General features: G+C 57.9%; 5 protein-coding genes and 1 long non-coding RNA gene across 7 annotated transcripts in view; 3 read left to right on the plus strand and 3 right to left on the minus strand.

The window, feature by feature from the left end:
• Positions 1-448: 448 nt before the first annotated feature.
• MAU2 (MAU2 sister chromatid cohesion factor) lies at positions 449-20,218 on the minus strand. 2 transcript variants are annotated; one of them, XM_077122062.1, is made up of 19 exons: positions 19,931-20,218; positions 13,765-13,782; positions 10,240-10,305; positions 9,614-9,709; positions 8,084-8,178; positions 6,787-6,814; positions 6,373-6,528; positions 4,446-4,592; positions 4,280-4,370; positions 3,755-3,858; positions 3,332-3,409; positions 3,051-3,116; positions 2,495-2,578; positions 1,901-1,950; positions 1,705-1,782; positions 1,473-1,584; positions 1,251-1,341; positions 862-989; positions 449-647 (listed from the first exon to the last, which is right to left on the minus strand). In XM_077122062.1, the coding sequence occupies exons 1-19, from the start codon at positions 20,204-20,206 to the stop codon at positions 573-575; spliced, it is 1,839 nt and encodes a 612-aa protein (XP_076978177.1). In that variant the 5' UTR covers positions 20,207-20,218; the 3' UTR covers positions 449-572. The 2 variants fall into 2 exon arrangements, with proteins under 2 accessions (XP_076978177.1, XP_076978176.1); XM_077122061.1 differs by having other exon boundaries at positions 2,492-2,578.
• A 117-nt stretch (positions 20,219-20,335) lies between these two features.
• Positions 20,336-39,469, plus strand: SUGP1 (SURP and G-patch domain containing 1). Its single transcript, XM_077122063.1, has 14 exons — positions 20,336-20,600; positions 22,433-22,604; positions 29,115-29,218; positions 29,618-29,845; positions 31,354-31,477; positions 32,503-32,603; positions 33,345-33,468; positions 36,166-36,545; positions 36,812-36,918; positions 37,369-37,546; positions 37,798-37,904; positions 38,521-38,666; positions 38,911-39,040; positions 39,300-39,469. The coding sequence occupies exons 1-14, from the start codon at positions 20,579-20,581 to the stop codon at positions 39,324-39,326; spliced, it is 1,950 nt and encodes a 649-aa protein (XP_076978178.1). The 5' UTR covers positions 20,336-20,578; the 3' UTR covers positions 39,327-39,469.
• Positions 39,470-40,971: 1,502 nt separating this feature from the next.
• Positions 40,972-47,161, plus strand: TM6SF2 (transmembrane 6 superfamily member 2). The gene is made up of 10 exons (XM_077122065.1): positions 40,972-41,084; positions 42,507-42,610; positions 43,110-43,207; positions 43,274-43,377; positions 43,652-43,734; positions 44,376-44,500; positions 44,696-44,797; positions 45,108-45,200; positions 45,880-45,999; positions 46,606-47,161. The coding sequence occupies exons 1-10, from the start codon at positions 40,990-40,992 to the stop codon at positions 46,813-46,815; spliced, it is 1,134 nt and encodes a 377-aa protein (XP_076978180.1). The 5' UTR covers positions 40,972-40,989; the 3' UTR covers positions 46,816-47,161.
• On the minus strand, positions 41,407-48,488 carry LOC143650805 (uncharacterized). The gene is made up of 3 exons (XR_013159675.1): positions 48,227-48,488; positions 43,286-47,950; positions 41,407-43,194 (listed from the first exon to the last, which is right to left on the minus strand). It is a non-coding gene; the product is annotated as an uncharacterized LOC143650805 (long non-coding RNA).
• Positions 48,489-48,875: 387 nt separating this feature from the next.
• Positions 48,876-51,890, plus strand: HAPLN4 (hyaluronan and proteoglycan link protein 4; the record flags this gene model as incomplete). The annotated part of the gene is made up of 4 exons (XM_077119424.1): positions 48,876-48,987; positions 49,243-49,605; positions 50,885-51,217; positions 51,499-51,890. Coding segments are annotated over 4 exons (1,200 nt in total), but the record flags the coding sequence as incomplete, so codon positions are not given.
• Positions 51,891-58,441: 6,551 nt separating this feature from the next.
• The window catches only part of NCAN (neurocan), a 16,783-nt gene continuing 8,112 nt past the window's right edge, over positions 58,442-67,112 (minus strand). Inside the window, 9 exon segments of the mRNA XM_077119646.1 lie at positions 58,442-60,043; positions 60,046-60,150; positions 60,153-60,311; positions 60,500-60,682; positions 61,401-61,545; positions 62,363-62,445; positions 63,614-63,772; positions 64,113-64,226; positions 65,193-65,309. Of these exon segments, the coding sequence (XP_076975761.1) occupies positions 59,826-60,043; positions 60,046-60,150; positions 60,153-60,311; positions 60,500-60,682; positions 61,401-61,545; positions 62,363-62,445; positions 63,614-63,772; positions 64,113-64,226; positions 65,193-65,309 (1,283 nt within the window). The 3' untranslated portion in view covers positions 58,442-59,825.

The following is a 67,112-nucleotide window of genomic DNA, read 5'->3' on the forward strand; positions in this document are numbered from 1 at the left end:
GATGGATGGTCACTGCAGGGGCCTCCCTGGGGGCCCTGCCAAGCAGAAGGCCAAGGGCTCTCGCCGCGATCCCACACCCTTCCCAGTGGTGCGGCTCAGACTTAGAGAGGAGGGAGAACAGGCTGAGTCCACCCTGGAGGGGCGGCACTGGGACACCAATTCCTCCACGCGTCTGAAAGGCAACCAGAAGACTGGGTCCTGGAGCCGGTACGCAGTCGCCCCCTCCTGCGAGGACAGCAGGCCCAGAAATCCCCAGCAACAGGGAAGCACAGGGAAGTCAGAACAGAAGACAGACTCGCCGCATGGGCACGCCTCTCAGAGAAACAGCTCCGGCCCCGCCTGGTGTGGAAGTCGGGAGCGTGCAGAGACCCAGCGGAGTGCAGAAGCCAGGAGGTTGGTGGAACCCATGGACGCTGGTGGAACTCCAGGGAGGCTGTGGAGGCCCGTGGAGAATCCTGCGACCGCATGGACACTGGTGGAACTCCAGGGAGGCTCCTGGGAGCCCGAGGAGGCCCATGCAGGCTGGGGCTTGTGTCTGCCTCCAGGACCCAGGCACCGCGGTCCATTTCGCCTCACAGGAGGCTGGCCAGGCTGGTGTTGGGTCCATTCTGTGCTTGAAACTGCACGGGGGGCGGGCCCTCTGTCCACTGTGGGGAGGGACACACAGCTGACTCCTTCCCTGGCGGTGGCCCCCAGCAGACCGTCTACCCTTACACTACAAGCCTGGGCCCCTGGGAAGCCCCCACTGTCTCCTGCTCAGGCTGGGTGTGTGGTTCCGGTCCTCCCCGTGGGTAGGGCTCTCAGGGCCCCAGTGCCCACGTCCCTCCCGCTGCCTGGCGCTGCCCGGTGCAGAGGCCCTACCGTGATGAGGTTGTGCTCTGGGAGGCTGCAGGCCTCGATGTGGTCCTGCAGCAGCTGCTGCGAGAAGTTCTGGTGCATCTGGGCAGCCTCGTGGGCGTCCATGGCATTGCCGCATGCCTTGTTCAGATCTGTGGGACACCCGAGGGGCTGGGCCTGCCTCACCCGCCCGCTGCCCACGTGCCCGCCCTGGGTGTGTCTTCACGGGAGCACCCCAGGCCCGTTCCCCAGGCTGGCCCTGCTTGGCCCCACAGGGGAACCAGCCCTGGCTGCTCCGGGACCCATCTCCTCATCTGTAAGGCAGGTGCGGCAGGAACACCCCAGCTGCCCCTGCCCAAAGGTCCAGCCGCTGGGGTGTGCAGCCAGGCTCCCTGGGAGGGGGGGGCCCTCACCTCGCAGCAACGCCGACGACCACAGCTGCACCGACATGTCCGGGATCTTGCTGGCCAGCTGCATGGCCGGCACCACCATGTTGTTGCTCTCCTGCGGGCACCAGGCGGAAAGGTGTCTCCTCAGGCCGCGCGCAAGACGGGGGGCCCGGCCCCTCCCCTGGGCGTCCCAGACCCCCCAGATGCTCCCCTGCACCCCCCGGTGGTCCTTCCCCAGGCCATCACCCTGTGGTTCCCCAGCACGTAGAAGATGTGTCCGAGGAGCACGAGGGAGCAGGCTGTCAGCCGGTTCAGGTCCTCTGCATTGGACATCTTCAGGGTCTCTCGCAGAAACCGCCTGCGGGAGGACGCAGGATGCAGCCCTGAGCCCCGTCCCTGCGCGGTGGGCTGGAGGGGCGGGAGGGCACGGGGGGCAGGGGGGTTGGGAGCTGGAAGCGGGCCCCGCAGCCGCACTCACTTGGCTTCGTTGTAGCGGCCCTGGAAGAAGGAGAAGAGGCCGCGCACGTAGAAGGCCGCTGCGCGGAGGCAGTGCGAGCTGGGGAGGGCGGGAAATCAGGCCGTGGAGAGGCGCACGCAGGCCCCTGCGCAGTCCCCCGCCCGAGGCCCGCGGCCCTCCTCCCCCAAGCACCCCCTTAGCACCTGGAGGCGCTCACCTGACAGGGAAGCTGTGGTCTGGGTTTATCCGCTCCAACAGGCTGTACAGCTGCGAACAGAGGCGTCTATTAGAGCTCCACGCCCGCTGCCGGAGAGGGGGTGGCCCCACCCCTACCTGTGTCCCCAGCTTCCTGACATCTGACAGGGGCCCTGTGAACCCACCCCACCCCTGGGACTGGGAGATGAGCTGCGGCTGTGCCAACAAAAGAGGCTGTGGGGTGAGAGGCGGCCGTAGCTACGCTCTCTGGAAGAGGGAGCCGGAAGCTGAGGGGCAACTCTTCCACTCAAAAGGGTCCACGCAGGAGAGCCCAAGCCCTGCCCCTGCCCCTGTCCCACAGGGACCCTGACTCTGCTGCTTCTTGGGGCTGAGGCGCGACGAGGCCCCAGCAGCCCTGACGATGCCAGGCACAGGCCGCCCAATGTGGAGGGGTATAGCTGTGCAGCGGGACTCGGGTCGCCTTGGTCATCTCTGGTGGGGAGAGCCCAGCTGCAGCCCTGCTCCTGGCCATGTGGGCGAGCCCCGGCCCTCGCCCTGTGCAGGACGCCGGGCAGGAGGAAAGTGGATCCCAGACGTGAAGCGTGCCACCTACTACCTCCTGGTGCCTGTTTCCTTCCCGGATGTACACACTCGCCAGGTTGGTCACAATGAAGGCCCACAGCTCCTGGTGGCTGGTCAGCTGCAAAAGGAGGGCAGTTACTCGGAGGCCCGCACCAGGCAGAGCTGACGCAGGCTGCACCCCATACCGCAGCCGTGGCACCAGGTGTCTCTTGGCCCCACACAGTCCCTTGCCTCCCAGCGAGACGTGGATTCTTTGCATAAAACCAGCATCCGTGTTTGGAAAATTTGGGAAACAGAAGAACCCCACCAGCCCCGACGCCCTGCCTGCCACATGGGACCCAGCCCCAGCAGCCCCGCCCCACTGCGGGTCACGCGGGGCCTCCAGCCTCCTCAGACGCGGGCCCCAGCACCCACAAGTGAGCTCGGGAACCCTTGCAACCAGGACGCCAAGTGCTGCCCCATTTCCTCTTCATGCAGCCAGCGCCAGCCTGTGTCCCCGCCCTGGGCGGAAGGCCCAGGATGGACAACACTGCTGCCGTGAGTGGCGCGGGCTGCGTTCCTAGCTAGAGGCCACAGGGGAGGCACCTCACCCGCAGCGCCGTGGTGAACTGGGCTTCCGCGTTGTCCATGCAGTTGACCGAGACGCAGTACAGGCCCTGAAAGAAGGCGCTGATGTCAGGGCATCTCCGAGCTGTGGGCAGCCTGCTCGGGCCACACAGCCACACCCGGCCAGCCCCAACGTGGAGGTGGACAGATGACCAACCGACCCGGTTACGCTCAGGCCTGATGAACCACCCAGCACAACAAAAGCCACAGGGAAGGTCCTAGATCTGACTGAGGAAGTGGACGCCAGGGGTGGCCGCACACTCACCAGCAGCGTGTGGAGCTGGGCTGCGTGGTTGGAGAAGAGCCGGGGCGACTGTTGGCACAACTGGCAGACCTGCGAGATCTGGTGGGTTTGGGCTCATGGGATCACTCGGCCACCGCAAAGAGCGAGGGGCTGGGACCCTGCAGCTGGGCCTCGGGATGGGGGGCCCCCACAGGCTACGTGCCCACACTGCGGCCCTAAGTCCCAGGGGACGGTCCCCACCAGGAGCCAACGTGGGGCCCTGTCCTGGGGGGGCTCAGACCCGGCAACACTGCCTGCCGGACCCCAGTGTGCCCGTTTGGGGAAAGGTTTGTGGGCTCCGTGAGGGGCTCTCCTGGCCAGAGTGACCGCCACGCAGTGCAGGGCAGCTCTCTGCCGAGCCAGCCACCGCCCGCCCCCACCCCCTGCGGCACCTCGCCGGCCCACCTCTTGCAGCGCGGTGGCCTTGTGCCCGGTGACCAGCCGGCACATGATGATGTGCTCCAGCAGGATGACTTGGAAGGAAGACAGGATGGGGCTGCAGTCGAGCACTGTGGAGAAGGCGGGGGGTTCGCAGGCAGCCGGTCAGACCCCCACCCCCGCCCCCAGGGACACGGTGCCTCCATCCCAGGACAGGATGCTGGCGAGGCCGCCTCCAGCATGAAATCCCAGGAGTGAGATGGCCAAGGGTGGGGGGTCTGTCTTGGACCCTCACCCCCACCTGGCGCGTGCTTGGGCTGCTCAGCATACACAGGCCCGAGAAAGGCCAGGGAGGCGGCCCAGGCCATTCCCAAGGGGCAGCGGGAAAGGAAGGAGCGCCAGCCCGCTGGCTCTCGGGCGCATATGATCCAGCCAGGGTCCACAGAGCCGGCCGGGCAGTGGGGCCAGTCCCCAGTGCTATCAGCCTCGTGCCAATCACGAGCACGGAGAGCGCCACAGCTGGCCAGGGTCAAGGAAGCCGGCCCGACTCACTCTTGAGCTTCTCCAGCTGCATGAGGGCCTTGTCCGTGTACTTCTGTGCCTTCTCCAGGTAGCCAGCCTGCATCGAGTGCATCACGGTCACCTGGAGGACAAGGTCACACGCCGGGTCACAGGGGCCCACGCCTCCTGCCCCCGCCCCCTGCGGGGCGGCGCGCACCAGGTAGACGAGCACACACATGTGCTCCTTGGGCAGCCAGTGGAAGAGGTCGGCGGGGTTGCTGGGCAGGATCTCGTCATCGTGCAGCGTGGAGATGGTCTGGATGCACTGCTGCAGCTGCTTCAGGCACGGCTTCACGCTCTTCACCTGTGGGGGGGACAGCCGCACACACCTGGGTTGCATATCTGCACTGCACCCTGGGCTGCCCACACTGCCCACCCCACCTGCTCATCTGAGCTGCCAGCCTGCACTGAACACCCTGACTGCCGGGGCACACCTGGTCTGCACTGCTGTCCACTATTACTAAGTGCCTGCTTATACTATACACCTGCACTGGCAGCCCGCACTGCACACCCGGGCTGCCCCCCTGCACTGCCCACCTGTACTGCGCACCCACACTGCATACCTGGGCTGCCCACCTGCACTGTGCACCCACACTGCACACCTGGGCTGCCCGCCTGCACTGCACACCTGGCCTGCCCACCTGCGCTGTGCACCTACACTGCGCACCCACACTGCATACCTGGGCTGCCCGCCTGCACTGCGCACCCACATAGCACACCCGGGCTGCCCGCCTGCACTGCGCACCCACATAGCACACCCGGGCTGCCCGCCTGCACTGCGCACCCACACAGCACACCCGGGCTGCCCACCCGCACTACACACCCAGGCTGCCCGCCCACAGTGCACACCAGGGCTGCCTGCCCGCAGTGCACACCTGGGCTACCTGCCTATAGTGGCCTCTTAGGCTGCCCACCTGCACTGCACACCCAGACTGCCCTCTTGGGCTGCCCATCTGCACTGTGCACCCACACTGCACACCTGGGCTGTCCATCTGCACTGCACACCCACACTGCACACCCAGGCTGCCCGCATGCACTACATACCTGGGCTGCCCGCCTACACTGTGCACCCACACTGCATACCCAGACTGCCTGCCTGTACCCACCAGCCCCACCCTGCTGTAGCGCTCATCCTGTGTGTCTGGCCTCTTAGGAACCCGGCCCCAGCCCCTCAGCCCACATCACACGTGTTCCCTGCTGCACTGGTCGTTATTCTGGGGGCTCCCACCTTGCACACCCACTCCCTATGTCAACCCCGAAGCCCAGGTCAGGTGCTCAGTGCCTCTATGTCTCATGGTGTCCACAGGACCGAGTCAAGATGTCATCCAGCCTAGACCCAGAGACCCTGGAGAAGCTTCTCCAGGCCCCACCCAAGCTGCTCACGCAGCAGGCTGGGCAGGTATCAGCGTCTTCTGCAGCCAGACCCGGAGTGGGTGGGAGGCAGGCAAGACTTGCGCCCAGCTTGGCTTGGGTGGCTGGGTTGTCCTCAGAGGGGCAGGAAGGGGAGAGGCCCGAGACTAAGTGGTCCACACAAATGCGTGAGGACCCCCCTGCAGGGGTGCTCCCTCTGCAGCCCGCAGTGCTCCTGAGAACCCCCCACCTGCTCTGCACCCCCACATCCAAGTGTGGTACTCGGCTCTGTGTTTCTAGGGCCTGTGCTGCTGAGGCTGGGCCCACTGGGCACGGGATGAGCCTCCTTCAGACAGGTGTCCACGTGAGGGATGTAAACGCACGGCTGCACCCCAACCTCTGGGAGACCACCAAGGTGTATCTCCAACGTGGTCCCTCACCTCAAAACTCAGCCTGGGAGGGCCCAAAGACCACCACACCCAGCACCCACACAACTGCCCTCCAGGCAGAGCCACCTGCTCCGGTCACCCCCACACAGCGGGCAGGTGCTGCAGAGCCACAGCCACTGCAGGCCGCCGTCTGCCCGAGGGCAGGTGACACACTGGCTCCGGCTGCCCAGCACGGGATGCGTAGGGAGGGGCGCTGGGGGCAGCAAGGGGGAGAACCAGGGCCCGGGCTGCGAGGCCGCTGTGGGCAGAGGGCTGTGGGCGGCCTCCTGTGAGACACACACGCACCTGCCCAGCGTCCAGGTAGTGGGTCACCTGGAGAACCAGGAAGAAGACCCGGAGGGACTCCTTCTGGATGGGGTTCCCTTGCCAGTTCTCAACGATCTGCCCACAGAGGGTCAGCAGCGGGTGGACTTCTGGCAGCTTCCGCTCCATAAGCAGCAGCTGGGGGGAGACGAGTGTCACTGGGTGCCCAGGGGCCACAAACCCATGGCCCAGGGAGGGAGCCCACTTCAGGCTCAGCTGCTGGCCAACATATGCCCCCACACCCAGGGTTCTGATTTCCGGGGTGAGCTCAGGAGGGGCGGGGGCTTGCCCTCCCAATCACGCAGAGAGCAGACACCACGCCAGGAGCCCCCAGACGGCCCAGCTGCGCCTCTGTAACCCCTGCCTCACCAGGCAGCTCTGCCCACAAGGACTTACCATCCCTTTGCTGAGCAGGAACAGTGCCCTGGAAGACAGAGAGGGGCGTCAGGGTGGGGGGCGGAGGGCAGCTGCACGGACTGCAGGTGTGGACGTGTGGGCTACCCCAGGCACCCAGGGCAGCTGTTTCTGGCCCTGTAATCTTTATCCGCCCTTCGTGGGTGAGACTCTTACCAGGCCAGAACCGAGGGCATGGTGGGAGCGGATGCCACTCGCTACGTACTCCAGGCCACGCTGAGGCCCCGGAGGTGTGGGGCGAAGGCCCGCAGGCAAAACCCTGAGTGGCCGGCCCTAATCCAGCCCCATGGCCACTGCACAGGCACGGAAGCGCCCCCCCCACCCCTCCCCCTGCCAGTAGTGGTTCGGTTCAGGTGCTGACCCGGGGATAATGCCCAGTTGCTGTGTGGTGTGGACTTAAATCGTCAGCATGTGAAACTCGTCTGTGGCTGATTACATCGGCCGTGCTACGGGGAGTGCCTCCCACAATGAGCGGCCTTTAATTTAATCAGCTGGAAGCTTAAAAGGAGGGTCAGAAGCGAGAGCTCAGCACAGCCCAGCGTGACTGAGCTCAGAGCTCAGAGCCAATAGGGACCCTGACACTAGGAGATGCAGAAAGGAATCACCCCGGGGAAGGCCACTGGAACCCAGGCACTGGGAGGGAAGGCCAGCAGACGGTCAAGATACATCACCATGTGCCTTCCCATGTGACAGAGGAATCCAGAGGTAAGCCAGCAGCCTCTCCTCCAGAGAAGTGTACGTTTGTAACTTAATAAATTCCCTCCATAAAAGCCAGTCCCTTTCTGGTATACCGCACTCCAGCAGCATTCGTAAAGTAAAACACAGCCTCAGGTTATGCTGAGGGGGGCAGAATGAGCCGCAACACCTGGCAGGGACACTGCGGGCAGGAAATGGCTGTCACTCTCTAAACCCTCCTGTACTCCCTGAACGAGCATGAGCTACTTCCCACGGTGAGGAAAGCAACAAAACAGAAGCCTGTTAAGGTAATGGTGGTGATGGCAGCTCCACATGGGAAAGTGATGGCTGCCACTGAGTCGTACCCTTAAAAACAACTAAAGGGTCAAGCACTGCTCTTGGAAAGCCACCAGGATAAAAGACTAAAGGGGTAGGGGCTGCAGGGTGCCCGGCTTCCCCAGGGGGTCCCTGCTCACCAGGGCTCACACACTCAGCTGAATGAGCCACGGGGAAAGGGCATTTTGCAGTGTGTGACTTGCCCTGGGCCAGCCGGGATCTAGCTGAGGCCGGAGGGCTGGAGGGGCAGGGGAGCTGGGGGGCGTACCGCGTGTACTCAGATCCCACCACCCGGGCGTACTCGGCCCCCACGCCCAGCAGGTCACAGGCAGAAACCAGGTCCTTCTCGAGCGTGTGCAGTTGCTGAAAAGGAGAGAGGGCTGTGAGCTCAGTTCCCCCAAAAGCTCCTGCTTTAAACAGAGCACACGACGGCACGTGATCAAAGTGGCTACCGGCGATGTAGGTCAAACCTCTCTCCCAGGGTTTGGGCTAACGAACCCCAGTATCTCACCAGCACGAACTGATGTGCGTAGGAATTCTGCTCTGACAACAGCTAGCATCTTCGAGACAGAAGGGTGCCTGGAGCAGCGCCTGGTGCTCACGGGCAGGGGCCCACAGGCTGCCCGAGCCCAGCCCTGGGGAGTGCATGTCTGGGGGCAGCAGGGAGCACTTGGGGTGGCGGGCCGGAGAGGAGGAAAAACCAGGGAAAATAGGGAGCTCCCGACCCAGAGGCTGCCCAGGCTGCATGTCAAGGGGCCTGTTGGGGCAGCAGCCATGTGGCCACACCCCCACCTGCCCGGGGGACACACACGTGCTCAGGAGGAAGAGGGTGACAGGGTGCTGGCGGGCCCAGCCCTGAGGGGAGGGGCCAGGAATGAGAGGGACCAGTGAGCCGGGCAGGGGTCCCAGAGCCAGGCCCCTGGGGTAGATGTGTCTCAAGGGCAACTGCAGCCCAGGAGCAGCAGGCCACACGGACAAGGTGCAGACAGCGTCAGATGCAGGGCTGCAGGGGTGAGCATCAGGGTTGCCCCGGAGGCAGGCTGGGGCTGAGACAGGATGGAGAGCCCCAGGGTGTTTACTGGGGCAGCGTGTCCTTGGCAGGGGTGGGCAGAGCTGGGTGAGAAGGGGTAATCCTGTCCTGCCCAGTCCACGTGAAGGCCCAAGACAGGACAACGATTCTCCCCACCCCTCAGTATCTAAGAAGCAGGACCCAGGGCACCCCCAAGGAACACAGCCCGAAGGGAAGTCGGGTGGGGAATCCAGAGGCTGGGGGGAGACAGCCCACCACGGCCAACAACTGCAGCCCCTTGGGGTTCTGCGGTAGCGCTTACAAAGCACAGCGGGCCCTTGGCCAGTAGTTGTGCCCAGGATTTACAAGGACACCAGGGCAGGGGGTGGGGTGGGGCAGTGAAGACCAGGATGCGGGTGAACACAGGTCCTCTCCAAACGCGGGCCCTACAGGCTACCTGCCGCGGGCGCTGCGGCTCCAGGGCCTCGGGCACCAGGCCCAGGCCCCCCGGCACGGCCAGCACCCTGCAGGGTCTGTCTGTGGTGCAGCGGCCCAGGCCCCCCAGCGCAGCCAGCACCCTGCAGGGTCTGTCTGTGGTGCAGCGGCCCAGGCCCCCCGGCGCGGCCAGCACCCTGCAGGGTCTGTGGTGGCAGCGGCCCAGGCCCCCCAGCGCAGCCAGCACCCTGCAGGGTCTGCCTGCGGTGGCAGCGGCCCAGGCCCCCCGGCGCAGACAGCACCTGCAGGGTCTGTCTGTAGTGGCCCAGGGCGCCTGGCGGCAGGAGTACTCACAGCGAGCTGGAAGAGCAGGCGGCAATGCCAGTACGGGGTCTGCTGAGATATCTGGATTGCCTTCCGCAGCAAGGGCTTCGCGGCGTCGACCGAGTTCTGAAAGGAAACGCTCAAGTTTGGGAGGAAACAAGCTGGACTCCTTACGCCACGCTGCTCAGGGTTTGGGGGTTGCCAACTGACTTTATTAAAAGAAAAGGCATTTTATTGGACTCACTAGCTAGTTTCTGGGTCTCTTAAAATAACTCTGCATTCAACTAACAGAGAACAGGTGAACCAGGGGCTGGAGCCCATCTCTGGCGTTTGGCAACAAGGACCACCAGCTCCCTGGCACGCCAAGTGGCACAGTCCAAGGGGAAAGGCAGGTCTCAGCTATGGTGGAACCAGGTGCAGAGTAAGAGGCCAGTTCCATGGCCCTGGCTGGGAAGTGTTCCAGCAACCTGGGGAGGGTGCAGCCTTTCCCACCTGCAAGGGGTGACCCTGGCACCCTGAGGCTAGGCCCAGTGACAGGCAAGCCCCTGAGGCTGAAGGGCCAGAGACCATTCCAGCCCCTCAGAGCTCCCACTTGCTGCGGTGTCCCAGCCACAAGGAGATAAGCACGGCCGTTACAAGGCTTAACACGTTCTTACCTCCTGACAGTATAGCTCAGACAAAAGACTTGCTGCTTCAAACTTCACATCTTCAAACTGTGGGATCTAGTGATGTCTCGTTAAGGAAACACAAAAACTGCTAAGATGTCAGTTTAAAAGTGCCTTGGCAGGCGGGCCACGGGGGCTCAGCAGGCAGAGTTCTCGCCTGCCATGCCGGAGACTCGGGCTCAATTCCTCATGCCTGCCCATGCAAATAAATAAAAGGGCCTTGACTCAGGATGCCCACCCCCCTTGCCCTTCTAAAAAAATCTTTACTTTAGTAACACACAGAGGACCTTAAGTCCCCCCACACCACATTTAGATCTGACACAGCAGCATTAACTACGTTTACAGTGCCGTGCAGCCATCACCCCAAAGGAAACTCTGCACTAACTAAGCTTTACCTCTCCCTTCCCTGGCCCTCCTTAGCCGCTGGTAACTCATATTCTAGTTTCTGGCTCTATGAATTTGTTTGTTCTAATTATTTTCTATCAGTGAGAACATACAGTATTTTTCTTTCCACGTCTGGCTGATTTCACACAGCATGATGTCTCCCGTGCCACTGCATTCCTAAGACTGAATACCATTCCACTGCGTGCACATGCCAGTTTCTATTTAGCCATTCACCAGCGGGTGGGCACTTGGGTTGCTTCCATCTTTTGTCAACATGAATAATGCTGCTGTGAACATCAGCGTGCAGCGTCTGAGTCCCTGCTTGCAATTCTTTGGGGTACATACCTAGAGGTGGGATTGCCAGGTCATAAGGTTAATTTTGTTAACTTTCTAAGAGCCGCCAAACTTTTTCACAGCACTTACACTAACAATGAATGAGTGTTCTATTTCTCTACATCTCCAACTCGTTTTTCTCTGTGTTGTGTTTCTCGTAATAGTAGTCATTCTAGTGGCTGTGAAATGGTATCTCACTGTGGTTTTGATTTTTATTTCCCTAATGGCTAATGATGTTGAACATCTTTTCATGTGCTTTTGGACATTGTATATCTTCTTCGGAGAAATGTGTATTTAAGTCTTTTCACAATTTTTGGATTGGGTTGTTTGTCTTTTTGTTGTTGAGGTACAGTATTTATTTAGAGATTCCGGAAATTAAAGTCCTACTACATACATGGCTTCCAAATATTTTCTCCCATCTGTAGTTGTCTTTTCACTTTCTTATGAAGTCCTCTGATGCACAAAAGTTTTTTTTTCTATTTTAATGAGGTCCCACCTATCTAATTTTTTCCTCTGTTGCTCTTGCTTTTGGTATAAAACCCAAGAAATCACTGCCTCACGTGAGGTCCCAAAGATGTTCTCTACATTTTCCCCCTAGGGGTTGTATATTCCTGGTTCTCATATTCAGGTCTTTGATTCACTTTGAGCTAATATTTGTATAGCGTGTGAGGGAGGGGCCCCTTCACTCTTCTGCAAGTGGATTTCCAGTTCCCACAACACCATTTGTCGACGAGACTGTCCTTTCCCAATTGAATGGACTTGGCTCCTGTGTCAAAAATCAGTTGGCCATAAATGTAAATTTTGATTTCTGAACTCATAATTTGATTCCACTGGTCTATATAACTGTCCTTGTGCCAGTACCACAGTACTTTGACCACTTATTTAAAGCTGGGAAGTGTGAATCTTCCAACTTTGTTCTTTTTCACGACGGCTTTGGGTTTCCGGGCCTTTTACCTTTCCAAATAAATCTGATGATCAGCATTTCGATTTCTGCAAAGAAAGCTGTTGGAATTTTGATTGGGACTGCATTTAACTTATAAATCACTTCGGATATAATTGACATCTTGACAATATTTAAGTTTTACAGTGAGCATGAATGTCCCTCCATTTATTTAAGTCTCCTTTGATGTCTTTTAGCAATGTTTTGTAGTTTTCCATGAACAAGTCCTTTATATCCTTGGTTAAATGTATTCCTAGGCATTGCTGCCTTTAGTTTCAAATGCAAACAAAATTTAAGTAAACTTCCTCCTCTGTTCATTATGAGTGTACAGAAACACTACTCATTTCTGGGTGTTGGTCTTATTCCCTGCAACTTTGCTGAAATTGTTTTTGGCTTTTTTGAGGTTTTTCAGGATTTTCAGTATATAGGACCACGTCATCTATAAATCAAGTTTTCTTTCTTTCCAATCTGGATGCCTTTTATTCCTTTCTCTTGCCTGCTCCTCTGATTAGAACTTCACGTACAATGCTGAGTAGTGGTGGTGGCAGAGTGCATCCTTGTTCTTGACCTCAGGTGGAACGCTGTCAGTGCTTCACCATCAGGGAGGATGCTGGCTGTGGGTTTCTCATATACGCCCTTTATCATGTTGAGGAAATGTCTTTCTACTCCTAGTTTTGAAACTGTTTTTATCAAGAGGATGTGTCAAATGCCTTTTTGGCACCAACTGAGATGCTCATGGGTTTTCTCTCTCCGTTCTGTTGATGCGGTGTATTATGTTAACTTATTTTGAAGCATCCTTGCAAACCTGGGATAAATCCCACTTGATCATGGTGTACAATCCCTTTAACATGCTGCTGGATCCAATCTGCAGGTATTTTGTGGAGGATTTTAGTTCCTTTATCCGTAAAAGATGTTGGTCTGTAATTTTTGTTTCTGGTGGTATCCTTATCTGGCTTTGATGTGATGATGTTGCCTTGTAGGATGAGTTAGTGTTCCCTCCTCTTCATTTTTTGGGAAGCGCCTGGGCAAACCTGGTGTGAATTCTTCACGGGCTGTTTGGTGGAATGTACCCGTGAAGCCATCTGGTGATGGTTTTTCTTTGTTGGGAGGTTTTTGACGACTGATTCAACCTCTTTACTTGCTACTGGCCTGCTGAGGTCATCTATTTCCTCCAGACCCAGTGCAGGTATTTCGTTTCTAGGCACGTGTCCATTTCATCTATGTCACCTAATTTGTTGGCATGCAGTTGTTTGCAGCATCTTATAATCCTTTTTATTTCTATGCGGTTAGTAGAAGTGTGCCTCCCCCACTTTTTGTAATTTAATGAAGTCTTTTAATGAAAGACTGCACTCAAAATACTTTTACTGGGTGCAGAATTTCCATTTGGGGTAATGAAGTGTTGGCGATGGGTGGTAGGGGTGGTGGCGGGAGATTGTGAAGGACGTTAGCACCACTGAGCTGGATAGTTCAAAGTAGTTAAAATGGGGATAATAAAATTTTAAAAATTTAAAAAGCAAAACTTCCTTCAGTCCTCTTCCCCAGTTCTCCTGCCATCCTATGGAGAGCAGCCACCCAGCTCCCCCGCCCCCTAAACTGGGTCCCTTTAGGAGACAGCACACCCTGCCAAGGGGCGCTGGGAAGGTGCCACCAAATCTGCCTGCCCTCAACTCCAAGTTCACATTCTGCCCTGGGATGCCGGGGGATAGGGAGGAGAGGTGGTCCCCGAGACACCGGTGCCCCCAGGGCAGCCACAGGCCCAGAGGGGACTCTGGGTGCCTGGGACATGAGGTTTGAGTGGGTACCACGCGCTTCATCCTCACAGCTTCTCCCCGGGAGCTGCACCGACGGAAAAAGGATACTTGCTGTGATATCAACCACTGAAAGGGAAAAAAAGGAGGGTCACTCTCGGCCAGACCACTGGCACCTGCCCCCTGCCCCCTGAGGGGGTTTGCTCAGGCCCTGCTGGCACGAAAGGCTGGCACGAGCTCAAGACACAAGGGTGGGCTCGCTTTTTCTTCCACCTGGCACCTGCAAGCCAAGCTCCAGGTTGTGTGGTGGGGCCAGGGCAGGGGCGTGGACCCGGCTGGCCCAGATGCCTCTTGCCCACCAGGTGCTAAGCAAAGGGATCTGAGTCAGAGGCTGGAGGGACCCTGCTGCCCACCGCAGCAGCAGCTGCAGACAGGAAGGGGCTCGGGTCACGCTGTGGGGGTGACACAAGGCAGCAGGGGACAGCACCAGGAAGGCAGTACTGCTGGGGGGGGATGGTGAGTGGGGGGAACTAGGCCTCCCTAAGGAAGCGGCAGTTAGGACACTCGCACACAAGCAGGGGGCCTCCTAGGGGGGGCCGTATCAGGTCTGCCAGGGGCTCCAGGGCCCGTGGGACACGACTCTGAGGCCTCAGAGTGGCGGTCCCTACTCTCTGCTGGCACACGGCCGAGAACTCGGCTCAGAGGACATTAGGCTCAAGCTCGAGACGTGTATTCCAGGGCACCCCGCATGCCTAGGGCCCATGGTGCAGGGTGAGGTGGGGAGGCTGCCGTGTGGGGCCCCAAAGGCACTTGCTACGCCTGGCCATGCCTGGCGCCCCCCCAAGGACCCCCTCAGCCTACAAGCACTTGCCCGGCAGTCAGCAGCTGCTGAGTCCTACAGATTGCTGAAAGGTGGACGGAGGCAAGGCGGGACCTCATTGAGGCCGGGGGTAGGTATGCAGGGCAGTATGGGGGCAGGAGGGGCTGGGCCACGAAGCACTGGGCAGGCCAAAGGGGAAGAGGCTCTGTGGGGATAAGGGGGAGCGGCTGCTAGAGAGGCAGAAGCTGGGGCTCGCCCTACAGGCGCCCCTGCACCCCCCACCCCGCAGGCGGTCCTCCTGGAGGAGGCCATGAAACCGACGGGGGCTGGGCAGGGACGTGCCACGAACCTGCCTGTCCCCGAAAGCCTGTGGTCCCCACAACCAACACCACGGACCAGGCTTGGTCCGGGGAAGGCCCATCCCAAAGGGCGCAGAGTGGGTACACATGTGCCGAAACCCTCACAAGCATAGGACCCCATCCACCCACAGCCCCCAGCGAGCTGAGCCCAGGCGGCATGGACACGAACAATCCACCCATCGGCAGCCAAGTTTCAAAGTTGGGCCGGGCAGCCGTTGTGGAGCCACTGTGAAGATGACCGCACCCCTCTGCCATCATGAGGGCCAAGGACCCCCAGGGGAGGCAGCCGGGGTGATGACGGAGAGAGGGCCACCTCTTGGTGAGGCAGCAGGGACTACATCTCACAGCACGAGGCACACCAAAGCTAAGGATGACACAAGACGGCCGGGGCCAGGGGGCTTCCAAGGGACCCTCAGCTGCTCGCTGGTGCCCCCACTTTGCCCACTAGCCATGGCAAAGCCCAGCCCGTGCCTGCCGAGCCTTGGCCTACATGGGCCCGTCCCTTTCTCTCTCGGCCTCGGCCCTCAGACCCCTCCACCTGCCCAGCAGCCAGTTGGGCTGCTTTCATCGTGAACTGGGCAGGTGCTGACGGGTGGCTTTCCTCTCAGTGGGCGACCTCCAATGCCTGGCGGGAGGACGCAGAGGAGGACCTGCCCAGAGGCCCGAAGCTCTGCCCATGGGCCCATCTGGGAATGTCGGGCATGCCGACCTGGGGCGCAGAGAACCCGGCCCAAGGCACGGGCCCGCTGTCTATGTCAAGCGTACGTCGTCTGCACCCCTCCTTGCTGGGTGTGGGGCTGGGACCCTGGTGGCACCACTCCCTCGTGCAGGTGCAGTGCCCACCCAGCTTTAAACCAACAGGGAGCGCTGGACACAGCTGCCTCGGTCGGAGCTGTGTGCCCAGAACCCACGTGCACTGTGAATGGACAAAGTTCTTCTCTGAGTCCCCAGGGGAGAAGGTTGTCCTTTCACACAGACATCCTCGTTCTGGAGGCCGCCACTCCCCGGCAAGCCCGACTCCCCCTGGCAGCAGACGCCTCCCGCCTTTAATGCCACACACCTCAGTGGTCACCAGCATCACAGCCTTCCTGAGGCATCACAGCGTGAGGACCCCCCATGAGGAAGGCACCCCCGAAGGTCTGGGGTCCCCAAAGTCAGAGGGTGCGATTCACTTCCCTGTCAGGTGCCAATCAAACGGCTTCTCCCTTGTAGCTCCATAAGACTCTTTAAATTCACAAATTAGGAACACAGAGGAATCAGAGAATGCTTCCATCTCACAAATGGTGTGTGCAGGGCACCTTACTCAAGGCTGCTACTCGTCTGATTATTTCGTGATGTGAAACGACAGCGCCTATGTTTTCAGGCTGGCCCCTGCACAGGGGTGGTGGGGGTCAGGGGCATCCCGGTGCTGCAGGAACCCAGAGAACGGGATGGAAGGGCCCTAATGGGCCCCTGGCTCGTGCCCAAGGCCTCAGGGCAGGCCAAGCTCCAAGGCTTCCAGCCTCCTGAGAGCATGGAAACTTGTCTTCAGTCAGGTTTCCCATCTTCCCCAAATGCTCACAGAATGTGGCACCTGCTGCCCCTCTGGGAGGACATCCAGGAGTGTGGCTCCAGAGGGCCACGTCACCTGCCATCGGTGACTAAGCGCCATCCTTGGTGGAAGGTTCAATGGGACACTGGCCTGTGGGTGGGAGGCCTTCAACACCCCAAAAGGACAGGAAGTGGAAGGATCCAAGAGGCAGGTAGGGGCCGACCAGGTGGAGAGCTGGTGGAGGGGGCCAGACGGCCTGACAGGGAAGGAGACAGACATAGAGACAGGAGGAAGCCCTGATCACTCTCTTATGAAAACGTCTGACAAGCTGTGGAGGCGCAGCTTCTGCCCAGGTCTCTGCTCCCAGCCCCGGGGACAGGTCGTGGGTCCTGAGGACAAAAGGTTCAGGTTCAAGCCCCACTGGGCCTCGGGGAGTAAGAGGGAAGCATCTACTCGCTTGCTGGGAAAGCAAGCCTGAGGTTTGCAGGCTGAACCTGGAAGAATCAGCCAGGGGGAGGCGAGCCCAATCTGGAGTTGTCTTCTGTCCGACAAGCAAACACACCATTGAAGAGCAGCCTCAGTCCAAACACACAGGGAAAACAAATACAACCAGCACCGTCTTTGATAGTCAGAAAAGACCACACCACTCAGGAAACTGCCTGGAAAATATAACGCAGCAAACAACCAAGCACTTGTGCGTCTGTCAGTTTTGAATCAGGAAAATCCAAGGATGTACGTGCCCAGGGAATAAAAAGAAAGGTGATCACAAGGAATAAAGTCAAGGGGAAAATGTACGTGCATCTGAGCACAAATGTGCATCTTCTCTTGAATCCACAGCAGGCAAGTAAATGACTGAAACGAGACCATCTGCTTGGAAGACAGGTCTGAATGCAAGACAACTGCCTCACAGTCTTAAAAACGACAGGAGACTGAAAATGCATAAGGGAACGGGCACGCCCCCTCACGGTCTCAGAAGAGTAGAAGGAAGCAGGACACACTCCGCGGCACTGGTAGCCACAGCGTGGCAAATCCCCGCCCCCTCCAAATCTGTGAGTAAAGCAATAGCCCTTCTCATTGCTGGCTAGTAACTCAGGGACTTGCAGGGACAGCCAGGAGCTGAGACAGCACATCCACAAATGATCAAGACAACAATCAATCCAAGGAGGAAGGCTCTCAGGCCAAGTGTCCCATTGGACACTGACAGCTGAGAATCTACTGAGCAAAATGGGGATGAAGTGGCCCAAAGGTGCCTTTGAGAGACCCAGCCTTCACCACGGCCACGAACTCCAAAAAGTCACCGCGAAGAAGGAGAAACGGCCTCCATGGCTCTGGCGGGAAAACTCAGGAGACATCCTTCCTTCCTTTCCTCTCAAGTTGGAAAAAACTCGTTGATGCAGATGGACGGGTAACTACATCGTGCATTTCTTCTGGACAGCCTCTAACAGCCAACGCCATGAAGGAGGAAGAGATGCTCACATAAACAGACAGGGCATGTTATATAAAAACATGATTACCAAAGAGTAATCACAGGGTCTCTTGGAAAGAAGACAAAGGACAATGCACGCAACAGGGAGAGATGCTGAACATAGGACTATGTCAGGAGCTCACTAAGGTTTACAAGTTGGAGAAAAGTACTTCCATCAAGAAAGCAGAAGACCATCCAGGAGTAAACTACCACAAAATACTCAAGTGGTTTACCTTTAAGGAAAAAAAAGAATTGTTTTAATCCGTGTTAGGACCCTGAGAAGAAATTAAAACCTCTTGGCCACCTGTTCTTCGGAACTAGAAATCAGTAAACCATTTTCAGAAGGGGAACGTTATCACGTTCCCTTTTTAAGTGGCTCTGAGAAAGGAAAGAAGTGGCTAGCTGCCTGTTTGGGGAAAACACACAACTAACACAGAATAAACACTAAAGGAGGTGTGCTTATGTGTTGTGACACAAAAGGAGATCGCAAAACAGCTGCAGAAGTAAAACAGCCAAGCTGCATGGGGAAGCAGCAAGTGCAGGGAACAATGTCACTTTCATCGAAACCTGGACAAATTCCCAACTGGGGGATGTGACCAAGAGAAAAGAAAGGGATTTCAAGGCATGACGTCAAGAGAGGCCCTTACAAGACTCAGGGCTGTGTAGGACGGAGGGAAGGCACTTCACGAGGACCAGGAGAAAGGATGGGCTCAAAAGCCAAGCTGCCAAAGGGAATAACTTGAGGCCCACCTACGTCCCCCAGACATGGCCGAGTGGGCCAAATGCAGCCATCAAGCAGCACTAGACACCAGACTGAGAGGCACCCAGGAGATGAGAGGAAGGCGATGGGATCTGTTTTTAATCTGAGAAGACAGAGCATTCTGCACTGGTACCACCACAACCCAGGCCCACACCTCACCCACTGCCCCTGTCGCCTGTCACAAGTGCACATTCCTCACACCTGCCCGCCACCCTGGGGGGGCAACCCCTGCTGCCTCCTCCCTCCACAGACAGAGAAACCCACCCTTCACTCTGGTCCATTTTCCATGGTTCTGAGCTCACAATGGAACTCTTTTCTCACATGTCAAAGGTCACTGTCTGCCTCCTGCACCTACACGGAAGCTTCTTAGGTTGGCACAGACTGTTTTGGCCGTTGCCGATTCCCAGTATCTAGACGGGGCATCTCCTCACGAGGTCTGCATGCTGTTAGCTGTGGGTGCATTCGGATTTACCCCTGATCAGTCAGTTTTACAAATCTGGTGGTTCATTCAAGTCAGTTCTTTTTTAAGCAAAATAAAGCTGAGTGAATGGCAGAGACGGACACACTATTACATGAGATGAAAGAGCTCTATAGCCTGCAAGTTTTTTATGTTTTTAATGGGCAGAGCGTCTGCTACTTCAAGTGCCACAAAGCATCGCGATCTCCAAGTCAAGAAAGGGGGAACAGGACTTTGCTGTAAGAGCAGGGTGGACTGGAAGGTGATGGGAGCAAGAGACGTCTCGAACAGACAGAGAAAGCAGGCTCTGCTGGGGCAGGGGGAGAAGGGGACAGGACTTTGGAGGAAGCAGGTACCGAGGGACACAGCTCCCCTCAGCTCCATCTCCTCCTAACAGAATTTTAAATGACTACTCCAGGCCCCCAACTCACACGGCATGGAAGACCCTCCAGATGCTGCGAACGATCAGACTTCAGTGTCCGGGGAGGGGACATCCTCCCAGACTTCAAATTTCCAGCAGGTGCCCGGATGGTCACCTGAGCCCCGTTCCTCCGCCCACCCCTCTCCCCGGCCCGTGCAGAAAGTGCCTTAAAGCTAACACTATGGGAGGGCTGAGCCTTGCAGGGCCACCGGGACGGGGACCTGGGGGTGGCCGGGTCGCCACGCATGGAAGCGGTCCCCCACGAAAACCTGACCATCGGGGGACCCTGTCCCTCGGACAGAAGGCGACCCTCCCTGTACCCCGAGAAGTCAAGAGGCTTTCTAACCCCCGAGGGCCGATCCAGGGACCCAGCCTGTCACCAGAGTCGGGAAACAAGGTGGTGAAGGGGGGCGAGGCGTTCGGGCCCCCGAGTGGCTGGTAAGCCCATCCCTGACCGCGCTCACCGCTTTCTCCAGGTGGCTGCGCGCCTGCTCGCTGTTCTTGGTGTGGTGATAGAGCACGGAGCCGAGCTGCAGGTGCGTGCGGGCCTCGATGCGCTGCGGCGGCTTGAAGGGGAACACGGCCTGCAGGCAGTGCACGCACAGGCGGATCTTGGGCGGGCTGGACGTGCGGAAGTGCTCGGCGAAGCCCAGCAGCGCCAGGTACCACGACTCGGCCGCCTCGGCCTGCGCCGCCTGCGCCGCCGCCGCCTGCGCCGCTGCCGCTGCCTGCGCCGCCATCTTGGCCTCCGCAACAACAAGCCGCGGGGAGGCGGAAGCGGACGCGCGGGCGGGGCCTGGACTCTTCTCTCCTCTCGCGATAGCCGACGCACAAAGCTTCCCGGGAAATGTAGTTCGCGTTCGGAGCGGGCTCGGCTCCGGGAGCATGTGAGGAGGGGCGACGCCCTTCGGTCCGCGGCTCGGAGTTCAGACGACGCGGGTGGCCTGAGGCCGGCCTCCTGAGGGGGCGGGGAAGACCCCCGGCGTCCGCGCAACAAGGGGCGTGTGTGGCCGGCCAGCGCGAACTACAGCTCCCATGAGGCCGTGCGGGCTATAACAGGACCCACCCCCGGAGGCCGTGCCGGAGCATTGTGGGATCGAGAGAGTCTCAAGATGGACCACCGGGATGTTGCAGGTAACAGCCCCGGTCTCCCCTCCGGCGCCCGCCCGGGCCTGCCGGGCTTCGCGGCGCTCCCTCACCCTCCGGCCCGACCCGTCTCCGCGCGCCGGCCCCTCAGCCCCCATCCCCCGTGCGGCCCCGAGCGGCGGCGGCCGCGCCTCCCACGCTCCCCGAGACCCCAGACCCAGGCGGCCGCTGGCGTGCGGGGTCGTCTCGCTCCCCGGAAAGGCCGCCCCGGGGCTGCTCGCCGCCGCTGTCCGAAGGAGGGGCCTGCAGGGCCGCCGCGAGCTCGGCTGCCCGGAACGGCGGCAACCTTGGGCTGTCCTGCGCCCCTCTTTTTGTCGCAGCTGCCGTCAGACTGACTCGGGTCCCGCTGTCTGTGAAAGCTGCCTCTCCGGACGGCTCCGGGACCCCCTTGCGCAACGTCCCGTGTCTCTTGCGTCCCACTTTCTGCACAAGTCCTGTCCTTCTCTCTCTCCCAGTCCAAAACCCCAGATTTGGATGCACGGATACATGCCTCAAACACTCAGAGGTGCTCGCTGGGTGCCAGGCGCTGGGGATACAAAGGTGACCAAAACGCAAAATAGGGCTTAGCTCCTGGAAGATTACTTTGTACCGGGGTGTCAGTCGATGCCCGCGTGAGCAAGTGGGAGCACGGAGTGGAGACTGCTGAGAGAGGGTGGCCAGGGGAGCGCTCTCCCAACAGAAGACATGTGAGATGAGAAGATGCCAGCCACAGGAAGAACTAAGGGCCATGCCTGGAGGGCAGAATGGTAGAGGGGGAATGGCCAGTGCAAAGGCCCTGGGATGGGATGAGCTTGTCGTTTATAAGAATGTTCAGGAGGCTAAAGCCGAAATGGGGAGGTGGGGTGTACAGATCAGGTCAGGGGGCGTAGCAGGACCCAGCGTGGGCAGGGCCCTGAGAACTGACTTTCACAATTTGAATTTTATTCCAAGTCCCTTGGGAAACCTTGGCGGTGTCTTTTTCTGTCTCCAAGGTTATCACCCTGATCTTATGACTCCACAGTTCAACTCTTGGAGGACAGCACCACCCTCCCCACTGGGCAACTTGCCCCCTCTCCACTCAGCAGCCAGAATGATCTTAAAAGTAAAAGTGCTGATGGGATCACGTTATTCCTCGGCTTAATACTCCCGAGTCTCTTGCTAAAGCTCTTAAAATGAAATCCCGCCACACCCCACCTCTTTGCTTTTAGCCCTCTCTGCTCCCCACTCGGCGGGCTTCTCTGGGCCCCTTACTGGTCCTCACATGCACCAGGCTTCTTCCTCCTTGGGTTTTTGCACCTTCCCCTTCTGTCTGAATCACTCCCTGGTTGGCTTTTCACAGCCCATCTTCTCATGCTCTGGCTGCAGCTTTAGGGCCGGCCCCTCCAACGGGTATTTCCTTGGCTGCCCTGGCTCACAGGTGCTCCTGTGTTATTCTTTCTCATTCTCTTGGTTTCCAGTAGAGCCCTTACCGGTTACTTGTTTTTTTGTTGTTGTTGTTTTCTTGGATGCATGGGCCAAGAATTAAACCCCGGTCTCCCTTGTGGCAGGTGAGCATTCTACCACTGAACCATCTGTACAGCCCCTGCAGTGAGTGTTTTGTATTATGGGTCTGTGGTCTCTCCAGCGGAGGCTGGTCCTGCGGTGGGCAGAAGCCACATCTCTCTCGTTTAGGGCCTGGTACCTCACCTGGTGCAGTGGAGCCCCTCAGTCAGTGACTGCTGACTCAGTTAAGGGACAGACGATTCAATCTGTCAGGAGACCCGTTGCCGCCTGGCCTGGGGCAGACCCTGGGGGATTGTGGAGCCGAGGCACTTTCTGACGTGCTGCTTTTTCCTCCCCAGGAAAGGCAAACCGGTGGTTTGGGGTTGCGCCCCCCAAGTCTGGAAAAATGAACATGAACATCCTCCACCAAGAAGAACTCATTGCTCAGAAGAAACGGGAAATTGAGGCCAAAATGGAGCAGAAGGCCAGGCAGAATCAGGTGGCAAGCCCGCAGCCCCTGCATCCCAATGAGTAAGTGCCCCTCAGGGCCAGAACTGGGGTCTGGGGGGGTCACCAGGAGAGGGGTCTGCTCTCGAGCATTGAGTGGGTAGCTGCACCTGGCTGCAGCCATGTTCAAGGAAGGCTCCAGGTACTCCGTCTCGGGAAGCCCGGTGGGGATAGGGACTCGCCTGCCACTTGGTTGCACGGCAGCTGTTTACTGCAGACCAGCTGCACGCCAGGGGCTCGGGACCTGTCACAGAGCAAAATGCAGACCCCATCCCCGGCCTCATGGGCTCACAGCCTACTACAAAGGGGGCTCAGTGCCACCCTGGAGCTGTCAGACGATGAGATGAGGTGGTGTGTGTCTGGGCACAGGCAGGACTCTGTGTACTGAAAGCCAGGAGAAGCTGGCCCTGTGTGGGAGAGGAAGGGGACAAAGGCTCTGTGCGTTGGAATGGCTCTGGGGGTCAGTCCGCAGTGAGGCAGGCAGGAGCTCACGCAGGTTTTCCATCTGCGAGTTTTGGGAGATATCAAGAGCAGTGGAGGTTTTTGACAGGGGTGGCAATATGATCGAGGTGACGTGATGCCAGAGTGTCAGGCTAGGTATGGATGGCCAGAGGGCAGTACCCGCCGTCTCTAAGCACTTGTGTCTTCAGTGGGGCAGGCCCCTCTCTCTGGGGTCTGTCTGGTAAGTGTGAGCGGTGGGTCCCAGCCCCATGGTTTCTACGCTCTTGTCTTCTCAACCTGAGGGCAGGTTAGAGGCCACGGCCCAACAGGAAGGGAAGATGGGCGTCGCGGCCAGCAGGTGGATTCATGGGCTCTCACCCCTGGGGTTCTGGAAGGATGTGGGCAGAAACGGTAGGGCCCTTTCCAAGAGGGTTCCTGTGTCAGGTTGCAGCACCAGGATCCAGGAGCCCAAAAGGTGCCAAGTCCAGATGTTTTTGAAAATAGTTGTTTGCCCCATTATGGACGCAAAGTAGAGAGTGTGGTGATGGGAGCGTGGCGTGTGAGCATAGGCCCTGCCGCTGCATCGGACGCTGCAGACCTCAGAGTCAGACATTTATAGTGTTTGTGTCACCACCATAAAGATGGACAAAAAGGCTGCTAGAGCCTTCAAAAATCCCCCCCCCAAAAACTAAACCAGCGAAAACCCAGCAAACCCATGGGAAAGAGGAGAATCTGGTTTCCGGCATTAACATATCAAAATACTCAAAGGTCCAGGTTTCAACAGAAAATCACAAGGCATACAAAGAAATGGGAGAAGACTGCCCATTCAAAGGAGCAAAATAAAACACTAGAAACAAGAATTTTTAATGAAAACAAAAACAAGTTTTAGAATTGAGAGCTGAAGAAATGAAGAACATCAGTCATCCAATGCGCACATCTTGGTATCTTCCCTTCTTATCTCTATCCTTTGTTTTGTTCAGTGAAATTGTGGCCAATTTCATATTCTGTTTTTTTTCTCCACTGGTTAAAAGCATTTTCACATCTTACAATGAGTCTTCAGAACCACTATACTCTTAAAACTTTCCTGATTTAGGAGATAAAATCCACAGGCCAGTTCTTTCTTTCTGAGCGCAGCTTTACTGAGACATTCACACCCTGTACAATCCAGGTCCATGGTCAGCAGCTCACAGTGTCATCGCACAGTTGTACTCTATCCTCGTGATCAGCTCACATGCCATGCCATTCTTTTTTTTTTTTTTAGAATGTTAAAAATTGTTAAATTCATCATCAAATCTCTTAAAACAATTGTCTAATTAATGCAGAGCGTTATTCTAAAGTCTGTTTCATTTACCCGCCCCCCCCCCAGGTAATTTTTTTTTTTTAACAGTTTTATTCACACACTGTACAATCCACATGAAGTGCTTTTGGCATAATCACGTAGTTATGTATTCATTTCCACAGTCAGTATGAGAACGTTCTCATTCTTCTGAAGAAAAAAATGCCACGTGCTTTACATCCTCCTGTCATTGACGTTTATTTAGCTCTGGTGTAGTGCTGTTGTTACATTTAATGGGAGAATTTACAATATTACTGCTAACTGTAGACCTTAGTTTACATTAATTGTATTTTTTCTCATATACCGCCCTGTTATTAACACCTTATAGTAGGGACATACGTTTGTTCTGTTTATCTAAAAACTTTCTTGTATTTATAGAATTAACCATCATTGTCCACTCTGGGTTTTGCTCAGTTATACAGTCCCAGTTTTCATCCTCTAGCTTTCCTTCTGGTGACATACCCGACTCTAGCCTTCGTCTTTCAGCCACACTCACACTCTGACTGTAAAGGTTTAGAAATGGATGGCGCAATTCTGCGTGATGGCATCACAATACTGCAAGTGTAATTGGCAGTCGACCTTATTAAACATTTTGTTCTCCTTAATCATCAGTAGCCCCATCCGTACTCTCTTTCTATCTCCTGATAACCTACGCTCTCGAATCTAACTCAGAGTTTCTCGTTATACTTAGTTCATATTAGTGAGACCGTACAGTATTTGTTCTTTTATTTCTCGCTTACATCTCTCAGCATAATGTCCTCAAGGTTTGTTCACATTGTTGCATGCCTCACGACTTCGTTCTTTTCTGCAGCCACACAGGATTCCATTGAATGTGCACACCACGGTTCACTATACACATTGGGGTACAGCTGACTCTCTGTGTCCCCGCTTCCGGGTCTTCCATTTATACACCTCGCAACAGGATTGCAGGACCCCGGACCGCCCTATACTGAGCATCCTGTAGCGCCCCAGTGCCTTCCAGCGGGGCTGCACTGCTCTGCTTCCCTGCCCACAGCGAGTCGGCATGGCTCTCTCTCCACGTTCTCTCCAGCGTGTGTAGTAGTCTGTTCTTCTGTGCAGGTTTATTCACACACCATACAATCCATCCAAAGTGTTGGCTCCTGGTATAATCACATAGTTATGCATTTACCACCGCAATGTAAATGAAAGCATTCCCATTTCTTCCCAAAAAGAAAGAAAAAAAAAATCCCATACCCCTCCCTTATATCACCTCTTATTGACATTAGGGCATATATGAAAAAGTCACAGCTAACATCGGATTCAATAGGGAAAAGCTAAAAGCCTTCCCTCTAAGATCTGGATCAAGACAAGGGGTGCCCATCGTCACCACTGAATCTCAACCCTGTGCTGGAAATGTTCTAGCCAGAGCAGTTAGGCAAGGAAAAGAAATAAAAGACATCCAAATTGGATAGGAAGGAGTAAAATTTCCACTGTTTGCAGATGACATGATCCTATCTATTATAGAAAGTCCTGAGAAATCTACAACAAAGTTACCAGTGCTAATAAATGAGTATAGCAGAATGGCAGGGTACAAGAGCGACAGGCAAAAATCAGCAGTATTTCAATACACTAATAGTGAGTAATCTAAGGAGGAAATTAAGAAGAAAATCCCATTTACAAGAGCAACCGAAAGAATCAAATATCTAGGAATAAATTTAACTAAGGACATAAAAAACTTATATACAAAAAGCTATAAAACATTGCTAAAAGAAATCAGGGGAGGCCTAAGTAAATGGAATAACAAACCATGTCCATGGATCAGAAGACTGAACGTAAAGATGTCAGTTCTACCCAAATTGACTTATAGTTTCAATGTAATACCAATTGAAATCGTAATGACTTAATTGCAAGAAATAGAAAAACCACTAACCAAGTTTAGTTGGAAGGGGAGGGTACCCCAAATAGCTAAAAATATCATGAGAATGGGCAGGCCACGGTGGCTCAGCAGGCAAGAATGCTTGCCTGCAATGCCAGAGGACCCAGGTTCAATTCCCAGTGCCTGCCCATGTAAAATAATAAATAAATAAATAAATAAATAAAAATAAAAACATCATGAGAAAGAGGATGAAGTGGGAGGTCTCATACTCCCTGACTTTAAAGCATATTACACAGCTACAGTGGTCAGAATAGCATGGTGCTGGCATAAAGATAGATATGGAATCCAATACAGTGTTCAGAAACCGACCCTTTCATCTTTGGACAAGTGGTCTTCTCTAAGCCTACTCCAAGCCAACCCACCTAACCAGAGCAGCCTCTTCAATAAAAGGTGCTTTGGAGAACTGAGTATCTAATCCAAAAAATGGAAGAGGAGCCTGATCTCACACCTTACAGAAAATTGACTCAGAATTATCAGAGACCTAAACATTGGAGCTAAGACCATAAAACTCTTAGAAGAAAATATGGGGAAATGTTCTGAAGGTCTTGTGGTAGGAGATAGTTTCTTAAACCTTACACCCAAAGTGCAAGCAATGAAAGAACTAGATAAATGGGATCTCCTCAAAATTGAAACACTGTTGCGTGTCAAAGGACTTTGTCAGGAAAGTAAAAAGGCAGCCTACGCAGTAGGAGACAATATAAAAAAGACGCATTTCCGATAAGAGTTTAATATCCAGTATATATAAAGAGACCCTGCAATTCAACAATAAAAGGACATATAACCCAGTTTAAAGATGGGCAAAAGGCATGAACAGACACTTTTCCAAGGAGGAAATACAAATGGCTCAAGAGCATGTGAAAAAAAGACTCAATTCCACTAGCTATTAGGAAAATGTAAATCAAAACCACAGTGAGATACCCCTTCACACCCTTTAGAATGGCTATTATCATTATCAATAAAACAGAAAACGACAAGTGCTAGAGAGGATATGGAGAAAGAGGCACTCTTACCCACTGTTGGTGGGAATGTCATTGGTGCAACCACTGTGGAAGGCAGTTTGGCGGTTCCTCAGGAAGCTGAGTATAGAATTGCCATATGACCCGGCAATACCATTGCTAGGTATCTACTCAGAGGACATGAGGGCAAGGACATAAATGGACATTTGCACACCAATATTTATAGCAGCATTATTTACAATTGCCAAGAGATGGAAACAGCCCAGATGTCCATCAGTGGATAAGTGGCGAGAAAGCTGTCCGATGAACACATGATGGAATATTATGCAACAGTGAGACAGACTAGAGTCCCGATGTGGGCAGCAACGCGAGTGGACCTGAGGACATCACTTGCCATTCTTGAAGCACACAAGGCAGAAAAGCATTCGGCGCCTTCGTGGTGCTGTGCATCCCCCACCTTTACCTGTTTTGGGACTTTCTGTCACCCCCATAGGAAACCCTGTCCCTGTTAGCAGGCACCCCTCCTTCCCCTTTCCCCAGCACCCCCCACTGCTCTCTGTCTGTGGACAGCCTGTTCTGGACCTCCTGTGGAAATGGAACGGTACCAGGCTGGTCCTGTGTGTGGCTTCTTCCATGTAGCACGTCTGCAGGCACACCCGGGTGCGGCATGGCCCAGACCGCCGTTGTCTCCTAGCCTAGCAGTATTCCCCTTGCCTCTCAGCCGGCACTCAGGCTGCTACCCTTTTAAAGGCTCTCGTGAATAATTCCGCTGTAAACATTGACGTGCGAGCATCTGTTCGAGTCCCTGTTCTCCATTCTAATTCAGATATGTTTTGACGTGTGCAGGTCCCTGCTGCAGTTGTGCTTTGTTGTCCTTTTTGCGCCCGTGTGAGGCTGTTTGGTGACGTTAGCTTTAACATTTGAACGTTGTGGTGCTGTCTGCCCTGCCCCATGCGTGGCGTCAGACATCTATCTGACTGGTGCCTCTGGTGGAGCACATTGGCCGTTGGGCCTTTGTAGTTCTTTAGAACAGATTCCTGGAAGGATTAAGCATGATTTTAAAGGAGAAACGCTAGACTCCTGGGCTCTCTGGGCCTTTCCCACATCCTTGGCACCTCACCGTGATGGGACACCAAGCCGTGAAGACCAACGTGTAAACCTCTCAGAGGTTGAGAAAGACGGACGGGGCAGCAGAAAATGAGACGAGAGAAGTGGGACTCAGGCTCGGCAGCTCTGTACAATGCCATCAGCCTTAGTCTCTTCTATTTTTAGTCGAGGGGGTAGAGCTAAGAAATGGTGTCCAGTCGAGGCTAGCGGTCGCCGTGCTGACATGGGGACTTGGTTGAGTTCTCTCCCATGCTGCCTCCACGTCCCCCTGCGTTTCCATTTGTGCCTCTACAGCGTTTATGACAGTGGAAAAATGAATCTGAAAGCAAAGTGTTTAGTTCCCTGGGCTTGCCTGGGTGCTAACTCATTAAAAATAGATTCTTAAAAAAAAAAAAAATAGGTTTTATAAAGAGAAGAAAGGAGTAGAAATGATGCAAAACTAAGCCCCCAATGAATAATCCTCCCCGCGAGAGATGGCTGTGGGTTTTCCCGGACCCAGTTCCCACTGCAGGGCTGACATGGGACGATGCAGCCCCTAGGCCCGCAGCAGGGGTGGCGGGGGCGGGTCGCTGGGTGCAGCCTCCCGGGCCGTGGAGCTGCGTGGCTCTCCCCCGGGCCGGACAGAGGCCTGGCAGGCCGGCCCCGGCTCCTCCCACCGGACAGGGTGGAACTGTCCCGCTTGAGGCAGGGGCTGCTGTAGGGCGGGAGGCGGGGGCCCGAGGAGTCTGCCCCTCCTGTGGGGTGTGCTCCCCGCACCCTGCTCCCGGAGCTCACTCTCTCCTCTGTCTTGGGTCCAGAATCACAAATGCACACAACTCGTCCTGCGTTTCCAACAAATTTGCCAACGATGGCAGCTTCTTGCAGCAGTTCCTGAAGTTGCAGAAGGCACAGACCAGCACAGGTGGGCGCATCCCCCCACCCCCGTCTCCCCAGCGCCCCTTGCCCCTTGCCCCTGCACGGAGCAGCATGGATGCTGAGACCCAGCCGGGAGTAGCTGGGGGTTCCCGGTGGGAGGGAGGGGTGGCTGGACCTTATACCCGCAGCTGCCCCAGCGTGTGGGGCATTCACGTGGGGAGCGCTGAGTGGCCGGGTGCCAGCGCCTTAGCACCGCGCTGGGAGCAGTGGAAATGGGCTCAGAGGGAAGGGGGGGGTCCCACCTGGAGTCCAGGTGTGCCCAGCCCCGGGTGGGGGAGCCCCTCCGGCCACAGCCCTGGGCCCCAGCTGCCTGCCCCATGCAGCCGGAATGGGGAGGAGGTGTGGGCTGCAGATGGCGACACAGTCTCCTTCCTTCCACCCGCAGACACGCCCCCCAGCTCGGCCAGCACCCCCCCCAGCACCCCCGCCCCCAGCACCGGGAAGCGGCCCCTCCTGCTCAGCAGGCGAGCAGGCCTGGGGCTGAGCTGCCCACCCGGGCCCGGGAGGAACTACTCCCACGCCAAGCAGCTCCCCGTGGCCAACCGCCTCAGTGTCTTCCAGTCCCCGGACGAGGAGGAGGAGGAGGACGATGAGCAGTGGCTGGAGATCAAAGGTAGGTGGGGGGCCGTGGTGCCCCCCATGTGTACCAGGCTGGGGGCCATCCCTTGGGGGTCTCCGGGAAGGGAAGCGGGAGGAAGCATGGCCGGGAACCTGCCCAAGCGTCATCCTGAGAGCAGTGGGGACCCTGTGCCGCCAGCCAGCCAGGGCGGGGAGCGCCGGCTCCCAGAGGCATGCTGGGTCCTTGTAGTGCTACGTGAGCAGGGCAGCTCCTCGGCCTGGGCACACACCACCCTCCCCCACTGGGCCCAGAAGCCTCCTCCTCATTGCCCGTCCAGTTCCCCCACAGCGACGAGGGCCAGTTCCCTGCGCCGGGTCTAGGTGGCCTGTCTCAGGCCGGCCAAGTAGGACGGGAGGAGCAGCCAGCCTCCCCGGCACATTCCCCGTGGCACACAGGCCCCGGAGAGGAACAGGTGGTGGGGGGTACCTGGGCGCCGTGAGGAGTGGCCAGCGTGGCCGAGTCAGGCCATGGCACCCGGTTCCTAGGGTGTGTGGGAGCCTGAGTTCTGCCCTGCCCTCAGAGGAGGCGGGGGAAGTGTGTGCATTCAGAGGTGGCTGCAGAAACACATCTGTCCCAGGAGCCCTCCCTGGGGTCCCTGCGCTTCCTGGCAACCCGCGCAATGAGGGGAATAGGATTGGCCAAGCTCAGCGTGCAGCCAGCTGCTGGGAGGAGCACACATTCCCAGTGTGGGCGCTGTGAGAAACCTCTCCCGGGAGTCCTCATGAGAGGGATGGCCCTAGTGGCCGACAGCCTCGGACACGAGCCAGCGATACGCTCCAGAGCAGGGCACCCCTGGCGGGGGTGGGTTAGTATGTGTGGGACAACTTCATGGTGCTCGGCCCCGAAAGGCCTCGAGTAACAATCCAGCAGCCATGGGTGCCCCTAGCACCTGGAGGCCCCGAAACCTTTCTCACCAGAGGAAACCAGGGCGTCTTGGAGGGGTGGAGGCTCTGGTCTGGGCAGGGAGTGTTTGAGATGGTTCCAGAGCACCAGGTCACAGCAGATGGCCAGCGGGCCACCAGAGACCCTTAGGGTCACGTCCAAAGGCCTCAGGCACTGGCGTGGAGAGGCTGCAGGCACTCTGGTCATGGCACTGGGCACTGGATTTGAACCCATCAAAAGTGTTTAAGGCTGAGAGTTTGCAATGATGTAGGGAAAAAAAAAAAGAATTGGCCAGCTTTGAAGAATGAAGGAAGCCGGTTTTATACTGAAACTGGTAAATAAAGGAAAGAATTAAGCATTCAGGGAAGAAAAAACACACAGAGGGAAACTGGATATGTTTCCATGGCCACCCTGCCCGTCTAGCCCGTGAGGCGCCCCCAAGCCCACGTCCCTTCTGTCCCCGGGCCTTGGCCACCACCCGCCGACCTCTGCCCTGTCACCGGACCTGGGGTGGCCCCAGCCTTCTCACCCCTCTCCCCTCTGTCGTTGTGGTCCGTAGAGAGAGTGTGCCTGTTGGCTGTGGGGTGAGTGTTGGCCCGGTACTGACAGCCTCCTTAAAGTTTCACCCCCAGAGGGAGCCGAGACTCGCAAAGTGATAGAGAAATTGGCCCGGTTTGTGGCAGAAGGAGGCCCTGAGCTAGAAAAAGTAGCTATGGAAGACTACAAGGGAAACCCTGCCTTCTCGTAAGTACCTCTGGGGCCAGAAACAGTCGTTCCCTTTTCTTTGCTTTTGTTTTGGTGACGCACCCATAACGTAAAACTTGTGTTGTAGCTGGTTTTAAGTGAGCTGTTCGGTGGCGTTCATTACGCCTGTGGCGTTTTGTCTCCATCACCCCCACCCATACCAAAATCGCTTTCCATCACCTCAAGTAGGAACGCGTGCGTGCCGAGCACAGACTCTCCATTCCCTGCAAACGGATTTGCTTGTTCTAGATATTTTATATAAACGGAATTGTACCGTATAAGTCCTCCTCGAGGCTCATCCACGTAGTAGCGTTAGAATTTCGTTGCATTTCACGGCTGAGTAGTCCCCACTGTGTGGCTGGACCCCGTTCTGTTTATCTGGTCATCGGTTGATGACGCTTGAGCTGCTTCCATGTTTTAACTGTTCGTGAATTGTGCCGCTGTGCTCATTGCTGAGCAAACTCCTGTTGTAGTCCCTGCTTTCAGTGCTCTTGGGGTGGAAAAGAATCCCCGGAGTGAGAGTGCCAGGTCATATGGCAGTTTGATGTTTCGCCTCTCGCAGTGCTGCCAGGCTGCTCTCCGCACAGCGGCACTCGGACCAGCCTTCCCCACACCCCAGGAGCACTCGCCATCACCCAGCCCCTAGCGTAGCCTCTCCGTGGCGTGGTGTGGTGGCCTGCAGTCTTGATTTGCGTCTTTTCAGCGGCCAATGATGCTGAGCATCGTGCTGTGTGCTTGTTGGCCAGTTGTGTGTTTTCCTTGGGGAACCGATTTGATTTCCTTCCTATGTGGTGGCACCTGAAGACGCTCTGGGGTGTGGGAGCTGCTGGGTTTAGCTCTCCATTAGCTCCATGGCCAGACTCTGTTCGTGTGCTTTCTAACGGTGCCCATGTGGCACAAGACTTGAGTTCAAGTCATGTCTGGGCTTTGCTGCCTGCAACTTGCTCTTGGCATGACATTTCCAGAAGCTTTGAGATGCCACTCATCTGGCAGCTCATTTCCCTCTCTCATCAAACTCCTGCCAGGTTTTTGCATGATAAGAATAGCAGGGAGTTCCTCTACTACAGAAAGAAGGTGGCCGAGATAAGGAAGGAGGCACAGAAGTCACAGGCCGCCCCTCCAAAAGGTAAGAGAGTCAAGATGGGAAGTGGTCTGGGGAGGCATGTGGGAAAACTGCACCCCGACTTGGAAATGGGGTTTGCGGAGGGTGCTGGGGCTGACAGGAGGCCAGTGTCCCCCCAGGTGGCCAGCTTGGTGCACAAAAGCTCCAGCTTTCACGGGCATGGCCGTGGTGGTCCCTTACCCCGCTAAGCCCTTGAAACAGGCCTGGCCCCCCTGCCCTGCAGGGCGCTGATGCTCGGGGGGTGGGGGGTGGGGGCTGGGGCACCTGCCCTACACCCAGGGGTGAATGCAGACCGGGCCGCATAGTCAGGGTCGTGTCCAGACACGAGTGGATGAGCGCCCGCTGGGCTCTGCAAATAAAAGGGTGGGCTCTCAGCAGTGGGGTCCGGGGGGCCGAGGGCAGGATGCAGGGACCCAGCCTGGTGCTCAGGGGCTGCAGGGCTCAGCTCGCTGACCCCATCCCTGTGACCTGGGGGCAGATGCCCCCTCATCCCTTCAGCCCTTCCGCTCAGGCGGGCCATGGGTCCTCGTGCTGGGCAGGCAGGGGTGGCAGGGGTGGGGGCGGGGGGCACGTCGTTGCGGGGTCTCCGGTGACCAATGCCAGCACAGTTGTCTCATTGCCTTTTGCCTGTTTTTCTCTGCCTCGTTCCTAAACTAAGCCCGTGGTGTTGCCCATGGGGCCCTTAGCAGAAGGTAGGCTGTGGGGTGTGGTGAGCTGGGCCCTGCACTGACAGCCTGCTTAAAGTTTCACCCCCAGAGGACGAGGAGGCCAAGAACCTTGCAGAAAAGTTGGCCAGGTTCGTAGCAGACGGGGGGCCTGAGGCCGAGACCATCGCCCTCCAGAGCAGCCGGGAGAACCCGGCCTTCAGGTAAGGGAGGACAACAGAAGGGACGGCTCAGGCTGGGCCTCGGGTAGGGCCCCCCACATCCTTCAGGTCCCCTCTTCTTTGTGACAAGGGGGATGGATCAGGAAGGCAGTACCCGTGTCTGCAGCACAGGGGCCCCAGCTCGCAGGCAGGTTCTAGAAGGGGGAAGGGCATCTTGGCCCATAGGCGCCATCAGGAAGGCGCTGGGAGCCCCGTCTGTCAGGAAGTCAGAAGCGGTTGCTGCGGGGCTGGCCGATCCAGGGGCTTCAGAAGGGCTCTGGGTGGCAGCTGGTCACACCCACTGCCCGTGAGCCATGGGGCGCAAGCACAGGGCATCCGAGGGACCGCCACGTGATGGCTCGGGGTGAGGCAGCTGGGGTCACAGGCCTGGCGCAAGTTCCCTGTAATTGGAGTGCAGGGTGGTGTTGGGGTGTGCTGAGATGGGCTGGAGCTGCGCGGGGCCTGGTCCCTGCAAGCATGTGCTGCCATGCCAGCCGCATCCACTCATGAGCCTCGGAGAGCCGAGGGCAGTGACATGGTGGCTGCTTTCAGGGCCCTGGCAGGGCCATGCAGGTCGGTCAGCAGTGGCCGGGCAGGGTTGGGAGGGGGACACTGGGGGATGGACGGCACCTGGCTGGGGGCTACCCACTGTCAGGTGCATCATACACCTGGTACCGAGGAGGCCAGGAGCCCTTGTGGGGCCCGGCTGGGGAGTCTGGGCTCTGCCCGGGGGCTGCAGACCCCCCAGGATGCCGTACATCTCAGGCGTCCCTGACAACCTACTGTAGTGAACCCCCAAACTGATATTTGCCCATTTTGCTTTTCGTTGTTCTAGGTTTTTTCCCTAGCCTAACTAAGTTTAAATGGGAAAGCTTGCGTCCCATTTTCCTGTCACTTGTCACATAGGCACTGACCGCAGGCCCCTCAGATGAAAAGCAAGCGAGGCTGTGGAATTCGGCCGAGGCGTCGAGCCCTGGACCCTCTTTCTCCGTCTGGAGGGTCCAGGTGCCCTAAGCCGCAGCCCAGCCTCACTCCCCAACACAGGAGGGGACCCTGGGTCTCCCGGGAGCCCCCACCCGGCAAGGACCGGGGCTGGCAGGGGCCGTGGAGGCCGACTAGCCAAGAAGTTGCTGAAGGCACCAGGGGGCTGGAGGGGCCGGAGGGGCCGGAGGGGCTGACTGGCAGGGCCCAGTACCCATCACAGGGACCTTCAGGGGTCTTCGTCCCAGAGGCGTGTGGGCTGTGCTGAGCACGTGTCATCCCACGTGGGGTTAGCGTGATGCAGCCCTGAGGCCCCGAAACCGCAGGGCTGTGCTGTCCCCCGACTCTCCCGGTGCTCCCAGCACACAGCCCCACTGTGTGTCTCTCTGCGTGGGGTCCACGGCCACTGCAGCCACTGCTCCTGAGCTCACCGGCGGGCAGCGGATCCGCTTCTGACTGCCAAGGCTCCTCGTACATCCTGCCGGCTCCCCAGCTCCCTCTTTGAACAGTGCCCTGGCTTTGCCTCATTCTTTTAACTTGACGTCACGTCATTTTTGATTGAGGTGAAATTCACCTAAGGTTCAGCTGAGCATTTTGAGGTGTGCCGTTCAGTGGCTCAACCTCTCCCCAGCCCTTTCGTCACCCCTAAAACGACCATCCCCGGGGCTGTCTCCCAGGCTCCCCCCGCCCCCAGCAGACCCCCTGCCTTTTGGCTCCACTTCCCCGTTGTGGTGTGGCCTTCCCTCCCCTGACGTCCTCGTGGTTCCTCTGCGCTGCAGCGTGGGCCAAGCTGCGCTCCTTGTGGCTGAGCGGACACCGTGCGCTCCGGGCACCTGGGCGGCTTCGCCTGTCCAGGGGCATTGTGAACAACACTGTGCGCCAGTGTCTCTCTTCCCCTTGTCTTAGGCCTGGGGCGACCCCATGTAACGTCCTGAGGAGCCCCACGCTGGCCCGCGGCTGCCCCATCTCACATTCCCCCGGCTGCGCTGAGCCCCGCGTCCCTGGTTCTGATGTGCGTCCGGCCATGGCGCCGGGCATCTCGGCACATGCTCACTGGCCATCTGATTTATCCTCTTTGGAGAAACGTCGGTTCCAGACCCGTGCCCATTTTTAAATTGTTTGTCTCTTTGTTGTTGAGTTGAAGGAGTCCTTGATATATTCTAAATTCTGGACCGTTACAGGACACATGATTTGCAAATAAGTTCTCCCCTTTTGCAGGTTGTCTTTTCCCTTCCTTGATGTTATCCTCTGATGCAGAAAAGTGTTTCATTTTGGTGGAGTTTGATTTACCTTTTTTTCTTTTGTCTCACACGCTTTTGACTTCAAATCTGTGAACCCATTATCTAAGCCAGGACCACAAAGCTCTATGCTGAGCTTCCTCTTTGTTAGGATCTTAGCTCTTTGACCCATTCTGTTTTACTTTCTGTGTTTGGAGTGGTCCAGCTTCCTTCTTTTGCACTGTTTCCTGGCCGTCAGGTGGGGTGGTGGTCTCTGCCCAGGCTAGGGTAGGGGGGCATGGCAGGGTGGGGGCCACCCTTCAGGGCTCTGCCCTCCTGCCGGCCACCACCGCTTTTGCAGTTTGGTTCATTTAGGATTTCCTGGCACCAGAACCCTGTGCATTCAGGGACAGCCCCCGACTCCTGGGCAGGGGTCATGGAGGGATCAGGGTGGGGGTGGGAGGGCACAGGCCCAACTGATGGGGCCCCCTCTTCTTTGCAGCTTTTTGTACGAACCCAACAGCAAAGGGTACAAGTACTACCGCCAAAAGCTGGACGAGTTCCGGAAAGCCAAGGCGGGCCCTGCGAGTGCTCCCACAGGCATTCCCATGGCACCCGAGGACCCTCAGAAGTGCAAGTCCCCTCCCGAGGCCCCCTTGGGGCCCACGCCCCCAGCCGCCGCTTGCCTCCCCTCCACCGCCGACTCTGCCGCCCCTACTACCATCCCAGTCCCGGCTGCCCCAGGGAAGCCAGCCGCCACCACCGCTACCACCACAAAAAGGAAGCGGAAGAGCCGATGGGGGCCTGAAGGTGACAAAGTGGAGCTGCCACCTGCCGAGCTGGTACAGAGGGACGCAGACGCTTCGCCCTCACCCCTGTCAGGTGGGCCGCCCCCAACAGCCTCTCTCGGCCTGGCAGGACCCACAGGCCTGCAGGAGGGGGTAGGGCCGACTTGCTGTGGGCCCGTGGCACGGCCCGTGGCAGCAGCTGGCGTGGAGCCTGCAAGACGGCCCTGCGTGGTGCCTGGCCTTGGTCTCCGGTGCCTTGAAGGCTCTGGGCTGAGGTGTCCTTGTGGGGCCTCTGCCACCCACCCCGTGTGCCTGCCCTCCGCCACGCCCTGTGCCAACCACTCTCTCTCCCGTCTCCAGTTCAGGATCTCAAGGGGCTCGGCTATGAGAAGGGGAAGCCCGTGGGGCTGGTGGGTGTCACGGAGCTGTCGGACGCCCAGAAGAAGCAGCTGAAGGAGCAGCAGGAGGTAAAACCGGGGTGGGGCAGCAGGGGTTCCCCATTCCCACCACAGGGACACCCCGAGGCCGCTTGTGTGTGGCGCCCACTTGATGCATCGTGCCTCGTTTTCTCTGAGTCTCCCCAGAGGCCAGACCCCAGGCAGGCCTCCCACACAGGACAGACTCGGGTCCCGAGCCTGGACATGGCAGCCCAGGACACTCAGGCTGGCGCTTCCAGACAGTTCCCTTTAGGCTTCTTCCAGGGCTTTCTCCGGCCTCCGGGGCGGGTCAGGGTCCTGGTTAGCACAGGGCGGTCCCGAGTGGCAGGTCAGGCCTCTCCTGGGGTCCAGCTCTCCTGGCCCCTCAGTCCTCGGGGCAAGCTCAGCACCGCCCCTCCAGATGGATGGCCAAGCCCCCGGGGGGGTGGCTGAGTGTCTCGCCTGGAGCCCCCACCCGCTGATGCCCGCCGCCGCCCGCAGATGCAGCAGATGTACGACATGATCATGCAGCACAAGCGCGCCATGCAGGACATGCAGCTGCTGTGGGAGAAGGCGCTGCAGCAGCACCAGCACGGTTATGACAGCGACGAGGAGGTGGACAGCGAGCTCGGCACCTGGGAGCACCAGCTGCGACGCATGGAGATGGACAAGACACGCGGTAGGCGGCTGGGGTGGGCCGTCCTGGCCCTGGGGGGCTGTGCAGGGGAGCCCCCACTCACCACCCAGGGAGGCACACTGCTCACTGCCCCCTCGTCCTGCCGAGTGGCCTCGGTGTCCCCCACAGGGAAGGCAGTGGCCCCACACACCCAAGAGCAGTGGCTGGGACAGGGCAGCCTGCAGTGGGCTGGGGGTGTTCAGGGGGGCGCCTGGCCAGCCCCCCTCCCCCTCACTTCCCCCATCTCTGGGCAGAGTGGGCCGAGCAGCTGACCAAGATGGGCCGGGGAAAGCACTTCATCGGAGACTTCCTGCCCCCCGACGAGTTAGAGAAGTTCATGGAGACCTTCAAGGCCCTGAAGGTGAGGGGGACGCCGAGCAGACGCCCACGGGGCTGGGCCTGGGGAGGCGGCTGTGCAGGCACCCCACAGAAGCTGCTTTACAAGCATTTCCACCGGCACTGTGGAGTCTGCTTCCAGGGGAACCAGTCAAATGCCGTTCACAGCATGGCGTTTTCTCAGACACGGGAAGTCCCTCCGTGTGGCCTGGGCTCGCCATCCCTCCCCTGCTGCTGTCAGCTTCCAGGAGACCCGCTGACCACCTGTCCCCCCATCCCCATGCCCATCTCCCCAGAGGGAGCTGCTTTGGATATGTCCCCTCCGCCAGGAACAAGCACTCTGCGGGCCAGTTTATCCTTGGGGTGCAGGACCTGGCTTTGCCAACGAGACATATTCTATCCCTTGGGGATGAGGCCTGTGTGACCTTGCCCTCTTTGTCTTGGCTGCCAGGGAGCTCAGCACTAAGTATGTCTGTCAGACTGGGGAAGCTGAAAAGAATGAGGAGCTGGGTTCTGTCCTTGAGGTGCTTGACCAGGCGGGCGGGAGGGAGATGGGCAGAAGGCACAGCCATATAGGAGTCCAGAGGCCGGTAGGGGTTGCGTCCGGGGGCTGTGGACTCATGGCCACCTGCTCGCCACAGGAGGGTCGCGAGCCCGACTACTCGGAGTACAAGGAGTTCAAGCTGACGGTGGAGAACATCGGGTACCAGATGCTCATGAAGATGGGCTGGAAGGAGGGCGACGGGCTGGGCTCGGAGGGCCAGGGCATCCGGAACCCCGTCAGCAAGTGAGTGCCCCATACCCCTGCCCTCCCCGCACAGCAGCCTGAGGGCCCTCCCCTCCCATGGGGGATGCAGCTCCCACGCCACCATGTCTGTCCACCCCTCCGGGCCTTGCTGGCTCCTAGAGCCAGACCACGGACTCTGCCCGCGGGGGCCCTCTTTGCATGGAGCCTCCTTTCTGCAGAGCAGGGTCCGGGGAGAAGGGGAACACAGCCTGCCCCTGCGTCACCCACCACCCCTTCCTTCCAGGGGCACCACCACAGTGGACGGCGCCGGCTTCGGTATTGACCGGCCGGCCGAGCTCTCCAAGGAGGACGATGAGTACGAGGCGTTCCGTAAGCGGATGATGCTGGCTTACCGCTTCCGGCCCAACCCCTTGGTGCGTGCCCCTTGCCCCCACCCACCTCCATTTGTCCTTGTTCCCTCTCCCTAGCTCTGTCCCCTCCAGCCACGTCCCTGTCCATCCCCTGGGCCCCCTTCAGTGTGTCCTGCATCCCCACCCTCACTGCGGGCTCCGGTCCCTCACGCCTGGGTGTCCCTCTCGGGAGCCCTCCCCACCTGCATTTGCAGCCTTCCCTGCCCCAGAGCCTGCCCTCCCCACTTCACACCAGCCGCCCCCAACCTTCTCTCCCCTGCAGAACAACCCCAGACGGCCTTACTACTGAGTATGTGCAGAGAAGCACAGACAGCGTTTCCGAACGATCGTTTCGGACTGTGGGATGGTCCAGCATTCCTGCCTGCGCTCCCGTTGTCGCGAGTGTCGTGTCGTGTATTAAAGTCCTGGAGCTCGCCTGCCTGCGTGGCCACACCAGGGCCTGTTCCTTGGCAGGTGGCCGGCACAGGATGGGGGGAGTCGTGGTCTCCAGTCCTCACTGCGCTGGGGTGGAGGGAGGATGCGCTGGGAGGTGAGGGGGAAGCCCTTGTGGCCAGCGGAGGGGAGGGAGCCCTGAGACCTGGCCTCACCTGGGTGGGGGCCTCCCAGCCAAGCACCAGTGCTCACCTGAGTCCCCCCGCCCCCGCTGGACCTCTGGGTCTGCCTCTCCAAGCCCCCACTGCTCGCATCTCCAGGCTCCTTCCGACCCGGCCCCAGGGCCCTCCTGCCGTTGCTAGGGGGTAGCTGTTCGCTGTAGACCCTCCAGGGGTCCTTGCCTGAGGGTGGTGGGCACACCAGCCCCTGTCCCGGGTCTATGAGGAGCAGCGTGCACCATGTCCACATGTCCAACACATTCTGTGGTCGGGGCCAGCAGCACTGGGGGCCCGCAGGGAGGGGTCCCTGGGGAGGGCTCGCAGGGCAGGGTCTGAGCCCCCCATCCCTCCCCCAATTCCCCTGGGGTCCCCTTTGGCACTCCGACAGTCTCCTGGGTGTACCAGCCCTGCTGATGGGCAATGCGCAGCCGGAGTCGCAAGGCCCTGGCCCCCGCCTCCTGCCCCCACCTGCTTGCCGCCTAGTTGTGGTGGCCCCCAGGTGAGCAGGTCACATGTTCATCGGTGACCTCCAGCATCTGTGACCTGGAGAGCCCACCCCCAGGGCGCAGGCTGGAAGGCCGGCAGTGGGCCCCTCCCGTGACCTCTGAAGAAAAGGAGGAGCAAGCCTGTGGAAGTAGCTGGCAGGGCCCCCCCCCCCCGGGGCCACCCCATCTCCTGCCTGCAGGCGCTGTTTCAGGGACAGGGTAGCGTGGGACTCTGGCGACCTTGGCCCAGGGTGTCCCTGCGTGAGGGTGGCGCAGGGTGCGGGGCAGCTGGAGGTTCCACCCATGGAGACCCGACCCAGGCCCCAGGCGCCCCGCCATCCTTGTCCCCCCCATTTAGCGCTGAGTCTCCTCTGTGACTAGGAGGTAGCCCCTCCCCTGCAGGGCTAGGCCCGCTTCTGACCCCAGACACCCCAGGAAACGGGCCAAGGAGTAAACACTGAGCGCAGAGTCACGGGTCGTTTGGGGGCCCCCAAGCCAAGATGGGGCGGGAGCACCTGCGTGGAGATGCTGCGGTCCAGCCAAAGCTCCCCGCTACGGGACACGGGTATGAAGGCAAAGGGGCCGCGCCGGGCCGCGGGCGCAGGCGCCTACGCGCACCACGAACTCCTCTCAACTCAGATGCGGAACCCCGGGGCCGAAGCGCCCGCCGCGTAGAGGAAACGGAGGCCCAGTGCGCAGCAGGGTGCACGCGGGAGGACAAGACGCGGGATCGCCGTTGGGGGTGGGGCCCCGGGGGGGGTGGGCGTGGGAGGGCGGGGGGCGACCTTTGCGCGGGGCGGGGCGTGCGGGCCCCAGTGACCCCGCCCCCCGTGGAGCCGCGCTTCCGGGAGGCCAGCCGGGTCCGCGCGCTGCGGCCATGGAGCTGTCGCCTCTGGCCCCCAGGATCGCCGCGCTGTCGCTCGGCGCCATCCCGGTGTCCTACGCGCTCAACCACGTCTCGGTGCTCTCGCAGTGCGTGCAGGGGGCGGCGGGCCTGAGCCCCGCCGGCCCGGGGTGGGAGCGGAGGCTGGGCTGGAAGGGCCCCCCAAAACCCACTGAAGTCCGAGGGCTCCCGGGTTGTTTGGGGCCTGGCGGGATGGGACCCTGAGGAGCGGAGCCCCTCAAGGGGCAGGATTTAGGGGATGCTCTCCAGGGCCTTCCCTAGGGATGCGCGGGGCACAAGCTCCAAATTCGCAAGGGGTCCAGCTGTCGTCAGGTTTCACCCCTCGGGCGGGCGCTGGCCACCTTCAGCCAGCCCTCCACCGCCCCCTCTGACGGTCCAGCTCGGGCCTGGGACTTTCTTCCGGCGAGCCCTACCCCTGCCTCTTGCTTCAGTTCCCTCTACATGCTGGGACCTGCCGTGGGACCCCAATCTCCAGGTCCAAGCATTTTCCCCGTCCCTGCCCTGTGGGACCTCCGCACCAGGTGCCCCCAAGCTCCTCACACTCCCAAACCCAGCCCAACCTGAGCCCTGCAGCAGGAAGAACCTTGGCCCTGGGTCGCCAACACCCCCCCACACACACATTGTCCATTCCTTTCTCAACCCTCTCCACACCCTTGGCTTCTGTGTGAGCCAGGTGGCCATTGGGAACCTCAGTCTCCTCTTCCCTGTAATGGAGATAATCCTTGATCTGCCCCACGGTTAAGGGTGAGGATTAGGAATTGAGAGCACAGAGCCTGAGACAGTCTCCTCTGATTACTACGATTGTGGGTGTTTGGGAAGACTGCCGGGATGGGGATTTGGGGGGGCCGAGGGACCTTATGAGAAGACAGGGTCCTGGAGAGAGTGGGAAAGTGCAGGTCTCCCACCCTCTCTGGGCCTCAGTTTGCCCAGCTGTGTTGGGGCCACCCAGCAACTCGCCTTCTTTGGTGCTCTCCACGCACCTGGGAGGCCTGCCTTATCAAGTCGGGGTGGGGGTGTAGTCGATGGGGGAACCTGGACTTTCCCCGGGAGGAGTCAGGAGTCTCAGAGAGTGAGGTCCACAGGCTCAAGCACTGGAGACTGTCCGGCAGGCTCGGTGAACTGGGGAATGACTGACTGAGCAAATTCAATCAAGGGCAGACCCATAGTCAGCAGAGGGTAGCCACCTGTGTACCTGACCCAAGCTGGCCGCTGCTTCTTCCTGGGGAGTCAGGGAGGGATACTTAGAGGAGGGGCAATGTAGATGGGCTGTCAAGTATGTGTAGGAGTTTGCCAAGTGGAAAAGAGGCTCCTGGAAGCGGTTTCCAGGAGGGGGAGATGCGTGGCAAGAACCTGGAGATGGAGAAGAGCATTTTCGGTGAACAGCATTGTTGGACAGACGGACGATGCTTCACTGGGAACCTTCTGGAGGCCGGCCTCGTCCCCACTCGGCACTGGGCCAGGACTCCCTGATGCATGTTCCCTCTCCACAGCCCCTTGGGGGTGGTGTTGGCGAGCATCCTGATCCTGGCACTACTCCTTGTGGCCATCCACAGCTTGTCGCATGGCGAGATATCCTATGACCCACTCTATGCTGGTGAGTCAAAGGGAAGGTCCAAGGAAAGAGGGACTGTGCGGGCAGGGGCTTCCACCCTGGGGCTGGAGGCCATGGAAGGGCTTCCTCCATCAGACTGGGCAGCCCTTGAACGGCTTCTCCCATCAGACTGGAGAACGTCCAAGAGCCGCTTACATGAGATTGTGCCATTGAGTAGCCTCTGCCGCAACCTGGGGGAGCTTTAAAGGGTCTTCCCTATGAGATTAAGGAACCTTGAAAGGCCTCCTCCTTTGGACTCGGGGCTCCTGAAAGCAAGGACTGTGCATCTGCCATCAGACCAGGAGCCCCTAAAAGACTCGGCCTCCAGGTCACCCCAGGACCTCTTGGGGTCAGACATGGGCCTGCTCCCTCCCTCTGGGGGCCAGGCCAGGCTGTGGCTTCTCCATGGAACGGGGCAGGGCCATGGTCATGTGGCCGGTGGCAGAGGATGGGGTCCTGGCCTGGATTCTGGGCCCCTGACCAGCAGCCTCCGACCCCGCAGTGTTCTCCGTCTTTGCCTTCACTTCGGTGGTGGACCTCCTCCTCTCCCTCCAGGAGGATGGCTACGTGGCGGGCCTCATGGAGTTCTACACCAAGGAGGTAGGTGGGGCTGGGGGCGGATGCCCCTGACCCCAGCACCCCTCTGAGCCCCACACCTGCCCACAGGGCGAGCCCTACCTGCGCACAGCCCATGGGATCTTCATCTGCTACTGGGACGGCACCGTGCACTACCTCCTCTATCTGGCCATGGCCGGCGCCATCCACAAAAGGTGGGGGCAGAGGGTGACCGATTCCTCGCGGTGGGGTCTGGGACCAAGGTGGGACCGGGGGGACAACCCAGGAGGCCCCTTCTCTGGAAGGTTCCAGCAAATGTGGTCCAGGGTGGGCTGTATTATCCCCATTCAACTCCCTCTTATCCTACCTGTCCTGGGCCAAGCTGGGAAGGACCCAGGGCTGGGGACCCCAGAGTGGCCCCTGGACCCTGGCTGGGGCTGAGATTTGGGGGGTAGGGGTGCCTGCTGGTCACCTCGATCCCCTGCCCAGGAAGAGGTACCGGAACCTCGGACTCTACTGGCTGGGCTCCTTCATCATGAGTGTCCTGGTCTTCTTCCCAGGAAACATCCTTGGTATGGACCCAGCCAGGGGAACCCCCCTCCCTGGGCTGGAAGCCCCCCCCCTCCATTTTATCCTCCTCTCCGCAATGTCCACAGAGGCCCTTCCCCTCCCCACGCTTCTCCCTTCCCAGCCTCAGCCTGCCCAACCCCCACCCCCACCTCTTGATTCCCCATTTCTTCCTGGGGGGCGGGACGCTCAAATCCCCTTCCTTCCCAGACTGCTGGCCCCTGACCCCAAGGGGTTGGCTCCGAAGCTGTTGACACAAGTAGGTATTTGTAGGGTGGATCCTGGGGTACAGGGAAAGATTTATAGACAGATAGTTCTGGGAATGAGGAGAGGGGAAGGAGGGCAGCCCAGGATGTGGGGTGGCATGAGCCAAGTCTCAGTGGTGGGATCACCCAGGTGAGATGAAGGACAGCTGCAGCCTATCCAGAAGGAACTATAGCTCAAAGGTAAACTGAGGCAGGCCACACAGCCACTAAAAGCTGAGACTGAGGGGCATGTACATATCTTATGGGCACTGGGGAGCTATGGAGGGTGTTAGAGCATAGGCAGGGATGGCATTTGTGAATCAAGACATGCAGCTGGGGGTTCTGGTCTGGCCAGGCCTGCGAGACTCCCCCTGACTGACACCCGTGTCTCACCATGGCAGGCAAATACAGCTCGGAGATCAGGCCTGCTTTTGTTCTCATCATCCCTTATATGCTGGTCCTGTGTTGGGCCAGCATGAGGGTTTTCAACCAGTCCCGGGCTCCAACCTGCTGCCCCCCCACCATGGTGAGTGCCTCGGCACCCCCAGGTACCCAGCAGCCTTGCCCCAGCATTCGAGTCTCCCTCTCCCCTCACCCAGACATCTTATGCCCACCATGTCTCAGGGTCCCCTGTTCTGGAAGGATATTGCCTTGACCAGAAGATTTTTCAAGGGCTGTTGGACATTCGGCTGCTTACTCATCTCTGTGTTCCCTGGGGCAGGTGCAGGAGGAACAAAAAAAAGGGCTCCTACAGCGGCCGGCTGACCTGGCCCTGGTCTTATACCTCATTCTCGCTGGGCTCTTCACTCTCTTCCGTGGCCTGGTGAGTCTGTCCCGGCCTGCCCCTACCGCCTCCCTCCACCCGGGGTCCTCCCCCGGCCACCCGGGTGCCCACACCTCTGCCTTTAGCCAGTGCAAAGAGGGAAGTTCTTCACATCGGACCCAAGTGTCCCACCATGAAGCTCATGCCCTGCAGTCTCCCCAGCTCTCCTCACCTATGGATCCCCAGGCAGAGGGAGGCCAGCCCAGATGAAGGAAGCCAGAGCAGAGGGTGTGGGGCCCCTAAGAGGGTGGGGAGACTCCCTGGAGAAGGGAGGGTACAGGTGGGTTGTCAGCACCTCTTTGTACCTCAGGTGGTGCTTGACTGCCCCACGGATGCTTGCTTTGTCTACATCTACCAGTATGAGCCATACCTGCGGGACCCCGTGGCCTACCCAAAGGTGCAGGTGAGAGGGCAGGGTGGGCTGAGAGGCCATGGTCCTGCCCATGGAGGCGGGTGTCGGAAGCACGTGTTAAAGTGGCGGAAGCACAGATGGAATTCACAGTTGTAGTTTAAAAAAAACAAAAAGCACAGAGGTGGTCTTCAGGTATGGCTGGATCCAGGAGCTCAGGGAGAGTTCTGTCTCTGGGCTCTGCCCTCTTTGCCTAGGCTCACACCTTTGTGGGTGACAGAGAGGGCCTCTGGCAGCTCCAGACTTCCACCCTCCATCCCAGAGGAGCTCTCATTTCCTTACAGCTTAATGACAATATCAGGCAGGCTCTGATTGGACCACCTTGAGTCCCATGCCTGTCCCGCAGCCAATCATCATGGCCAGTGGACTGGAGTGTTTTTTGATTGGCCAGGCTGAGGGCATGTGCTGTTTCAGGACTTGGTGGTGGGGTTTCAGCTCCAGCCAGACTGAATGTGAACTGAATGTGAACTGAATGTGGGGGGGGGGGGGGGGAGTGCCCCAGGGGAGAGAGGGGAGCCCTTCCACAGGAGCAGGGGGAGCTGCTGGGTTTGCAGAGAGCCCCCAACCTGCAGGGGGTCTAAGGCTGGCCAGGCCCTCCCTGGGGCCTTTGTGGGGTGGAGGAGGCCGTCCTAGGAGACCCCCTGGGGCAGCTTATCACCCTGGCTGCCCCCAGATGCTGGTGTACACATTTTACATGCTGCCTTTCTTTGGCCTGGCTGCATACGCCCTCGTTGTGCCCGGCTGCTCCTGGCTGCCGGACTGGGCCCTGGTGTTTGCTGGAGCCATCGGCCAGGTGAGGCAGGGGCCGGCGGGTGCTTTGTTTGCCTTTGTGCCCTCTCAGGGCCCCTGAGAATCTGCCACCTCAGGCCCAATGGTCCCAAGTCTGAGCGACCAGACACAGACACCCCCAGCCCATGGGGATCAGGAACCGAGCAGGAAGGTGCCCTAAAGGGGGCGGGGGTAGAGGAGCTGGGCTTTGAAGTATGGGGTATGAGTTTTCTGGGCAGGGGAGAGCATCCCAGGAACAGGAATGACATCAAGAAAGGCACACGGAGGGCAGGGACGTCATGTGGGTGAAGACAGAGGCAGCCAGATGCTGAGGGCTTTGAACTCCAGGCTTGGGGAGTTGGGCTGAGGGCAGCAGGGAGCCATGGGAGGTGCATGAGCAGGGGAGGGCCCAGTCTGAGCTGGGGAAGCAAACCTGGGCCAGGGCGGTAGGGACCAGAAGCGGCAGGATGGGAGCCAAGGGCATGTGGGTGGGTGGTGGCACCTCCTTGCCTGGGGAGAGAAGGTGGACTAGGTCTGCCACACCCACAATGGGGGGCGCCAGGGGTGGGACGCTGGGGCGGGATCCTCTCCGTGGACCCAATGCCACCCTCCCCCTGTGCCCGCCCACCAGGCGCAGTTCTCGCACATGGGTGCTTCCCTGCACCCCCGCACGCCCTTCACCTACCGCGTGCCTGACGACGCCTGGGCCTGCTTCTTTGGGTGCAACCTGCTGTATGCGCTGGGGCCTCACCTACTGGCCTACCGCTGCCTGCGCCAGCCCGCCTTCTTCCTGCACCCGCCGCCCCCTGGAACCCTGGCCCCCGACAAGAAGCGGCAGTGACAGCCTGCGGCTGCCAGGACTCCAGCCACAGCCCTGCTGGCCCTGCCCCAGGGCGCAGGAGGGCCATCTCTGGGGGCCTTTGGTCCTGGCAGGTGGGATGAGAGACCCGGGGGCCAGTGTCCAGGCACAGGGGCCCCGGGAGGCCCACTCTGCCAGCCTGGACGGCAGGAGCCGGAGGGCCTGGGACAGCAGTAGTGCCTACGGCCAGCATGCCGCTCCGTCACCCCGATGGGGAAATTGAGAGGCCTGCTTGGAGGATGAATTTGTTCCTTTGCCTAAGAAGAGCCAGCAGTCCCAGTTCTCTCAATAAAATATAATAACTAAGAGTGTCGTGCCGTTATTAAGCATCTGCTGTATTCCAGGCCCAGTCTCACAGGCTGCATGCTGATTCTCACCCCATGTTCCATTTGGGGAAACAGAGGCAGCAAGCGGTAAAGGTCCCGGTCCAGGGTCATGCCAGCCAGATGTGGCTGATCTGGGGATCGAGGCAAAGCTCATCCAAATCCACAGCCTGTGACCCTGCCTGTGCTGTCTGGTTGGCTTGGGGTCTTTTGGGGGAAACTGAGGCTGGGGAGGCAGCAGTGGGGTTTGGGGAAGGGTTCGCTGTGTACTGCTTTGAGTTTCAAACTTCGGTGAGGGGCCAGATTTGGGGATGACTCAGGCCCAGAGAGGGCCAGGGGCTCACTGAGGTACCCCAGCCAAAGCTGCCTGCGCCCTACTGTTACTGCGTTTACTAACAATTATTAGGCATCTGATGTATGTCTCTGTTATTGGACCCCACCAGAGAATCAGCAGTGCACTTCCCAGAGACAGGCTCAGAGAGGGCAAACATCTTCAAGGCCCCATAGCAGGCTGGGGGGGGGGGGGGGTGGTACAGTCAGATGAGCCCTCTCACGCCAGCCCTCCTTGGCTGATGGTGTGACACATGTGTCACCCTGTCCCCCCATGCTGTAGAGTGAGTGCTTTTGGTTCCCAACGCTGAGGACCCAGCCATGGTCACCGAATGAGCAGAAGGACGAACAGGACTGCCACCCAGGCCAAGCTCCTTTCCAGGTTCCGCAGCCCCCAGGCCCTCAGTCCCCCTCTGCTGCAGCCCATCCAAGGTAGTAACTCCTGATTCTGGCAGACTCCTCCACTGTAAGGAAAGGTAAACCCAGCCCGGATCAGCTAGAGGCGGTGGGGACCGGCTACCCTCCTCCCCACCGGCGCTGCCCTCCTCCCCGCCGGCTCCCCAGGTGCCCCCTCCGCGGAGCCTGAGCCACCGCGTCCCCTTTAACGCCTCCCCCTCGCCCGCCTCCCTCCTCCCCTTGCAGGCAGACGCCGGGATTGCGCTGCCCGCCCGCAGGGACGGCCCAGTCCTTCCCCGGGTGTGCGGGGCGCGCGGGCAAGATGGTGAGTGGGGCGCGGGCACCGGGCTGGGCGGGGAGCCGGGCTGGTCTCCCGTCTGCGGGAACCTGTCCCTCTCGGTCTGCGCCTGTGTGTCCGTCCGACTTTCTCTCTGTCCCCTTCGCTGTGCGTGTATCTTGCGCTCTCCCTGTTCTCTCCGCGGCTCCTGCTTTCTCCCCGTCTCTCCCTAACTCCCCGCTCTTTTTCCATCTTTCTCCCGGTGCCCCTCTCCGCCCCCATCTGCTCTCCCATCTCTCTCAGTGTTCCCGCCCCCTCCCTCTGCCTCTGTCTCCCCCTCCCGTCCCCGTTTGCTGCAGTCTCCTGGCGTGCGGATAACCTTGCCGCCGCCGCCGGGCCGCTGAGCCAGCTCCTCCCCACTCCCTCCCCCATCCTCCCCGCCCCATCCCCCACCCTCACCCCAGGCCCGAAAGGGAAGGGGCGGAGGGTCCGGTGGTCAGACAGGATCCCGGGACAGGAGCGAGGGTGCCGGGGCTGTGCCAGCCTCCTCCTCCGGGAAGCCGGCCGGGATCCTGGCTGGTGTGGGGGTGTTGGACGTGGGAGGGGTCCCCGCCGCGGAGAACCAGGCCAGGGGGCCAGTCCTTGCGGGTGGAGGCTGGAGGGCTGGGCCAAGGAGGGCCCGCCCTGAGCCCAACCCCGGTGCCCCCCAGGTGTGTGCTCGGGCGCCCCCGGCTGCCAGCGCGCTCTGGGCGGCGGCCTGGGCGGTCCTGCTGCTGGCGGCCTCCGCGGGGGCGCAGCGCGGCCGGAAGAAGGTCGTGCACGTGCTCGGTGAGGCGGCCCCCCACCGAGGGGCGCGGTGGGGGGTACTTGGCCCTCAGGAGCCCCTGCGGGGAACCCCGGGGGCCGGGGTGGGGTGGGGGGTGGGGCCCTGGGAGCGGGGGTGGGTGAGGGGTGGGCGCCTCAGTGACGGCCACGGTCCCTCCGGGGGTCCCCCAACCCCTCCTCTACCCCCTCTGAGTCCTGAGCACCACCCCGTCCTCGTCCGCCTCCTCCCCGCCCCTGACCGCTGCCCCGTGGCCGCAGAGGGCGAGTCCGGCTCGGTGGTGGTGCAGACGGCGCCGGGGCAGGTAGTCAGCCACCGCGGCGGCACCATCGTCCTGCCCTGCCGCTACCACTACGAGGCCACCAGTCCGGGGCACGACGGCGTGCGGCTCAAGTGGACCAAGGTGGTGGACCCGCTGGCCTTTGCCGATGTCTTCGTGGCCCTGGGCCCCCAGCACCGGGCCTTCGGCAGCTACCGCGGGCGGGCCGAGCTGCAGGGCGACGGGCCCGGGGATGCCTCCCTGGTCCTGCGCAACGTCACACTGCAGGACTATGGGCGCTATGAGTGTGAGGTCACCAACGAGCTGGAGGACGATGCGGGCATGGTCAAGCTGGACCTGGAAGGTGAGCAGCCGGCCATGGCAAGGGCTCCTAACCTGAGGTTGAGAAAAGCTGGGGAAGGTGGGCGTCAGGCACAGTGAGATCCAGGCACTCCAGTCACCTCTCAGCCCTGCTGCCCTGACTGGTTTTCCCTCCCACTATGGACCCAAAGACATTGGCCAGATGTCCACCTCTGGATTTTGCAACCTACTTCCTGGAAACTCCCGCAAGAGTCCCAGGGCCATCTCTCATTGGTCCAGCTTGAGTCATGTGCTCATCCCTGGGCCAATCACTGTGGCTGGGAGATGGGCTGCACTGATTGGATGACCCTGGAGCTGAGGAGCAGGGGTTTCTATGGGAAAATTCCCTCCCACTTGGTTTGCCTTCCTCAATCTGCTTTAGAGGATCCCAGGAGAGAGTCCAGGGTTCTCCTTTAGTGAACATCGTAACATAGCAAACAACAACTGCAGCAGCTTTCCTTTATTAGATGTTTTCTGTGTGCCGCGTGCTTGGCTGAAGGGCTCTCTGGATTCTCCACTTAATTTTTCCCCAACCGGTGGAGAGATGCTGCTGGCCAGCAGATGGGGAACCGGTTGAGAGAGGAAAGCGCCCTGTCCAGAGCGCATGCTAATGCATGCCACAGCCGGGATTCTAATCCTGGTCCCTCCAGCTCTGGCCCTAATTGCTTCTTTTCCTGCGTCTGGGAAAGCACAGACAGTGAGCTCTCTGAGCTGAGTGGACTGTGAATCTGATGAGGGTTGAGTTCCCTAGTCTTAAGAACGGAAGGTGGAAGGGAAACCAATTGGTACTGCCCCAGGGGGTGCTGGACATCAGCCAGGGCCTCCCATCTGGGGGAGTCAGCATTGGATACAGACATTCCCAGCTCCGTGAGGTCAGGTCTGGACCGGACGTAAGGATCCAGTCCTGAAGGAACACAGAGGAAAGCATGGAGCACTGAATGGAAGAGGGCTGTGAAAACTGGGTTTTGAAGGCGGAATAGGAGTTCAACAGATGGAAAAAGATGGCGGGAACCACATGAGCAAAGGTCTGCAGCGGCAGGAAAGGGGTGACGTGATTAACTACGTAGAAGGGAGGTTTAGGAGAATCCCAACTTAAGGCGAAGGGGAGCCACGGGGAGCTACAGCTGGGGAGGGGCATGAGTGATGGAATCGAAGGGGCCAGATCTGATGGCGGGCGTGGGGGAGGGGGTCCACGCGTTTCTCTGTGTGCCTCGGTTTCCCCAACCGTTAGATGGCGGGGTTGAGTCAGGGGTGCCTGGCCTGACTCCCGTGCCGCCCTCCAGGCGTGGTCTTCCCCTACCATCCCCGAGGGGGCCGCTACCAGCTGACCTTCGCCGAGGCGCAGCGCGCGTGCGCCGAGCAGGACGGCATCCTGGCGTCGGCCGAGCAGCTGCACGCTGCCTGGCGCGAGGGCCTGGACTGGTGCAACGCGGGCTGGCTCCGCGACGGCTCCGTGCAGTACCCGGTGAGCCGGCCCCGGGAGCCGTGTGGCGGCCTGGGCGGGGCTGGGAGCCCCGGGGCCAGCGGCAGCCCCCACGCAGGCGTGCGCAACTACGGCTACCGCCACAACGCGGGGGAACGCTACGACGCCTTCTGCTTCACTTCCAACTTGCCCGGTGCGTAGGCGCCCCGATCCTGGAGCACCAGGCCCCGCCTCCAGCCGTCCCCACCCGGAGACCCCCACCCCAGGCCCGCCACACCCAGCCGTTAAACGCCACGTGCCCTTGCATTGCAGGATGGGGTGGGGGGATCCTGAATCCCTGGCCGGGGTCCCGGGTTGCAGAGGGGGTGGAGGGTTCCTGGGTTGCTGGGGTGAGCGCACGCGTGCGCGTGAAGGAACCTGAGCCCCGAGGCCGGGGCGCGGACGCGGCCCTGACCGCCACCCGGCACCCTGCAGGGCGCGTGTTCTTCCTGAAGCCGCTGCGGCCCGTGCCCTTCGCGGAGGCGGCGCGCGCGTGTGCGGCGCGCGGCGCGGCGGTGGCCAAGGTGGGGCAGCTGTTCGCCGCGTGGAAGCTGCAGCTGCTGGACCGCTGCGCAGCGGGCTGGCTGGCCGATGGGAGCGCGCGCTACCCCATTGTGAACCCGCGCGCGCGCTGCGGGGGCCGCCGGCCGGGGGTGCGCAGTCTGGGCTTCCCCGACGCCGCTCGCCGCCTCTTCGGCGTCTACTGCTATCGTGCGCCGGGAGCCCCCGACCCCGCGCCCGGAGGCTGGGGCTGGGGCTGGGCGGGCGGCGGGGGCTGGGCCGGGGGCGCGCGCGACCCCGCCGCCTGGACCCCACTGCGCGTCTAGGCCCAGGCCGGGCGGGGCGGCGGGAGGAGCCGGGAGACGCGCCGCGGCCCCGGATGGCCCGCGCCCGGCCGCGGGTCCCTGGACGCCGACCACACCTCTGAGATTCCCCGAGACTGGCCACGCCTCCGAGGGCTCTGGACACTGACCATGCCCCCGAGTTCCCAGGGCATCTAGCCACGCCCCTGAGCCCCCTGGAGAATAACCCCGCCCCCTGAAATTCCTGGAGACTGGCCACTGCCCTGAGGTCGCTGGAGAGTGATGGCACCCCCCTTTCCAGGAGATTGGGTTCCCCTCCGCCCCCGACTTCTTTCCAGGCGGCCGCGCACTCTGAGGACTCCTGGAGACCAACAGAGGAAACCCCGCGGTCCCCCAGCTTACCTGGAAACACAAGGGGCCGCCCCCACGGTGGCCTGGAGGCTGGACCCCCGGGATCACCTGGAGTCGGGGCTCCCTCCCGCCTGGGTCACCTGGACCCCGGAGAGAAGCAGAAACCTCGGGGTTCCCCCGCGGCCACCTGGAGGCGGAGATGGCGCCTGCTTGCTCTCTCCCCTGGTCAGATTGGCTCCCTCCCTCGCGAGCCCCTAGGAGTTTCCGGGGCACCATGGCACGTGGAGAGCAGCCCCACACCCTCCGGTGTCCGGGGAGCCCTCGGCAGTCCTGCGCAGACAGACGGACAACCCCCGCTGCCTCCTGGGCCACCGGCCGCGGCCCCCCCCCAGGTGTGTCCCTGCGGGCAGCGCACAGCTGCCCCCCACCTGGAGGCTGGCGCCCCCATCCCCGCTGTCACCAAAGAGACCAACCTGGCTGGAGCTGAAGGCCCGACAGGTCCGGGCGTCCCTGTCGCCATGGAGACCAGCCGGCCGCTGCCCTACGTCACCAGGGCAACGAGCTCAGCTTCCACCTGTCACTGGACCAGCACAGCGATGCGGAAGGAGCCCCCTCCAGCGGCCGTAACCATGGATACCACACCTCTGCATCCCACCCGCCGGCCCTGGAGACCCTACAGCCCCCCTCCCGCCGACCCTACCCTGACCGAGCCCTGGAGACCGCCCTCCCCCCACCTGCCCCCAGAGTGACCCAACGTCCTGTTCCCCACTCCCACTGTGGCCACCCACTCCCCTGCCGCTCTCCAAGCTCCGCCCCCAGCAGACTTGGACCCCCACCGCCGTTACCATGGAGACCAAACTCCGGCGTCTGAGGTACGGATCACCTGTGCCCCCCACCCCCGCTGTCCTTGTCACGGCCCGCACCACCCAGCTGTCGCCATAGAGATGAGCCATGTCGTCCCCATGGCAACCGACCTCAGGAGCCTCCCAGCATGGACCCCAAGCCCGGGCGCCTCCTCCCGGCGCGCCAGGCCACCACCCCTTCTCCAGATGCGCCTAGCTCTGGGCACTGTCCCCAGGCAAGGGGGCTTCTACCGGCATCCCTCAGCCCCCCTTTTGCACGCTGTGCACGAGACACCCGCGCCGATCTGCTCCCTTAGACACTGTGGGAGCCGGTGGGATGACAACTACCCCACTTGGAGGACACAGGGACTCTGGCGAGCCCTTGCTTGGAGCTGAGCAGGCATGGAGCCCCCTTTTCCTTTCTGAGACCCCGATGAGGATAGCTGACTTGGGGAGGTGACCCATGGACCCCTGCCACCAGGGACCCTCTTCACAGGTCTTGCCTGGAGTTGTGTCCCCCAGTCCCTTCTCGACCTTGTGTCCATCTCTAAAACACCATCAGGGTGTTGTAGCCAGGTGGACGGGGTTCGAACCCCACCTCTACCTCTTGTTCACCATGTGACCAAGTGACAAAAAAAAAAAAACACCTCTCTGAGCTTCAGTTTCCCCCTGTACAGCAGCTCCAACCAGGGCACACAACAGGGCTCCCTAACTCGTTTCTTTGAAGAATGAGAGAGGGGCGCAGCCAGCTGGTAACTTTGAATAAATGCACCTTGCTGGACTAATTGTTTCCCCGGTGGGGATGGGAAGCGCCCCTCGGGGGTCCCTGCTCCCCTGACTCCCATCCCCCCCCACCCCAATCTGTCCTTTCTCCTCCACCCTCCATCCCCCTCCCTCTCCCCTGAGCCACCTCCTCTGGGATCTGTCCCCTCCTGGCCCTGCCTCAACTGTGCCATGGACAAATCTGCTTGCACCGCTCCTGCGGGTACCAAGTGTGTCCAAGAAAGCTGGAGGCACAAGATAGCAGTGAGGGGAAAAAATTCCCTGGGGTGGGGGAGAAGAGTGCCCCGAGGAGTGCTGGAAAGTTCCTGGGATACAAAGAAAGAAAGAACAAAATGTGAAAGCCCAATTGGATCGCAGAAGTGAGATGGTGGGATAATTTGTGCTCATCATTAATAGCGAGTGGGACAGAACTTCTAGAAGCCTCAGACCTTTTGGGTAGGCTGCCATGGGTTCCGGCTGGACCTTTGCTTCCTCCAAGAGGGGACTGGGGAGGGACGTGTTTTCAGAGACGAGTGCGTGGATTTCTTCCTTTCAGCTGCCCACTATCCTTCCTGTCCCCCAGGATTCTAGCCCTGAGGCCCATTTCCCCTGGAGAATGTAATTGCCTCCATCTCGGTCCGTGAGGGGTTGGAGGCTGACTCCACCCTGTAGGGCAGGTCAGGGGATGCTGCACCCATCTCCCAAGGAGACTCAGTTTGTGCGATTTGGGTGCTGCAATTGGGCGGGGGAAGCTTCTTTGCACTGGGGCTGTGGCACTGTTAAATTGGAAGGCTCCGGGGCAAGGATAGAGGGTCGAGGGCTGGCATCCTGGATAGAGCCGTTCCTGCAGCCCGTTCCAGAAACTCTCCTCTAGCCCCATTCATCTCCCAGAGGGCACAGGGTTTCTTACCTGTCCTTACAGAGATATTTTATGTTCATTCAAGCATACGTGCATTTCTATTTTTCCCATATTCATACAGATGAGAGTGTGTGGCCTCATTTGTACGTGATAGGACATAAAATTCACCATTTTAGCCGTTTTAAAGTGTATAATTCAGTGGCATTTAGTCCATTCCTATGTTGTACTACCAGTATCTAGTTCCAGAACCTCTCATGACCCCAAAAGGAAACCTCCCACCATTAAACAATCACTCCCTCTCCCCTGATCCCCCCTGCCCCAGGCAGCCACTGACCTGCTTTCTGCTCTCTAGATTTGCCTAGTCCAGATTGCTCATACTTTTCATATAAATGGGATCACTTGTGTCGGCTATTGTGTCTGGCTTCCTGTGGTGGTTGAAGGTGTTTGGGCCCCAGAAAAGATCGTGTTCTTTGAATCCATTCCTGTAGGTGTAGTCCTAGTGTGCGCGGCACCTCTTGACCAAGTTATTTCAGTTGAGGTGCCCCAGGTGGGTCTTAATCCTCTTACTGGAGTCCCTTATAAGAGGACAAATAGGAGCGAGAAGACTCAGGGAGAAGCTCCTGGGTTGCTGAGAGACAAGGACACCTGCGGGCGCTCAGAGAGGAAGAGAGGAAGCCACTGAAGGCAGAAGCGGGAAGCACCAAACCGGGGAGAAGCGAGAGGGCAGCAGACTGCCATGTACCCGGCCACCTGCCAGGGGAGCTGAGGGTCCCCGGGGAGAAGGTGGCACCCTGCTGATGCCTCGACTTGGACATTTTCTCGGCCTGAGAACTGTAACCTTGGAAGCCAATAAATCCCATTGTAAAAACCAACCCATTTCTGGTATGTTGCATTCTCGCAGCTTTAACAAATTGAAACTCTTCCTTCACTCGGTTCGCTGTCCTGAAGTTCCCTCCACGTCGTAGCAGGGACCAGCCCTTCATTCCTTCTCACCGTGGAACCCTAGTCCACCCTACCTGTGGGCCCCATTTTGTTTATCCTTTCATCCATTGATGGACACTTGAGTTATTTCCACCTTTTAGCCATCCTGAATTATGCCACAATGAGCACTCATGCACAGTAGACACTTTGTAAATAGCTTCTTTTTATACTGAACAATTGTTTTTTAACATAACAACATACAAACATGAACATTCTTACCATATGATCATTCCATTCTTGGTATTTAATCAATAACTCACAATATCATCACATAGCTGTATATTCATCACCATGATCATTTCTTAGAACATTTGCATCAATTCAGAAAAAGAAATAAAAAGAAAAAGGAAAAAAACTCATACATACTGTACCCCTTACCCCTCCCTTTCATTGATCACTAGTATTTCAATCTACTAAATTTATTTTAACATTTGTTTCCCCTATCATTTAGTTATTTTTAATCCCATGTTTTACTCATCTGTCCATACTGTAGATAAAAGGAGCATCAGACACAAGGTTTTCACAATCACACAGTTACATTATGAAAGCTGTATCATTATACAATCATCTTCAAGAAACATGGCTACTGGAACTCAGCTCTACATTTTCAGGCACTTCCCTCCAGCCTGTCCAATATACCTTAACTAAAACAGTGATACCTATATAATGTGTAAGAATAACCTCTGGGGTAACCTCTTAATTCTGTTTGGAATCTCTCAGCAATTGACACTTTATTTTGTTTCATTTCTCTTTCCCCTTTTGGTTGAGAAGGTTTTCTCAATCCCTTGATGCTGAGTCCCAGCTCATTCTAGGATTTCTGTCTCACGTTGCCAGGAAGGTCCACACCCCTGGGAGTCATGTCCCACGTAGACAGGAGGAGGGTGGTGAATCTGCTTGCTGTGTTGGCTAGAGAGAGAGGCCACATCTGAACAACAAAAGAGGTTCTCCAGAGGTGACTCTTAGGCTTAGCCTATCCTTCGCAGGGAAAAGTTTCATATGAATGAACCCCAAGACTGAGGGCTCAGCCTATTGCTTTGGTTTGAGCAATTTATTTTTGAGATGCATTCCCATCAGCCTATAACAAACTTCATCATTCTTCTGAGGGTCTGAAAAGTATTCCATTGTTTGGATGTACCATATTTTCTTAGCCAGTCCTCTAAGAGTGAACATATAGATGGTTCCCGATGTTTTGCTGTTAGTGATAAGTGCACACATTGTCTCATGCAAGGGCAGGAATAACTGCAGATAACATCAGGAGATGTTTGCTCAAGAGTCCTGATTTGCAATTTTTTTTTTTTTTTTTTTTTTTTTAAAGAGGGAGGAAGGGAAGGAAAGACAGAGAGAAGGAAGGAAGGAAGGAAGAAAGGAAGAAAGGGAAACATCTTCTTGTTTTTATTGTATTTTGTTTATTTGTTTTTGTTTTTTACATGGGCTGGGGCCGGGAATCGAACCGAGGTCCTCCGGCATGGCAGGCAAGCACTTTGCCCGCTGAGCCACCGCGGCCCGCCCCTGATTTGCAATTTTAAATGAAGTCTTCTTAGAGCTGGGACTGACTCCTACCCCACCAATAACTGTGACACCAATAAGTTGTCCCCTCCCCACATTCCCCACCTTCTCACCTGCACAGTGTACCTCGCTTCTTTACCTTTGCCAATCCAATAGGTGAGAAAAGGTATCTCACGTTGGTTGTCACTTGCCAATTTCTTTATTGTTTTTGAAGCTGAACATCTCCATCACAACCCCAGCTTTGAAGTTGGTGCAAGGTGTTGGGTAAATCATAAATTGTTCCTAGTTCAGGCACATTAAGCTATGCAAGCCTCTTTTCTTGTTAAACTTATTTTTTTAATTCCCTTATATTTATGTTCACTTCCTTGTGTATCTTAGTGTTCTTGCAAAATGTGTGTATGTTATTGTAGGAGTCATCTGTATCTTCCTTTCTATGAATTTCTTGTTCTTATCCTTTGCCCATTTGACTATTAGATTCTAAGTCTTTTTCTATTGATTTGTAGGAGCTCTTTACATATTAAGGAAATGAATCCTTGATCTCTGATTGGAAAACTTTTGGCATTTACTTCTCAGCTTTGTTTATGGTGGTTATGGCCACTGTTGCTTTTAGAATAAAGCCAGATTCCTTGTCACAGCCCAGCTCCTCTGGTCTCACTCCCCTCTACTCTCTTGCTCACTCCACTCCCCTGTGCACTCCCTGCTGTTTCTCCGATGAGCCATGTTCCCTTCCAAAAGGGAAATTTTGACTTTGCCCTTTGCTCTTCCTTTCCTCTCCTCCTTGCCTGGTATATTCTACTCTTCCTTTAGGCTCCATCCGCCCTCCCTCCTCCTCCAGGAAGACTTCCCTGGCCATGCCCGTGTGAGTCCTCTTCTCCACTCTACCATGAGCACCAAGCAAATTCCTGCTTCATAGCAACTGCTCAGCAAACATTCGACAAGGGAATGAATGAATTAAGAAGTCTGGAGTTGACAGGCAGGGTGAACTGTTAAAAAATTTTATTAAAATGTCTGAGAAGTACATGAATGACCATAATGTCAGATACCACAGAGCACTGCCACTCACAACCACGCCAGCAGCACCCAATGCCGTCCTGTGCACACGCAAACACACGCACATCCCAAGGGAAGGACCAAAAGACAAATCACCCACTTTAGAAAAGACCAGAGACACTCCCCCCCCTCCCGCCGCAGAGCTGGGGAGGGGCAGGGTGAGGGGCCCAGGGGGCTGGCTACAGGCAGGGAGCATAAGCCCAGCTCCCCCCAAGAAAGCTGAGCATCCCAGGACACCCCTCCCCCCAAAACACAGGAAAGTTATTTTGTGACATGTATGAGCAAAGGTGTGTTATTATTATATTATTATTACCATTATGTTTTTAAAAACCAAGAAGAGTTATCAAAGCAAAAAGACAAAACCTATATCCCTGGGGTTTCTCACTGATAATCATGGGGTGGAATGGACAGTGTCCGGCAGGGAAGACTGAAGACCACAGTGAAAGAAGGGTCTGGTTTGCACTTCCCCAACCTTCCCAAAGCTGCCCGTGTGTGAGAGAAACCAAGACTATGTTTCAAGCCCTTTCCCAGTGGAAGCGGTGTACTCGGAGTCAGACAAAGGCAACTCATCTTCATTTCCATTTGGCAATGGTCTTTATCTGAGGCTCAGTTTTCTCGTGGGTTAAATGGGGAAACAATGTCTCCAAATTGTGGGAAATGTGAAGATGAGGCAGGGAGGTAAAGCATGAAAGGTCGAACTTAGCTCCACTCCCCACCTATCAGCTGTGAGTATGATGTATCATTTCTGGGGAGGGATATAGGTGGACCATGTTTTTCCTTGTTTTTCTTTCCTGCAAGGACCACTCTTTGCTGTGTTTTTTTTTTAACACTGATGCACAGATTTTACACACACTGGAGGGGTTGAAAGTGGAGAAAGAGCACAAAGAAAGCTCCCGACTTCCTGCAAGAAAGCAGGGGGTTGGATCCAAGCTGCTGGCTGCAGGAGGCCTTTGAAGGCTTGCAGATTTGGGGGAAAAAGCCGAGATGAGTTCTTTCCCACTTGAAGAATAAAAACTTGGAGAGAAAAATGCATGTGTGTGTTTCGGCTTTAACCCTATGCACTTCTCTGCCGTATGACCTCAGGCAGGTCTGATTACTAGACACGGAGATGGAGATGGGGCTGGAAAATTTGGCACCTCCTTGGTCTGTGGAGGAGGCTCTTTGTCTCCCTGAGAGATCGAGGGGGAAGAACTCAGAACTCAGCGGTCCCAAATATCCTCTCATCTGTGGGGGTATCTGAAAACACCCACAGAAGCAGACATGCCAAATCGCAGCACCTGACTTGACCTGGAGGGTGTGCAATATACTTCCCATCCGTTTACTGTAATCGCCATCTGACCCCAAACTCCGAGGGCTTGGAAGGAGGGCATTCTAAAACATTCCTAAATTCAGTACGTGGGAGTTCCCCTCTCCATTTACCCACCAAGACCAGAGGCCAAACAGAGAGCCATTGTCGAGTTCTGTTCTGCCCTCTATTCCTGCAGCTAATGACCTCAAATAAAGGCTTCAGCCTGGGTTTAGGACGCCTGACACATTTACTAAGCCTGAATCTCTGGTGTGAAAAGCAATTCCTTTGTATGGATTCAAACACTCTCTCCAGGCCCCTTATCAAAGCCTTATTTCTACAATGGGCAACCAGCCTTGCAAACAAAAGACCAAACCAGTGCTAGTTGCTGATTGTGCTTCCCTCACCTGGGAGATTCTCCCAGAGTTCAGCCTGACTGAAAACTGACTTTTCAGACACAAGGCAATGGCTGCCAAGAGGACCTCATGTGTGCGCAAAAGAGGAGAGGGGAGCTTTTTACAAAAGGAGTATGTGGGGGGCGGGGTGTAGCTTGGGGCACAGGAGCTTCAAGACCCTCTCAATTCTCTCTGGGCTCTGCCTCCCCAGGTGAAGACTCCAGTGGAGGTGTGGGAGGGGGTTGTGCTTTCTTTTGCCTGTTTGTTTGTTTTCAGCAGAAATTCCCTTCTTGCTTCTCCCAGTCCTCTACTGGGTGCTTCTTGTGTTTTCTGCGCTCCTTGCGTGATTTGTGGCGGTGCTGCAGGTGGTGGTGCTGGTGGTGGTGATGATGTCGCCGCATCCGATGGGACCGTCTGACTGCAGGGTTTGGAATGGAAGAAACACCAGGTGGGCTGGTAAGTTCTTACTTATCTGCATGGCTATATTATCAGGCAGAGTGTTAAGCCAGATCAACGCATGCAGTCATAAGATGTTTTAACTAGGGACTACAATTAGTTGTAGTTGGAAACCTGTGTTGGAGTCTCTGGGGGCAGCCACTTACGTTTGGTGCAGACAATTTGAGGCCTGTCCCACTTGCCGTTGCTTCGGCAGTGGATGCTGGACACATGGTGCTGGACAAATCCTTCATTGCACTGGTAGCGTACAGTGGCGTGGACATTGTACTTGGTCTTGTGGACACCAAGGAGTGAGGCGTTCTCCACTGCAGGAGGGGGGCCACAGAGCACTGGGGACAGAGGAGCACCAGTTAGGAAAGTTAACTCTAGGGCTGAACTGGTTTCTTGTCTTGATGGAAATGATATATTCCTCAGCCGGTTCCTCCCTCTTTGGCCATCCCTGACCTCCTAGGGATTGAAGTGACCATGTCTGGAGCTGTCTCCTCCACCCAAACCAGGAGCTCCTTAGGGACAGAAATGAGGTCTCCTGCCTCCCAGATACCCCCCACTCCCTCATTTATGCAAATCACAGGCCATGATTAGAAAAGGAGGAAAAGGGAGGTAAGAATAATTGTCTGAACAAACGAAAAAAGAATAGACAGGAAAGTTGGCAAAGAAATGGAAGCAAGAAAGAACAAAAGTTCGAGGGAAAGGAGAATGTGAAAATGTCTACAGATGATTTCCTTAATATGTAAAGAGCTCTTAGAAATCAATAAGACCAACAACCTGATTAAAAAAAAACACTAGGCAAGGGAGATGAACTGGCAGGTCATAGAAAAATAAACACCAATGGCTTATCCACATATAAATGGTTGCAAAATGTCATTAAAGATGCACAAACTAAACAAGATATGATGTTTTTGCCAATTAAATGAACAAAGATAAAAAAAAAAAGTCAGAGAATGCACAGAGTTGGTGAGGGTTGGAGCAAATGGGCTCTCTGCACATGGCCAGGCCGACTTCCACAGGTGACCATAGCATGGGGGTCACAGGAGGGGAGTGGGATACCCGTGCTCTTCTTGCAGACATAGGGGAGGTTGTAGTTGCAGGGGACGTCGTTCCAGCGCCCGCTCTCGTGTGCCACCATCACCACGCAATCCTCGCCGCCCGCGAAGAAATTGTCCGGCTGGTTCTCCCTCCAGTTCTCATATTGCTGCAGGAATTGGGCAGGGGAGGGGCAGGGACAGGATGCTTAGGGGACTGCACCCTGGGCCTACCCTCTGGGGAACTCCCCTGCAGCCTGCTCAACTTTCAGGGACTCGATGCTCCCACCTTTACAATGGGTGCTGTCCCACAGGTCCTAAAGGTAGTCACTCCTGCAGCCTGGGCTTTCTCCTCTCTGGCTGGGGGGGCTGCAGAATCCTCCTGCCTGCCTTCCTGACCCCCATCTCACCCCCTGATGGCCCATTTTTCACACCTGTCACTGTCAGATAAACAGTTGTGACCAAAAGGTGTCCTTGTCCTGGAAGTACAGAAGGGATTCCCTGAGGAGGCCCAGGGTGAACCGAGGACTCAAGGGTAGGAAGGAAACAGGCAGGGAACAGAGTATGCAAAGGCCCAGAGGCAGCTAGGAGCCCGGCCTGTGTGAGGAACTGAGTGGCGGTCAGCAGGGCTGGGCTTGCACGATGGAGTGGGGTGTGCTCAGAGGACACGGGCGGATGGCATGTTTCAGGGCAGGAGGTGGATGTTCTCAAGAACACAGGGGAGCCAGGGAGGACGGGAAGCTTCCTGAGCAGATTATGGGTGTAAAACGTCCCCAGGCCGCCAGGTAGAGGGACAGGAGGGCAAGTAACAATAGGTGGGAGAGGGGTGGGCAGTCAGGAGTAAAGCAGGACTCGGTGCAGCTGAAACCCCTTAGCTAGCTGCAGCATCTCAGAGCCACTGGGCCTGTCATGCAGTTGTCCTGCCCCAGAGGGTACCAGGCAGAGGCCCGAGGACGCTGACCCCAGGTCCACGGATCCTGCTCTCACCAGCCCTGTGTTGTCTGTCCACTGGAAATCTCGCTCCACGATCCTGTCGTTCAGGCCGATCCACGTATTTTCATGCCCGAAGCCTGCAAGGTGCATGTCCTTGGAGCTTGGAGACCCCACCTCCACCCCCAGCCCCAGGCGGGGAGGGATGGGAAACGGTGAGGGTGGGGAGTGGGGGGACCAGAGCCCCTTTCCAGCATGGGTGTGCCCTGAGGGCCCAGAGCCCCTCCCCCAGCATGTGCGTGGCCTGAGGACCCAGAGCCCCTCCCCAGCATGGGCGTGGCCCGAGGACCCAGAGCCCCTTCCCAACATGGGCGTGGTCTGAGGACTCAGAGCCCCTCCCCAGCATGGGCGTGGCCTGAGGACTCAGAGCCCCTCCCCTGGCATGGGCGTGGCTTTGGGCTAGGTCCTCACTCCCACCCCAGAAGGTGGGGGCTCCTGCTGGGAGGAAAGGGTTAGAATTAGGTCCCGGCCTGCCACAATTTGTGGCTTCACCAAACCACTAGAGAAGAAATAAACAAGGGCAAGTCTCATCTTTGTGGAAATCAGGGTGGAAAGGGAGGGGAGCCTGAGCTGGCCTAGGCTGGGGGCGAGGCATGCATGCCTCTGTGAAGGAGCCAACCAACGGACGAGTGTCTGATGAAACTGAGGAAAAAGAAGCAAGCAGAACAGGGAATGAACAAATGGGAGGATAATGGGGGATGGGATGGGGGAAGCGTGAATTAAAGGGGAAGATGAACAGCGGGTCTCATGAATGAATCAATGCGATCCAAGTGAATAGACACAGGGGCCGTCCTTCTCCGCAGGCCTCCGCAAAGCTCCTTCTTCCTTTCATCCCACATGTCACAGATGCTTCCTATCATCTCCACCGTTCGCTGGCACTTATTTGCCATCAGCTCGCTTAGGAGGAGCTGACATGACAGTGTAGTTTATTTAGAGATGCACTTGTTTATCTATCTCCTTCACTAGAATGTGACTTCCTGAGGCCAAGACAATGTCCTTTCTGCCCACGGTTGTGTTCGAGTGCCTGGAACTGTGCCCAGCACAGCGCTGTCGATATGTGGTGAATGAATAAATGGAGTGACCACGGCAATGAAGAGGGCATAGACAGAAGTGTGAATGTGTAAGTGGTGGCTGCTGGCATTTGAACATGGCTCATTCGAGTGGCACCCCGGGCCCCTGGGGACGTGGCTCCTGGCAGAGAGGAGCCCGCAGGTGCCACCCTGCCCTCCTGCCGGTGGGGCTCCCTACTGTTAATGAAGCTGTGCTCCTCAGGCGAGTGGACGCTGGTCAGATGGCCGGCCCGGCGGCGGCAGTCCCTCTCTGCATCCTCCCATGCCCGCCGGTGGGCAAAGTAGCGGTAGCAGTGGCCCTGGAACTTGTGCCAGCCGCGGTCACAGCCCTCGGTGTCTGGGGGGTGGGGTGGGTGGGAGAGTGAATGGGTGGGCTCAGAACCAATCCACCCATCCTGCTGGAGTCGGGCACCCATCCGAGGCCACCATGGGGCCCCATCCCAACAGTAAACTCTTTCCCTGGTTGCTGAAATAGATTCCACTGCAGAATCACTGTGTCCCCTCCCTTTTTCCCAGTGCAGATGTGCTCTCTGAAATTCAAGCCTCACCCTCCGTGTGGACCTGGGAGCTCAGAACATGGTCTGAGAAGGGCCTGAGATTTCCCCTATGCAAGACTCATGGCCAGGCACCCTCCCCCATGCTCAAAGGCTGTTTCTGGTGTTGCAGCAGAGACCCACCTTTCTCGCAGAGGCTGCCCCCATAGCTGGGGAGGCAGAGGCACACAAAGCCATTGACCTCATCGACGCAGGTGCCTCCATTCTCACAGGGGCTGCAGACACAGTCGTCAACGTCTGGCGGGGAGGGGAGAGAGGCTGGGTCAGGGGTCAGCATCCCCTTGGCTCCATGGCCCACCAGAATCCAGGTGGAAGAGACAGGGCCATGACCCTGCCATCCACCCCAGCTGGGCCACACTGCAGCAGGCAGTGGTCTGCACAGATGGCCCAATGACTCCACGTGCCAAGGGGGCAGAGACTCACACAATTAACATGAATTAGCATTAATGAGAGTACATGCTGCTGGGCCAGCCGAGGGCCAGGAGGTCAGTGCTACAAAATGTACCACCTGAGTCCAGAAGAGGGAAGGCTATACAATACACACAGAGTGCAGAATGCTGAAGCTGGAGGGTCTTTGGGGGATACTTTAGACACAGGGAAACTGGGTTCTGGAGCAATAGCAATGACTTGCCTAGAGCCACAAAGCTATTTACAGGTAGAGCTCAATAGCCTGTTGAATTCTGTTCTACCAACCCCTGTGTTAACAGCACTTGAGGCACATTTCATGCCAAACAAGCTGCTTCCCCTCTCTAAGACTGCTTCTTCCTTTGCAAAGTGGTGGTAATAACACACCTTCTCATGGGTGGTTGTGAATGGAGAGTCAATGCAAGGAGCTCAAGAAATTATATCACTTATATTTATTGTTTTTGTTCTATAATTAGTAGTGTCAGCATAAGTGGAGAGCCAATGCAAGGACCTCAAGAAGTTGTACTGATTACATTTACTGTTATAATTCTACAGGTAGGAGTATTTCTTGTGCTGGGCTTTAGGCTGAGGGGGACTGAGTCACATCCTTCCTTTCTCTCCCCTCCTGTTATTGCCTGGTGGCAGTGGGAGAGGGCGCTGACCTCCTCTGAGGAGGAGAGGAAAGAAGGGGCAACTGCAGCCAGCACTGTGTGATCCCCTGAGTCCTGAAAGGCAATGACTGCTGGGGCTCCAGAGTAAAAGAAATCCAGGTTTAAATCCTAAGCTTGGGACACTCACCAATCTCGCAGTTCTCCCCAGTGAAGCCCTGATCACAACTACAGCTGTACATGGTGTCGTTGGCCTCGCAGGTGCCCCCGTGCAGGCAAGGGTTGTTCTCACATGGGTCAGAGGGGGCTGCAGGAGAGACAGGCGGTGTGGGGAGGGGCCTGGCCATCCCCTTATCTAGCTGACAAAAATACAGACCTTGGGCCCCTAAACCACATCTTGTGGCAGTCACCTCTATAACCAACCCAGCAGGCAGTCACCAACTTCCTCTTGCATACCTGCTGTGACAGTGAGCTCACTCCTTCCAGGAACTGCCCAGAAACACCTATAGGCTTCACTGCCTATGTCTTTGGACTAACTTGGAATGGGGGTCTCAGTGACCAGGCTTCCTGGTTTCAGTGCCCACCCTGACCCCTGACCCCCCTCCCCCATCACTCCCCAGGTGGGATTCCCTGCGGGTAAGAGGGTTCCCTTCCCACCTGGGTGGTCCAGATGCCTGAGTGGTCACCACCCCCTTGGAGAAGCCCCGTTCCTGGATCCTCATCCCCTGCAGAGCCATGCCCTCCCTTTCCACTGGACAGAGGAGGGTAGGCCCTGGCTCAAGGCTGCATACAGGGGTAGTGCAAGAGGTGAGGCTGGTCCACAGGGGCCCAGTTTAAGGCCCACATCCACCCTGTACCCTAGAGTTTGTTTCTATCATGCCCTGGTCTGCTTTCTCCTGACGCCTTATCTCATGGCCTCTGCTTTCACCCTCCGCAGGCAGTTCTTCCCACAGCAGCAAGAGGGAGCCTGTGATGACCTGAGTCAGGCCATGTCCCTCCTCTGCCTAGAACCCTCTATGGCTCCCCAGTGCCCTCAGAGGAGGAGCTAAAACCTCACCACAGCCCACGGGGCTGTGCACAGTCAGTGCCCATCCCCTCCCTGCCCTCACCTTCCCGTCCCCCTCCTCTGCTCCCTCTGCTCCAAACACAGGCCTCCGCACTGCTCCTCCAACACGCCAGGCACCGTTCTGCCTCAGGGCCTTTGCACAGGCTGTTCCCTCTGCCTAGAATGCCCTTCCCCATCTCTACATGGCTCCTCCCTCACCTCCTTAAGCGTTCGCTCCCATTTCATCTTAAAGAGTCTTCCCCTGGATGCGTCATTTGAAACTGCACCCCCTCCCCTAACTCCTTCCCCTCTCTCTGGCTTTATTTTTCTCTGTGGCTCTTATCACTTTCTAACAAATGACAAAATTTCCATATTTATCAGAATCATTGTTTCTTGTTCCTCTAGATGGGTCCTGTCCTCTATGTAGCTGCTAGTCACATGTGGCTATTTAAAGCTAAATTAACAAAAACGGAATAAAAGTAGAAACACAGTTTCTCAGGGGCCCTGGCCAGGTTTCAAGAGCTCAGGCACCAGGCATGGCTGGCAAGCACATAGGGGGGACATTTCTACCATTGCAGAAAGTTCTAGAGAGGTGCTGTAGCATGCCAGCTTTCAGAGGACAGGGGCTTTGGATGCCACATCGGGCTTGGAACACAGCAGGTGCTCAATCATTGCTGGCTCACTGCATGAAGCTAACTGCTGTCCACCTTGCTGTGGCTGTGCCTGTCCCTGGGTGAAGGGGGGGATGGCAGCCACACCCGCACTCGCAGGCCTGTCTCTGGCGCGCGCGGGGGCCACGTGAGTCCCGCCAGGTGCCCAAAGCTGCTGCCACCTGCCCACGGCCCGGTGGTGACTCAGCCACTGGCGGGCGCGGTGCTTATTTTTGGCTTCATTAGCATTTCTGCTGTGCGTGCGAGCGGATGGGTGGGCGCCCGGGTCTCCCCCAGCTCTGCCAGCCCCTCCGCCCCACCGCACGGGCTTCAGTTTTGAACCAGGAAACCAGCCAAGTCTCCTAAGCCCCGCCCAGACTGGGACCCCAGGGCTTCTGGAAACATCCTCTCGCCC

This window comes from Tamandua tetradactyla, chromosome 11 (genome assembly GCF_023851605.1).
Source record: "Tamandua tetradactyla isolate mTamTet1 chromosome 11, mTamTet1.pri, whole genome shotgun sequence".
NCBI lineage: Eukaryota > Metazoa > Chordata > Mammalia > Pilosa > Myrmecophagidae > Tamandua > Tamandua tetradactyla.

Bases quoted from the DNA above. Each gene is read 5' to 3' on its own strand.
- MAU2 (XM_077122061.1), bottom strand. From the start codon at position 20,206: ATGGCGGCGCAGGCAGCGGCAGCGGCGCAGGCGGCGGCGGCGCAGGCG. The intron at 6,815-8,083 runs GTACGCCCCCCA...TCTGTCTTCCAG, and splicing joins GTGGGATCTGAGTACACGCG to GGCACTGTTCCTGCTCAGCA. The intron at 4,593-6,372 runs GTGCGTGTGTGT...TCCCCCCCACAG, and splicing joins ACTACCTGGACGCTGGGCAG to GTGAAGAGCGTGAAGCCGTG.
- SUGP1 (XM_077122063.1), top strand. From the start codon at position 20,579: ATGGACCACCGGGATGTTGCAG. The intron at 20,601-22,432 runs GTAACAGCCCCG...TTTCCTCCCCAG, and splicing joins GGACCACCGGGATGTTGCAG to GAAAGGCAAACCGGTGGTTT. The intron at 22,605-29,114 runs GTAAGTGCCCCT...TCTTGGGTCCAG, and splicing joins CAGCCCCTGCATCCCAATGA to AATCACAAATGCACACAACT.
- TM6SF2 (XM_077122065.1), top strand. From the start codon at position 40,990: ATGGAGCTGTCGCCTCTGGCCCCCAGGATCGCCGCGCTGTCGCTCGGC. The intron at 41,085-42,506 runs GTGCGTGCAGGG...CCCTCTCCACAG, and splicing joins CACGTCTCGGTGCTCTCGCA to CCCCTTGGGGGTGGTGTTGG. The intron at 44,501-44,695 runs GTGAGTGCCTCG...TCCCTGGGGCAG, and splicing joins CCTGCTGCCCCCCCACCATG to GTGCAGGAGGAACAAAAAAA.